The sequence below is a fragment of the Leptopilina boulardi genome, unplaced genomic scaffold, assembly GCF_019393585.1.
Source record: "Leptopilina boulardi isolate dan_hultmark-lab unplaced genomic scaffold, ZJU_Lbou_2.1 LbouV2_384, whole genome shotgun sequence".
NCBI lineage: Eukaryota > Metazoa > Arthropoda > Insecta > Hymenoptera > Figitidae > Leptopilina > Leptopilina boulardi.
The window spans coordinates 1,874,509-1,946,597 of NW_026137956.1; the positions used below are offsets into that span (position 1 = coordinate 1,874,509).

Below are 72,089 nucleotides of genomic sequence, written 5' to 3' on the forward strand. Positions count from 1 at the left end.
GATTGTTTAAACAAAAAAAAAAACGAATTTTTTGGGGTTTTTTTTTCATAAAAACTGATTCCGAATTTGAAGTCAGATTTTCAAAATTCAAAATGGCGGATCCAATATGGCGGACGATATTTTGAAAATCGAACGCGATCGACTTGAAACTTGTTACTATGACATATTGGATCGGACATTTTGAATTTTGAAAAATTGACTTCAAATTCGGAATCAGCGAGACCATAAACCCCCGAGTATAAAGTTTTGTAGATATTTGTCTAATCTTTTAATAGCGGGACTGAAAGATTTAATTTTAGACATTTTGGCAACCATTAGTGAGGCGCCATTTTCAATTTTGAAAGGATAAAAATTTCTTATAATCACCAAATGAAAGGGCAGACATTTTGGACGCGATATTTTACCATTTCAAATTTTTCCTGATCCGATTTTGAATCAAAAATATAGTTTTAATGAAAAAAAAAACCAAAAAATTCGTCTTTTTTTTGTTTAAACAATCATAACTTTTTATCCTTAAGTCAAAAGTTAAATTTTCTTGTAGATTCTGAAAGAGGACTAAAAAATACATAAGAAACATCTATTGACAATTTTTTTTAGTCCATGAATTTTGAAAATGGAGAGAGCAAATGTAGAGGAAAAAACGGACTTCTCAGACGAAATGGGTTAATAAAATCGAATGCTCTCTGAAATTGTATGGCAAAAAGAGACCTTTAATTATTATCGACCTATATAAACGGCACTGAATGTGAAAATGATAAACTTTGATTTTAAAATATTTTTTTCTCGAAACATGGACACTTCTTACAAAAACTGCCAAAATACCAAGGATCCTGATTTTACAAATATCCGAAATCCGAAAGATTGTGCTAATCCATAAAAAAACGCGACTGCAAAACAAAAAGTAGGAAAGTACTATAATGACAGCTGCGACATTGTGCTTCCTGCATGCTTCTGCCATCTGACGGCGGCAGGACGAAATGAACCTGTTATTATATTACTTTTCTACTTTTCGTTTTACAATCGCGTTTTTGTATGGATTCGCACAATTTTTTTGGATTTAGGAAATTTGTAAAATCAGGATCCATGGTATTTTGTCCGATTTTATAAAAAGTGTCTGTGTTTCGAAAAAAAAGTATTCTAAAATCAATATTTATCATTTTCACATTCAGTGCCGTCTTTATAGAGGGCGATAATTAAAATTCTCTCTTTACCAAAGAATTTCAGAGACCGCTTGCGACACTATTAAATAAATTTTTTTTTCTATCATTTTAGAAACATTTCCCCAGTGGAAAATATTGCAGTATCTTTAGCAGCTCTTGGTGAAGGTTGGCATAATTATCATCATGTTTTCCCCTTCGACTATAAAACTGGAGAACTTGGTAATTATTCATTCAATTGGACAACAGGTTTTATTGATTTCTTTGAGAAAATCGGTTGGGCCTACGATCTCAAGAGTGTCTCACCGGAAATGGTGCGACGTCGTGCAGCCAAATGTGGCGATGGTAGTCACGAGAAACAAATATGGGGTTTTGGTGATCGTGACATGATAAAGGAAGATTTTTGCGAACTCAAGAAAATGGAAAGGAAAAATAATTAAACTCAGAGACTGATTAATTATGTATTAGAAACAAAAAAAAAAAAAACGTCCAATGTTCTTGCGACTTGAAAACTACTTTTTTTTTACTATATAAAGTAGGTCTTCCGTTAAAAAAAAAAATACCTTAGAAATGTTGTCTTTGGTTATTTGTCAAGATTTATGTCATGAATTTATATTTTGTGATATTGCGGTCAGTATATATATATCTATATTTTATTTCTACGTAATTTTTAATTTACTTAATAGTTTTATTAAGTTTATTATATAACTAAATGTTACATATTTTCCTCCATTTATATATGAATACAAAGAACAACAAATTTTTTTTAATTGTTAATATCATATATTATTTTGATTGTTTAAATTATTTTTGCATGTTTCCAAAATTCTAAATGTTTATGAGAACCAAATTTTATTTTTAACAGAAAAAAAAAAATTATTATTTCATCCTTATAATATTTGAGAAAAGAGAGATAAAAAAAAACAAAATTTGAATTTAATAAAAGAGTAGTTATGTAAGTAAAAAAAATACATTTGCTGAAATTTTTAGAACTTCAAGATAATATACTTTTGTGTGCCTTATGAATAATAATTTCAATGTTAAACTATATAATGAATGTTCCCAAGTGCCGTTGAATTTCCTTAAATATTTTATCACACAAATTTTTACCAATATTAAAAGAGATTATTGGTGACGTACCATTAATGTTATCAGTGAAATTTTTATGATAGAATTTTTTTTATACCAATTTTTTGAAAATTTCATAAAATTTGATTTCATTTAAGGGATAAAATATTTAAAAATTGAAAATAGTTAATATCAAGATTAAAATTATCTAAAAATGCATTTTATTATTTAAGAATTAATTATATGATAATAGTCACTAATCATAAAATTTTCAATGATAATTTTACTATGGTCTTCACCTCTATATATAGTTATATGCATAAAGTTTATGAAAGAATATTTTTTGAACATTTACATTTCTTAGTACAAATGTCAAAGTTTTTATCAATATATTATTTTACTGTTTTAAATATATCGTTGATTTTACTATTATAAAATTATCTAACAGTGGAAACATTTTTTTTTTTTGTCAAATTTTCATGCATGAAAAAACGATATAATAATAATAATAATGTGTGCATGTGAATTTGAAAAAAAATATGCATTTTGCAGTTTCCAGTATAGTGAAAAGTTGACAGACTATATAATTATATATAAATACACATTGAAGTAGAAGTGATGTTACAAGAAACTTATAAATAAAAAAAAAGTGAATATTTGAAAATTTTGTTAGCGTTTTATTTATAGATTTCCCACGTATCCAATTTGTGTCGCATAATAAAATTGACTCAAAAATATATATTTAAATTGATCAATGACATCAATTTTCAATTTACATGAATATAAATTTTGAGTAATGTTAAATGTCAACAGTAAAAACATTTTATATTTGCGATATACAAAAACAAAATTAAAATTATTCTGTTAATCATTATTTTGTTTACAACATATTGTGATAAAATAAATAACAATTTCATAAACAAAAATCAAATTCTTTAATGGAAAATAAATTACATAAAATCTTTATTAATTTTTAAAACTAACTTTTGAATTCTTAGATAAAATAGAAAATGAAAGTAGAGTGTTGTAAACCTGTCTCATTTTTAATTTCCAATTGTTAAACAATAATTATTTAAACAAATTATTACAAAATTTACAAGTTTTTAAAAACTTTTTGTGCAAATAGATACTGCAAGAAAAATTATGACGATTTTGTATTGGTTACTTTTTGTACAAGTTGAATTTTCTTTATAAAATTATTATAAACAAATATTGAAGGTATAAATATTTTTTAAGACTTATTTACCGATATTTTGATGTTAAATACTTAAATTATATTAAATTAAAATTTACTGTATTTACATTATATAATGAAATCGACTTACAAAATTCTTAATTATTGCGACGTACATTAAAAAAAAATGGTTAACAAGGTGACTTTAACACAGACTAGATCTTATTTGTTTATAACAATTTTATACACAAAATTTAACTTATACAAAAAATTACAAATATATTAATTAAATAATTAGGTATTTTTAGGGTTCCGTACCCCTAGCGGCCACACAAATTAATCTAGAGGGCTGAAATTTGGTACACATATGAGGCAAAATTCCTGAAATGTCCGAACAAAAAATTAAAAGTTCTCGAATTTAATCCATACTTTTCTAAAATGTTGTTATTGTTGGTGAAAGTCTAAAAATCAATTATTATTGAATTTAATAAAATAGTTTTTGAATTACAACGTTTTTAATTTTTGACTTTTGAAAAAAAAATTTTTTTTCAATGTACAATATATATAAGTAGAATGCATAAAAGTTAACATATATATAATGATTTTTAAAGCTTTTTTGACGGGCTACACGCTGTTAATAAAATTTTTTTTTTAAAAATAACATTTGACCTTGAAATTCAAGGTCAAAATGTTAATTTACGTTTATCTCAAAATCGAATTTTTTAAAATTATTTTTAACTATCTCAATGGAAAGCTTGACTAATTTCCTACAAAACATGTAATTTTCAGAGTGGGATCTTTTAAAGTTTTTGAGATATTAATTAATTAATTAATTAATGTTTATAACAAATCAAATATTTTACAAACGAATAAAGTTACCGTAATTCTGAAGTTAGTAATTGAAAGTTAACGTAATTCCGCATCCAACGAGCCCTATATGAAGTATTTTGGATAAGTAGATTGTTAATAAACAATTAGTTAACATTGCAATTGTTTATTAACAATCTACTTATCCAAAATACTTCATATAGGGCTCGTTGGATGCGGAATTACCTTAACTTTCAATTGGTATGTTCAGAATTACCATAACTTTATTTGTTTGTAAAATATTTTATTTTTTACTAACAACAAACATCCAAAAGCCCTATATGAAGTATTTTTGTTCAATTTTAGTTAAATAACAATAAAAAATGAAATATCTTACAAACAAATATAGTTATCGTAAATCTAAACTAACCAATTGAAAGTTAAGCTAATTCCGCATCCAACGAGTCCTATATGAAGTATTTTGGATAAATAGATTGTTAATAAACAATTGCAATGTTAACTAATTGTTTATTAACAATCCAAAATACTTCATACAGGGCTCGTTGGATGCGGAATTACGTTCATATTTGGTATACTTGCGTATTTTTGCGTATAGATTGCAGGAAAGATATAACGAGCACGATTGGAGTTGATGATTATATTGTTTTTAGGGAAAACTCATACACTGAGAAAAATGTTTAGTCAGAGCAACCAAAATTTGGTTAGGCCAACAAAAAAATTTTGTTGGTATTTAAGCAACCAAACTATTTGTTTGAGTCAATCAAAAAATTTGGATGAGTGTTTTTTGTTGGCATAACAAAAATGTTTGGTTAGCCTAACCAAATTTTTTTTGTTAGGTCAACAAAAATTTTTGGTTGATCAAACAAACAATTTTTTTTGTAAAATTAAAAATTTTATTCTACCTTATTTCTTTTCTTTTCATCTTTTTTATTTATTTCATTATTTATTTATTATCCAATTTAACGTTTAATTTATATTTATCCAATCGAAATATTTGTGGACTTCGAAAAATCTCATCTCCGCTTGGGATCGAACCTCTGTTTTAAAACTGAAGGTTGGGAGCTCTGACCACTGGACTAGCCATTCTTGTGAGAGATTTAAACTAACTGTTCTCTTAAGCTATCAGCTGAGAGCGAATTAAATTATTTAGTTGCCGCAACCAAATTTTGGTTAGAACAACAAACGATCATTTGGTTTTTTAGACCAAACTATTTTTTTGTGTTAACAAAATTATTTTGTTGTCGTAACCAAATTTTGGTTGGAATTTAAAAATGTTCAACCAAATAATTTTTTTGGCCTAACCAAATATTTGGTTGAGATAACTCTACGACTTTATTTCAGTCAATCAAAATTTCGTTACAAAAACCAAAATTGCATAACCAAACAATTTTGTTGCAAACACTAAATTTTTTTCTCAGTGTATTTTTAGAAAAAATAATGGATTTTTCGAATAAAAAAAGAAAAAAATGTTATCTTAAGGGATTCAAATTTATACATTTTTACGTATTTTTACGTGTAGATTACAAAAAAAATAATGATAATTTTCGATCTATGTGCGACTATGTGTCTACCTATGTGTTTTCATGCTCACATTACAGGAAAAATTAAGCAAAATTGCAATTTTTCCACCTACCTTCACACTTTAACTCCTTCAAATTTTACGTTTAAGGGTACAGAACCCTCGGTTTTAATGCGATTGTAACTCGCACTTGTCCGATTTTTTTTATAATTATAATAACATTAAAACACAAATTAAAGAATAAAATAATTAAATAATAAAACAAAATTTTCATCATTTTTTTTCCGTAAAGTGAATTGGCATTGAAAGTTTAAAAAAAAATTAAATTTTTAATAATTCGTTTAAATAATTATTGACTCATATACAGTAAAAAATTAACGAGATTTTTTCATATATTAATCACAATTTTTTAACTTTAAAAAGTACAACACTTTTTTCTTTAATAACTTTCTTTTGTTTAGAAATTTCATTTAGTATAAACATGAAAAACGGTATATTTCCTCTATCAATAAATATAGCAATACTAACAAAAGAAAATGATAAAAAATTAAAGAAAAAGGATTGAAAAAAGATTATTTTCTATGAGATGTCAAAATGTTTATACACAGATAACAGGTAAGCTTTAAACGTCCCACCAGACCCAAGCTTGCATGGTAAGCTTGCCGAAAGATTGCAGTGTAAGGTTACTGCAAGATTGCACAATAAGATTATCGCAAGATTGATCAGTAAGCTTGTAGCAATATTGGTGCAAGGTTGCCAAATAACCTTGCTTTAAATATAAAATTTTTTTTTAAATGTTTTGTCTAATTCATATAATAAAATTATATAAATTAGACGTAACATCAAAAAAAATTTTTATATTCAAAGCAAGGTTATTTGGCAACCTTGCACCAACCTTGCAACAAGCTTACCGTGCAAGCTTACTGAACAATCTTGCGATAGTCTTATTGTGCAATCTTGCAGTAACCTTACACTGCAATCCTTCGGTAAGCTTACCTGGCAAGCTTGGGTCAGGTGGGACATTTGAAGCTTGCGGTAAGTTTGCCGTGCAAGGTAGGCAATATTGCACGGCAAGCTTGCCGCAAGTTTTTTTGCAAGCTTATGTGCTATCTGGGTGAAGTGAACAAAACTTTTAACTTCCCACACAGAACATAATATTTCCTAAGTATTTCCTGAATATTTCATTGAAAGATTTAAATATTTCAATGCGAAGTATTTGAAATATTGCTAAAATCAGTGAAATGTCCGCATATAAGAAATATTTCAGCATTACGTTGCATAAATATTTCATTGAAATATTTTGGAAACTATAAAAGTACAATGATGCGGATTGGTCGATCTCAGTTTCTATGTCATGTACAGCTGTGCAGTAATATTAATATTAATAATAGTAATATTACAGAAGTATTAAGAGTAATATTTCAGCAAAATTGCACGTCAATATTTCTCAATGGCGGACATTTGTCTGTTTTCATCAACATTTCATGAACCTTTCATTGAAATATTTCAAATCTTTCAATGAAATATTCAGGAAATATTATATGCTGTGTGGGTTATGTTTCTCACTATAATGAGATAAAGCAGTATTGTTAATATGTTTACGATTTAATTTTCTAAGAAACCCATTTTTCTACAGATGATTCTCTTCTTGAATCCGACACAGATAACAATGATAAGGTTATGTGACTGTTAGATCTGTATAATGTTAATTTGTCCGTAACTTTTCCCGTAAAATACTGTATGGATTGAGTTGAAATTTTATGAAGGAGTTCCATATATATGATAAGGAATGGTTGTCAAGTCCGAAAATGTTGATATATTGTTAAATAATTATTATAAAACACTTGAAAATAGTTAGAATATATTTATAGAATTATATTTATTTAAGAATACATCAACATTTTCGAACTTCACAACCATTCATTATCATATTTTAAATTCCTCTACAAAATTTCAGCTCAATCGCGATTGATATAATATAGGTTATGTTTTGAAATTTTAAATTGAAAGTACACAACTCGTAATAGAAATAATTAATATACGACACAAGATTACAGTGAAATTGTCACTCGAACAAAACATTTTTTGTTCGATTAATATGTGTTTTTTGAGTAAGAAAATCATATTTAAAATTTTTTTCCCTCGTGGAATTTTTTTGTAACAGCAAATTATGCATTTTCGAGGTGTGACGTCACTTAAAGTCACCGGTATAGAAAGCAGTTAATCCAAATGTAAAAAATAAATCACCATTTGAAAGATAATTAAATTACCTCTCAAACCATTGGTCAACCAATAAAATCCATACAAAATTGTAAGAGTTACAGTCGATCAAAGTTCAAATTTCAAGCAAATTTTAATGATTTTTAGACATTCGTCTAAATTTCGCTAATTTTTTCAAAGTCAAACAATCAAAAAATGACAAGTTTTAAATTTTTTATTAATAGTATATTTAATTACGAAACTTTTAAGCCTTTATAGACCTCGATCGGATAAAAAATGACAATTCTACACTAGATTTATTGAACAAAGTACTTTTTCACTTTTAGTATATTTTCAAGTGATTTCGATCTATATCAGTTTTGTATATAACTATGTTTAAGCGAAGCTCACCAAAATGAGTACTCGGGGGTTTTCAGGGTCGCTGATTACGAATCCGAGGTCAGTTTTTGAAAATTCAAAATGGCGAATCCAATATGGCAGACAAAATTTTAATAATTAGAGCTAAGTACTCCAAAATGAGTACTCTGGGGTTTTCGTGGTCGCTGATTACGAATCTGAGGTCAGTTTTTCAAAATTCATAATGGCGGATCCCGTATATTATAATTTTATTTACGTTATCGCATAGTAACGATATCTAGTCTGGTTTGATTTTATTTCCAATAGTATTATATTTCATATAATTGGACTAGATATTCTCACTACGCGATAACGTAAATAAAATTATAATATACTTTAAGTGACTTTAAGTGACGTCACACCTCGAAAATGCATAATTTGCTGTTACAAAAAAATTCCACGAGGGAAAAATGAAAAATGATTAAATGATTAAATCATTAAATATGATTTTCTTACTCAAAAAACACATATTAATCGAACAAAAAGTGTTTTGTTCGGGTGACAAAAAAAAATTTGAAATTTGTAAACCTGTGTAAGTCTTTATTACATCCAAAAATTAAAAAAAAAAAAACTTTTAATCAAGGTAAAATTACCGTAAACATAACCTATAATTCGTTTCCTTCTATAAGGTCCATATCTTCAGAGCGCGTCACAAATCATAATTTATATTTTTTACTAGAAAATTACTATAAATATTCGTACTAGTAAAGAATATCCTTCTAGCATTGTTGGAATATTATAAAAAAAGATTGTAATTCAAAATAACATTAAGAAAATGATACTAACCTAGATATTTGAAATTCCGGCCAGGATCATTTTGAGTAACTTGAAGTTTGTTGATTACTCCATTCGATACCCAACTGAAAATGAGTTTAAGTTTTTTCTTTGTAATATGATTACATTTATATTTTCTAGGCATAATTTTTTTCATTGACGATCCTCCTGCTTTATCTGGAACTAAAGATACATATAAAAAAAATATTACAAACATTGTTGTAAATCAATAAATCAAATTTTCGTCCTTTTGTTCATATTCTTCATATCATGATTAATTTAAATATAACGAACTCTAAGTTAACTAGATTTTAAAATAAATTCAATAAAATTTCCAATTTATTTATATATAATTCCTTAATAAATATGAAAAGGACAAAAATTTATTTAAATTACAAATCTCGCTTAAGGGCTATAAACGGATATGTATAGATGTTCACATATAAATTTGATAAAATCTCCAATTTATAAACAAACGAAGGATATAAAAATGTATTTAAATTACAAATGACATAAGAGATAACCGAAACCTCTTGTCTTTTTAATATGCGACCAAAAGGAAATGACAATGTAAAAGTTAATGATATTCATTTCTAAGGTTACAGGGTTAAAACGAATTATTTTTGTTAAATGCAGGGGACATTTTAGTCTTTCTCAAACCTTCATATCGTACAGATATAATTTGAATTTAAAAATTCCTTGCAGTGAAGGATCAGTTTTCTCGTTCATTATAATATATATATAGTTTTACAATTTTTTTTTAAAAATAAGTGTCAATTTTAAGTGAAAATAAACTGTTATAAACGCGTAGTGGACAATATATTATTTAAAAAATTAAATAAAAATGTCAGAAAAAAATGAAATAATAAAAAAACAAGAATTCAAATGGGCCTCTGTCCTCTGGTATATTCATCTTCAGGTTCTTGGAGTTTATGGATTCTATGTTCTTATTACACAAGCACAATGGTTGACTGTAATATACGGTAAGAAGGAAATTTTCTTTTAAATTATCAGAATGATATTTATATACTCTCTAAATCTGAATTATTGAAAAGTGAGCTACTAATTTAAATTAGTAAGAATTTTCACTAATTTTTAGTAACTTTTTACTAAAACTTTAGTAAAAAAAATTTAAAACTACCAAATCGAATAGTAATATTTTACTAAAAATTAGTAAAAAATTCTTACTAATGTGAATTAGTAGCTCACTTTTCACTAATTCAAATTTAGAGAGTAATAAGTAAGCAAATTTTTAATTTTATTTTATTAAAAATGAATTTTATTTAAATTTAATTTTAATTTAAATTATCAGAATAATATTTATAATATTTAAGTGACATTTAAAAATAATTGCATTATACTGAAATAAGTTTTAAAAATTTTTTGCTAGCCATTTTTATTATGAGCCTCGCTGGATTGGGAATAACAGCCGGAGCTCACAGATTTTGGGCTCATGAGTCTTTTGAAGCTTCCGGAGCAGTCAGACTTTTTTTAATGTTATGTCACACGCTTGCTGGTGTGGTAGGTCAATTCATTCATTAATATTAATAATGGATACAATTCAATGATATAAAGAATTTGTTTAAAGTAATAACAATTATTAATTATTATTATTACTATATTAATTATTATTAATTTGTATAATTGATTTCAATTTTGACTATTTGTTTTTAATAGTATTTTTTTATTATTTGCAAAAAATTTAATACTCTTTTCCGTAACGAAAGAAAGATAATAATTAGTGTTAAAGTTGTAAATTTTTAAATTTTAACCCTTAACTGGTACTATGGGTCCAGTAAACCCGAGCATATTTTCGAGCTCACTTTAATTGAATGTGTATAGCTTTTGAATATTTTTTATATTTTAATATATTAGTTTGACATATTTTTAGTAATTTTGTAAGTTTTTTAATACAACTAATTCGATGCAAAATAATAAATTAGCTTCAAACATGACCAATTATAAATTTTTAATTTTAACCTAAAAAGTCACATTTTATTCTGCAAAATAAATATCTTATTTGCAAGTCCTGCTGTTGTGGTAATTTTTTCCTTAAAGAATAATACATCAAGAGTATAACCTTAAATTTTTAAGTCATAATATTAAAATTTAAATAACTCATGAATTTTTAAGTAAAAATACGCAACTTTTCGTTTTTATTTTTCACAATTTTTTTTAAACTAAAAATAAATTAATCTCTGTAAAATTAATTACATTTTAAATATACACATCATAAGCTACCTTAGATTAAATTTTTGTGCAAAAATATTCAATACCGGCTGTACAATACACGTTTGAATACGTCGAGTCCAGCAGACCCGTTGTGCCATTTACGTTAGAACGCGGAATTGTGCCAGTTAAGGGTTAAGGGGGGGGGTAAGGTTAATTCCATGAAAAAATGCATATTTTTACGAATTTTTTTTGGCTATACAGAAAGAGTTAATATATTTATTAAATTTTTATATAATAGTACAACATTTGAACAGTATTTCACCAAAGTTTCATTGCAAAATATTGAGAATTGATCGAGTTACAGTACATTTCCTCTGGCTCCCCAAAAAAAAAGTTATTTTGCGGTGTTCACTGTAACTCGCAATAGAATCATCTAAAACAAAAGAATCAAAATGGATTTGTTAAAGGAGATGTTTTTCTAGGGATCCCTGGGAGGTTTTTTTTTATTTTTGAATTTTTTGTAGCACTTTAAAGCCAAAAACCCGATCCCTAGAAAAACATCTCCTTTAACAAATCCATTTTGATTCTTTTGTTTTAGATGATTCTATTGCGAGTTACAGTGAACACCGCAAAATAACTTTTTTTTGGGGAGCCAGAGGAAATGGACTGTAACTCGATCAATTCTCAATATTTTGCAATGAAACTTTGGTGAAATACTGTTCAAATGTTGTACTATTATATAAAAATTTAATAAATATATTAACTCTTTCTGTATAGCCAAAAAAAATTCGTAAAAATATGCATTTTTTCATGGAATTAACCTTACCCTCCCCCCCTTAAGCGATAGAAATGTGTAATCTTGAAACACTTTCATTGACATAGATTCAATTATGTTGTATATTTTATTATAATATTATATTATTTAAATAATTACGAACCTGATAGCAGATTTTAAAAATTAAAAATAGTGGATTTAGCGAACTTTAAAAAAAATCCATTAGATTCACTTGAAAATATCACTACTCAGGGGATTTCAAAATGATGAATTTGACATTTTGTAAAATCTTTAGCTATACCTCAAAAGCCTCTAACTTACAAGTTTAAAGCAAATCGGATCAATTTTTAAATAATCTTCCGCCATGTTTCATCCGACAGTTTGAATTTTTAAAAATTGACATCAGATTCCTAATGATCGTATTTTTATATCTATCTAGAATATTGATAAAATTCTACATTCTTTGATACAAAGAAAATTTATTTGTATCAAACAAATTATTTTTGATTCAAAAAAAAATTATCTTTGTTTCAAAGAAATTTATTACTTAATTCAAATAAATGTTTCTTTGACCCTATATCAATGTTAGAATTTCTTTGATTTATCCTATGCAAATTGTATAAACAAATAAATTTTTTAAATTTTAAATTTTTTTCTTGAAAATTGATATTTCTTCTTTCAGAAAGTACAATTAATAATATTATTTTAATTATTTAAATGTTAATTAATTATTTTTGGATATACTTCCGAAGTAGGGGTACCTCCGATTTTAATAAAACTTGGTATACTAACGTATTTTGGTGCGCTGATTACGAAAATGATAGTGAAAATTGGCGCAAATTTGATTATCATGGTAAAAACCATAAAAAACACCATAAAATCATGGTTTTTTACGATTATCTCGTAAAAAACAAAAAATTTCGAAAAAAGTTTTAGACAAAAGTTGTAGATCTCAAAAAAACACGCATTTCATGTTTTATGCATTTTTTACCAAAAGTCATTATTTTTCGAGAAAAATGGTCCGAAAGTAATTTGCGGAAATTGTGGGGTGGAGTCTACAGCAGCGGTAAATGCAAAATATTAAACACGGCCTTCGGCCGCGTAAGGTACTGCTCGCTTCTCTTTTTAAGAAATCTTGGCGAGAGGGGGTGGATGTGTCCGAAAGTAATTTGCGGAAATTGTGGGGTGGAGTCCACAGCAGCGGTAAACGCAAAATAGTAAACACGGCCTTCGGCCGCGTAAGGTACTGCTCGCTTTTCTTTTTAAAAAAAACCTTGGCGAGAGGGGGTGGATATGGCCGAAAGTATTTTGCGGAATTCGTTATATCCTGACTAATGGTGAATATGATACTGTATACGAGTCAAATAATATGTCTAACCATGACTGCTGTATATGTTTTCATTATCATGGTGTTTTTCGTTTTTTGGATTTTTCTCGAAAAATAATGACTTTTGGTAAAAAATGCATAAAACATAAAATGTGTGTTTTTTTGAGATCTACAACTTTTGTCTAAAACTTTTTTCGAAATTTTTTGTTTTTTACGAGATAATCGTAAAAAACCATTATTTTATGGTGTTTTTTATGGTTTTTACCATGATAATCAAATTTGCGCCAATTTTCACTATCATTTTCGTAATCAGCGCACCAAAATACGTTAGTATACCAAGTTTTATTAAAATCGGAGGTACCCCTACTTCGGAAGTACACCCTTATTTTTTTCTGGAGATCTGCATTTCCGTGGGTAAATGTCCTTAATGCATAAATTTCTTTCATTCAAAGAAATTTTCTTTGAAACTAAAAAACGTTTTTTGTTTCAAAGAAAATTTTATTTTGAATGTAAGAAAACAAGTCAGAAGAAATTGGTTTCTTTAAATCAAAGAAATCCTTTCTCTGGGTGTATATTCAGAGTTTGGTATAGTTTTTTAAATCATTTTCCAGAAAACAGAAATGATCCACTGTACTGCCGTACGATGTAAAAACTTAGTTAAGTCATATTTTTGACAAAAATGAGTTTTTGGTATCAATGGATTCGTAAGAAAAAACTGCGTCTGATTACGTTATTAAAAAATTTTTATTTTAATTATTTATTGCAAAAAATAGTTATTAAAAATGTACAAAAACCCAGAAAATAAAAGAATACTTGATAAAAACTCAGTTAACTCGAGTTGAGTAGTCCAAAAATCGTAGGAAGCGTTGAGATCGAGCATAAGATACGAAATAAAAACTTAGTTAACTCGACTTGAGTGTTTTCTCTTTCGAAAAGTGGCATGAGCCGGACACTGCATTTCGATAGGAGCAAGCGTAAGTCAACTTCGTTAAAGTTCGGATTTTCGTCGGGTGAATTCGGAATCCCATGCATTTAGCTTGAGTTAACTAAGTTCTTACTTCTGAACGAAGGCTCGCGCTCGCCTACCTTTTCGAAAAGCACTACGTAACTCGAGTTAACCAAGTTTTGCTTTTAAAAAATAAAACGTAAGTCAATTATTTAATATAATTTGTTTAAATAATTAACTTTTGACTTCAGAATTAAAAAGAACTCTATCAAATTACCTAGGAAGTGAAGTTAGATTAAAGAATTATTTATATTACATTAGGTTTTTAAATACAAACAGTTTTTCGTCATTTTCTCCGTTCGAACAAAATATGACTTAACTAAGTTTTTATTTCGCACGGCAGTGTAAACCACTGACCCACTGTTATGTAATTTCTCTTACACTAGTAGAGAAAAAAATAATAATAATGTATATATCCTATAGTAGAAAATTCTTTTTTTCAACGAAACATACATTTGTTTTTTTTTTTTTATTTATAATTCTGGAAAATTTTCTTTTCAGGGTCCTATTTATGATTGGGTATTATCACATAGGATACATCATAAATTTTATGGAACAGAAAATGATCCTTACAATCATAACAATGGATTTTTGTACAGCCACGTATTTAGTAATTTAATGACAGATACTCCTGAACGAAAAAAAGTTGAAAAAGACATAGATATGCGAATTATTGAAGTTGATGGATATGTTTGGCTCCAAAAAAGGTAGTGTGTCTTTAAAAAATTAAAATATTCTAAGTTTCAAAATTTGTATATTAGTCCAGTCAAAGTAATCGAAAAACAAGGCATATTATGTTTTAACTCAGGACCTCAATTTTTTTGCTTAAACCCTTCATTTTGGGGTAAAAATTATGTACCTAAATTTGGTACTTCGAACTCCTACCGGAACCTTAAACTTTTTTTTAAGAAATAAGTGCAAAAAATCAGTTTTTTCAAATTGCCGCCTTCTATGACCCATTTTTTTCCTGATTTTAGCCAAAATTCAGTATTTTTTAGTTTTTCCAATATAGCTTTGAAACTAATGATTTTTTGAAAAAATGACCAACAGGAAAGTTAAAGCTGACTAAATTCCTGACAATTTGCAAAAAAGAACAATATAATAGCTCTAATAGTTACCGAGATAAAGTCTCTCAAAGTTGACCCTATTGAGGTTTTACATGCAATCTCATTCATTACCATTGTATATGTAAAATCTCAAAAGGGTCAAATTTAATAGACTGTATCTCGGAAACTATTAGAGCTATTATATTGTTCTTTTTTGCAAATTGTCAGGAATTTAGTCAGCTTTAACTTTCCTGTTGGTCATTTTTTCAAAAAATCATTAGTTTCAAAGCTATATTGGAAAAACTAAAAAATACTGAATTTTGGCTAAAATCAGGAAAAAAAATGGGTCATAGAAGGCGGCAATTTGAAAAAACTGATTTTTTGCACTTATTTCTTAAAAAAGTTTTAGGTTCCGGTAGGAGTTCGAAGTACCAAATTTAGGTACATAATTTTTACCCCAAAATGAAGGGTTTAAGCAAAAAAATTGAGGTCAAAAATAATGCTAACTTGACTAGACTATATCAGTAAAAATTAAATTAACACTTTTATTTTGTTAGTTAATTAAACCGTTTGGTTAAGTCAAAATTAACTTTTTCTCGTAGTGTAGGTACATGTTATAAATATTTACTATTTTGTTGTTTGTAAAAGTAAAATTTTATTTTTTTGTTTGCAGACTCTACTGGATATTGTTTCCAATTTTGGGCCTTCTACTGCCAATGAATGCACCGGCTGAATATTGGGGTGAATCGATAATGAATTCTATTTTTATTCTTGGCTTTCTACGATTGGCTGTTTCCAATCAAATATCATGTTTGGTGAACAGTGCCATGCTCATCTGGGGACTCAAACCAGGAGACAAGTTAATGTCCATTTTCGATACTATGAGACTCTTTTTTACTCTCTTCTTTAAAATGCCCAAGAGTCATGGCACCGTCATCATCAATGGTGATGGCGTGTGCAATAATTAAAATATAAGGTGAAGAATTAGAAAAAAAAACAAGAGTTCATCATTCGATCGTTAAAATTCAAAAATTCAATTTGATATGCAATGGAATTGTTTCACTGTAAAAAGAAGGTACTAAAACAGTACCGATTTCAGGTATCAAAATAGAATCAAATAACAATTTAGTACCTAAAGTTGGTATTAAATTAATACCTTTCGTTTTACAGTGTTCATATTGTCAAATTTTTAAATGAAATTCATTTTATGGTTGATTCTCTCAAAGAAGACAAATCACGCGTGCAAGATTTTAGACGGTGTTTTTGTTAAAAAATAATAAAATTAATTTCAATTAATAAAAATTCTGCCAGACATACGATAAAATTTAACAATTTTCATTCGGATCACTAGTGAAAATTTCAAAAATAGGTCAAATAACTGAATTATTGAATGAAAAGTAGTGTTAAAACTTCACTTCGTAACTCACCTCCGTAACATCAGATTTTATTCAATATTTCAGTTATTTGGAATTTTTTTTTGAATTTTTCATTAGTGATCCGATTAAAAATTGTTAAATCTTAACGTATAGCTAACAGAATTTTCAATAATTTCAATCAATTTTAGTATTTTTGAACAAATTACCGTGAAAGCGTGATTTGTCCTTTTTGAGAGAATCACCCTGCTTATATACTAAACATACGGAAAAAAATATAAAGTAATTTTTACTATTTACAAAGTAAAACCTAAACTGTCTGAAACTTCTGCGCATCTCTGACAACTTTTGCTTTGGGAATAGAAAAAATTACTTCAGAAATATAGTATATTTTTTAGTATTTACTTTGAAACTAGTAAAAATTACTTTATTTGAGGCAGCATGATTATCCCATAAAACTCATTACTTAAAATTTTCATTTTAAAGAATTTAATTGGAATTAATTATTTTTCAAACGAATTTTCATTTTTCGAATTAAAATTTGTCAGAATTTCTTTTTTAAAGAATTTTTAGGGCACCGAATTTTTATTTAGCAGAATTCTTAAAATGCCGAATTATTATTTGACCGAAATCGCAAATGGCCGAACAAACAATCGACAGAAAGATTTCGGTGCTATTTTTGAAATCCACCAATCAAAAGTTGTCAAGAAAATCGTGATTGGTGCACCCAAAAAAAAGTAATCTTATATTCAGAGGAAAATTCCTCTTCTAATATCCTCTAAATATTTCCTCTTAAAACAAGATTATTCAATTGAAATGTAGAATATTTTTATTCTTCATTTTAATGGAAGAATGACAAAAGGATTCCTTTTGTATTTTCTTCTTTAATTAAGATTTTCTGTTTTAAATTTAGAAGATTTAAAAAAAGGAAACGGAAAAAAATAATGTAATCGTTTGATCCCTTTCCCTGGATATGATAGTTGTGAAGTTGTTTTTTAACCTTTCAGTTTTAATATTTCTGGTAAAATGTCAACAAAAAGGACAAAAAAATAGATTTGCTTTATTAAAAATACAGAAAATATAGTTAAATTCAAATTAAATGAATATTTTTAACGCTATTTTTAGATTTAAAAAAATTTGGATATTTCTTGTGAAATTTTACTACTCAGGTAAATAGAAATACTATAACCCTATTTTTGAATCTTTCGAATTTTTTAAATCTTTTTATTTATTTTTTTAAAAAAGTTTTAAAACGTTAAATAATTTCATATATGAAATTTTTTTCTGTCCTATAAAAAATGTTAACTTTTAAACATATCATCATGTTTTAAAATTATTTTTGCGCTGAAAATCTCTTTGATCATTACAACTGATTAATGAAAACTTATTTTTTGTATTTTAATTATCAATATAAAATGTTGATAATTAACCAAAAACATGACATTGTTAATGTTATATTAAAAATCAATTTTTATTATTATATTGAAGTGAACTATTATAATTTTACTTAATTTTAATTTAAAAATGTATTTTCTGCAAAGATTTTATTATTTGATTGAAATTATAAATATTTTATTGATGGCTTTGACATTAAAAACAATTTTGCGAGGTTTAGATGTCAACATTTAATTTAAGAGGAAAATCCTCTTAAATGAAGAATAATAATTTTGATACCAAAATTAAGAGGAAAATATGCATTTATTTTAGAGGAATCCTCTAGATTGAAAATTACTTTTTTTAGGGTGTGGATTTAAAAATAGCGCCGAAATCTTTCTGTCGATTGTTTGTTCGGCCATTTACAATTTCTGAGAAATAAAAATTTGTCGTTTTAAGAACTCTACCCAAGAAAAATTCGGTGCCTAAAACTTCTGTTAATTAAAAATTTTAAACAAATTTTAACAATTAATTCGAAAAATGGAAATTCGTCAAAAAAATAATTATATCTAATAAAATTGTTGAAAATGAAAATTTTAAGTAATGATTTTTATAGGATAATTATGCGCCTTGAATTATTTTTGTTTTCCATTTTTCTCCGTGTATTTTCTGAACTTTATTCTATTCTTCACATTATCGTTCATAAAAAAATTTAACTTCATATTACAGTTCGTTAATAAGCTTTTTTATTCTTACTTTATTTGTTATAAGCATTTAAAATAGTAAAATTTTGTTAATTTTACTAAATTAATTGATAATTATGTTTTGGATAGTAAATTTATAAAATTTTATTACACTGAGAGACCTTTTGCACCGTAACAGACTTTCGACAGACGGCTGCGGATCATTCTAGCGGTCAGCTATGAAACTACGTTTTTGGTCTGCAGCCGTACAATTTTTGGAGCGTAGCTGTCCAAAAAATTGACGGCCGAAAGGTTCATTTTCATTTTTGGGCAGTCACGATACAAAATTTAGAATGCAGCGCACCAAAACCTATAGTGGCGCTGCAGTCACACACGTAGTTCTGATGCGGTGCAAAAGGTCTCTCAGTGTAGATGTTATGAAAATTTGAATTTTATCGAGATAAACAACGTTATATATTAAAAAATTAAGTGAAACTTACCGTGAAAAGAAGATAATAATGATGACATCTTCATCCACGTAAGATCTTTCTCAGAAGAACTTTGCTGCTCGAATGACTACAGCTGCTGCGCGAAGCTCCTTAAATACAATCCAAGGTCTCGCTATGGTGGGGATACATTCTCGCACGTCGGGCATGCGCTAGAAGAAATAGAAATTGGCATTATTTTCCCAATATTTTAATATTGCAAAAATCTTGGAAATATTTATGCAATATTAACAATAATGCAGCTAGTTTAGATGCTGTGGAGGAATACTAATTTTTTTTTTCTTGATACTTTGAATTAAAATCAAAAATTGTCTATCCAAAATATTTTTATAATTAATTACTTAGTAAATTTATTTCCTCATAAATTATATCTAATCCTAAATATTTTCACTATACAATATTTTACTAAAATAATTAAATAATTAATTAATAGTATTCCCAAGTAGCATGTAATATTACAGTAATATTAAAATGTCCAACTCATGATAATATTACCGGGTAATATTACTGTAATATTACCATGAGGCGGACATTTTAATATTACTGTAATATTACGTGCTACTTGGGTTAATAATTTTTTAATAATTCACCAAATTGTAGATTTCCAGTTGATGACAATTCGATATTTATAATTAACAAATCATACTGGCCAAATTATCACTACCTGTTGCCTTGGGATTGGAAAACAGGTGAATTTGGAGGTTATGACAAAGGATGGACGTCATTTATTATCAGAATGTGGGAACCTATGGGAGTCATAACAGCATTAAAAACAATAACATGCAAAGCTGTTCGCGATATATTGTATATAGCTGCTGATAAAAAGAAGTCACCTTCTGATTGTTGGGAGACATTAAAAACAATTGCAGATGATGAAGCACGGAAAGCGGCATTGCGTTATCATCATTAAAAAAAAAAAATTATAATCATTTACAAGAATACCAAGAGATTAAAAGATATTTTATTTGTATTAATAGGAATATTTAATACACACCACATTTCTTGAATATAATATTTAACTGATTCTTAAGGCCAGGTCCAAGTCGAGTCAGCTGTTCCTTTGAAGTTTCAATGGAACGGCTGACACGACTTGGACCTGGCCTTAAGGAGGTTCAACCCATTAACATAACCTCAAACTAAAAAGTAGTTTTTAACAGAACTAGAAATATATTTAAAATTTATTACACCCATATTCGACAGATTCAATTGTACAATTTTGGAAAAAAATTATTTTTAGTTAAAATTTGTTGTTAAATAATGAATTAATAAACATTTTGTATTTTTTCTTAATAGTTAGTGAACAATTTTAATATTTATCCAATTTTTGTAAACAATGGCTCATTTTTCTCTTTGAAAGATTCTCTATATAATTCTGTTTGTTGAATTTTATTAAAAATATTTTTGTTCAAAAGTTAATAAACAAATAAAATTTTTATTTTTTATATTTTTTAAACAAACCATAATTTAACAATAACACAAAATTAGAACTGTATAAAGAATCTTTCAATTGTACAATTGAATCTGTCGAATTTGGGTGTAATAAATTTTAAATATATTTTTAGTACTGTTAAAAACTACTTTTTAGTTTGAGGTTATGTTAATGGATTGAACCTCCATAATATAAAAAATTATTTAGATTTTTATCTTTTGAATAGGTATATAATGAATGATAAAAAAATAAGAGAAAATTTTTTTTGTAGCATAATTAATTTAATATTTATGCTAAAAAAATGTAAGTAAATAATTTGTTTGAAATGATGTTAATAAAAATATTTTATCAGTCATAGAGCTTTGATTTTTTTTTCTAATTAATTAATTAACAACTATAATGAATAATATAAATAATAAAAAATTTATCATTTTAATTTTGTTTAATTTATTGATTAAAATTTTATATTACTGGTTCGAGTTTAAAGAAATGTTTAGAAATATTAAAATAAAATTTTATAGTTGTTTGTAAACATGAATATTACAAAATATAAGTATGCATAAATTGTATTTTAGATATTTTTTCTTTTTATGTGAATATTTCAGTGTAAAATGTAAAAAAAACAAAATATAACCTAAAAATTAGACACTTCAATAATAATAGTATTAAAATATGTACTCACTTGTGAAAAGAAACACCTTTTGCATATTTTTTTCTCAGAACACGCACATACTATAAAATCATTTTCACTTAAATGTTAATTTCAATGATATAAATATTAATAAAAAATTTCGAAAAATCTCCAAATCACTTGTCAAACAGATGAAAACCACTGCGCAATCAACACTAACTTGCGAATCACACGAACGTGCGCACACAATAACAGGAGTATACAACATACAACCAGGGAATGAACAATATGGCGAGCTGTGTTTCAATTTGAAGCACACAGGAAACGATTTTTCTCTTACATGAGTTGCCCATCCAGTTATACACGAAAAAAATTTCAGGACATCAGATGCACCGGCGACAGTGTCAAAAGTATATTTCAGCTGATTTCAGCTTCCACAATAAGTTGTAGATAAACGATAAAGCGTCGTTTGTGCAGCATCGCTTGATTAGAAGCGCTGTACTGACAACTACTGAAATAAAATGTTCAAATTTTGTCCAGTTTTAGTTTTTTTTTACCTGACACATAACCTCCAAATCTGTTCTGCGATTCACGTTTTTAATCTGATTAATCTTGTAAGATTAAGAATCGCAAAACAGATTTGGAGGTTATATGTCAGACTGTAAACAAAACAAAAACTGAAAAAAAGTTAAACATTTTTTTTTGATCTGGTTGATATATATCCACGAAGTAGTATAAGGAGACGTAACGCCATGCATTCAAAGCAACCCCAAATGCGTGTCCTATAGAGTTATTAAGGTTTTCGAATAATGCTCTTGTAGCGCCTCTACTGAGATAAATCGGAATCAAAATATGTCGTCTGCTATCGCGTAAACAACTGTAGTTGACAGCAAAAGTGTTTTGATCACGAAGTGGTTTTGATAAAATATTGTGTAATAAATAAATAATAAAATAAATATTGTGAAATATTAAATAAAAAAAAATATTAAATCTGATTCCACAAAGTGCAAATCACACATCTTATCCTTTTTTGTCAATTTTAGTTTTTTTCCAATGCCAACAATAGCACTCGACCAAGTTAACAAACTTTCATTCTATAATAGGAAAGCATTAAAAAATAAAAAACACTTCGGAAATAATTAAAACTCTAATGATATAATATTAACAATAATAAAACAATAATAAATAATAAAAATTAAATACTGTTCGAGCCGAAAAAAAACTTCGATTTTCTCCATTTTTTTCTTCTTTTGTAGTTATTTTTGATCCACATCCTTTTATAAAACATGACATTTCACTGATAACATTAACAAAGCACAAAGTGCAAGCGCGAAACACCGGTTCAAGACAATTTGTCGGCACATGCGAGCACGTGATAAATTTTAATTCTCTATTTCTCCACGCGCGGCGTCCTCATCGCATTATTAGAAAAATGCGGAAACTCTAGGACACGATTTTGGGGCTCACTTTCACCACAATCTACTATGGGCGTTACGTCTCCTTATACTACTTCGTGTATACATATATCCATTAAAAACCACTTACATATCTGCCACCTGGCTTTAAACTTTGCAAGTAGATGTCCTCTTAACTTATTACTCCTTATTTCTTCATAAAAATTTAAACTAGTACTTAGAGTAAAATATCAAGCCTTTCTAGCAGAACACTATTCCAATACTTATTTCGCACGCGCACTGTTGTCAATTTTGAGTACGACCAAGAACTGTATTTGCATGGCTCCTTACTATTTTAAACGGTACCCGAGCAATAATACAGTGCTTAGTTGTACCAAAAATTGACGGCAGAGTGCGTGCAAAATAAATATAAATTGTTCTGCTACTAGAAAGGCTTTTGTTGACATGTTCTTGATTATTCTTGATTTTGATCCCTCTAAGAACTCATACTTTTAACCACAATAGAAACTATGAGAATTGTCATTTTCTGGCACTTTGACACTTTTTTTACGTTTTTTTTGTATTAAAGCTAGATTTTTCTCTCCGTGTACACTTCTTTTCTTCCTAATCTTGTTAGGAGGGTTTCTGGGAACACACTGAAAACAAAGGACCCCGCACTAAATACACATTATTATATACAATAATATAATTTGGCTATATTTTGAGAATTTTTAGTTGAAAGTGTCCTGATTGAAAAAAAATTGTCCGGAGGTCACTGAATTAATTTTTTTAATAATAGTTTTTATAATATTCACTTTCGAACAAGTGATTTGCCTACTTAGATACGCAAGTTCATTAGGCACAGCGTTGTTTCGACATTTTTTTATTAGCTAAACTATTTATTCAGTGACCTCCGGACAATTTTTTTTCAATTAGGACACTTTCAACTAAAATTTCACAAAATATATCCAAATTTAACCGTCAGCCATTTTCTGTGTATTTAGTGCGGGGTTCTTTAAAATTAGATTTAAAAAAAAAATATTCAAAAAGTCAAACAAAATAAAATTTAAACAGTCACACACGTTCAAAGAGTAATAATGTTAGCCAGAATTAAATTTATTTTAAAATACATGGTTTTATTAAACAATTTTCTGGACGTACAGTAAACAAATTCCATTTTTTTTTAAAGATTGTAGAATACACCATTCAAGTGATGCAGCAATGTCTATAGTTTTCTTTTATTTTTAAATTGTTTCGCACTTCATAAATACAGCAAGTGTTTTGTTTGTTTTTTTTTTTTTTTTTTTTGATACTTTGAGTAGTAACATTTTTTAAAAATATAATTATTATGTAAACAAATTGTAAACCTTGAAAAGACCACCTTACCGACCAGCAATAAGAAATTCTTTTCTCGCTTTTTTCATTATCATCATCATCATCATCATCATCATCATTTTTATCATTATGTATTAATCAAGTTTTTTTTCATTAAATAATCGTTAATTGCAAAAGTTAGTCTTTTCTTTGTCAAAAAATGTTTGCTTTTTCTATATATGTTCTTTTTTTTAAACCTTCGCGTTTTTCGAAAAATTCTTTTTTTTTTTTTTTTAATAATCACAAAAATTGTTTTGAAAAATTTATCAAATTCACGTTTATCTTTTAAAGTAAATATTAAGAATTTGACAGGTACAAGGTAAGTTACGCGAATAGTCTCTGCAAAAAAATTCTTTTTTTTTCTATTGAAATTAAGAAAATAATTATTCTGCAAGAATTTTCACTTTTTCTTTTGTTATTTAAATATATATGTATATAAATTATTGAATTTTCATACCATTTCCACCATTCTTATTTCGCTTTACTCGCTATTTTTTTTTTTTACTTTAAAATTATATATCACCACCTAAATTTTTTTTTTCGATACTTAATCTACATGTGTCTTGAATGTGGAAAAATAATCAAAAGATTTTTCCACAATTTTTTTTTTCAAATTTATCGGAGCAATAAATATTAGCAAAAAAAAAAAAAATAATAATTAAAAAAAGTGTAGATAAAAAAAAGTGCAAAAAATCTAAATTATCTTTAATTAAATCTAATTATATTTTGAAAAAAAAAAAATTATTGGAGCAAAAGCAGTCTGCGAGCAGATGTCTTATTTAATATCATTGATTTCTTTTTTTTTTCACAGTCATTTAACTTTTTGCGCGTATTTTTTTAATACATTTGACAATTTTTAATAAAAAAAAAATATTGTTTTTGAAAACGTTATTGTAAATTTTGATTTTCATTTAATTTTAATTCTCTCCTTTTTTTTTAGTTAAAATTTTTAATTGAAAATTTTGTATTTTTGACAAATACGATGCAAAGTGTTAAATTTTTGTAATATAGTAGAAAAGGGACAGACACCAGTAGAAATATAGAAAAGGATTGAAAATTTTGCGTGCAAAGGGATAAAAAGACAAAAAGAGGGAAGATGGGTAAATTTGGGAAGAAATGGATAGAACGGGATAAAGTTTTTTTTTTTATAGTGCCCGCAGTCTTGCAAAAATTTTTTTACGAAATTTCAAGGGAATTTTGGAGAAATTTTCTCGTTTCCCTTAAAATTTTTTTTTTTTTTTTTTTTACTGTATATATAATTAACAGTGAATATGTGTCAAGCCTCTGACGCAGTATACTTTTTTTTTTTTTTTTGTTTTATGTTTCATTGCCTTTTACTCTCGTATTTTGATTATTTATTATTATTAATATTTCTTTTTTTTTTTTTGTTTAATTCTTGGACATTGAATTAAACGCGTGACATTTACAAAGAATGAATTCCCACCTTAGAACATAAAAAACTGGGAGCTAGTAATTTTACAAAAAATTTTTTTCTTTTTTTTTCGAAAAGAAAAAAAATTTTGCAAAAAAAAAAAAGTTGTGCACTTTTTCTCTCTTATTTCTTCTTCTTCTTTATTCTTACTTATTAATTTTTACAATAAAAAAAAGGGACAAAAATTTATTTCACACTAAAACTGTATCACAATTATGTGCCATTTGTAAATTCTTGAAAAAAAAATAATAATGATAATAAGCTTCCAGGACAATATGAACTAAGGTGAGAATTCAATTGAGTCGACAATTATTGTTTATACTTATTACTAATTAAAAAAAAAAATCACTTGACTACTTAATGTGCACTAGGAGGTTGTGAACCACTTGGTTTATAATTCTAGTCAGATTTCGTTGGATTTTTGATGATTGTTTGTTCTCGTTCTTCAGGAAGTTGATCTTTATCGCCCCAACCCCAAATATCATGACTTCCATCGCCTGTCCTCTCAACACGTTTTTGAACCATGTCTTGTGAAATTGTCTTCAAATCGTATGCCCAACCAATTTTCGCAAAGAAATCAATAAATGCTGTTGTAAAATTAAACCTATAGTTGCCCAATTCTGCTGTTTTGTAATCGTATGGGAAAACATGATGATAATTGTGCCATCCTTCGCCCAATGCCATTATTGCGACACCATGATTTTCAGCTGGATTGATAAACCTTGAGAAAAAAGAAAAAAAAATTTTTATTAGAAATTAAATTTTTTTTATCTCAAATATAAAAGTATTTTTCTTTTCTCTCTAAAACTTATTTTATTTTTAAATTTTTTCAATTCAATTATCTTTAATTTGTTATTAAAATTCTAATTTTTAATGCAGGTGGAAATAATTAGATTAACAAAACAATTGATTTTTAAAAATTATTAAATTAAAAAAATAGATTACAACTGAATTTTAATTTTTGAATTTTAATAATAAAACTAATTGAAAGTTAAGAATTTTTTGTTTCATTTATAATTTTAATATAAATTAATTTTTTAAGTAATTAATTTTTTTCTAATGAATTAATATGTGTGAATTAATTAAAAAATTTTAAAAATGTAGTTTGGAAAAAAGAAGTAATTCAAAAAGAAACCAAATTTTTTTAAATAAAATAACAACTATCTAGAAATTGAAAGAAAATAAATGTTTGAAATGAAGAATTACATTTCAATTGTGTCATCTATCATGATTCACTGTTAAGTTTTGAAATAAAGACATTTTTAAATTTAATAAATTCACAAATTATTCTCTCTAATTAACAAGTTGTTGACAATTTTTAAGTAGTAAATATATTTTTTTCACAACCATTAAATCATAAATGTAAAGAAATTGAATAATAAGTCGAATAAAAAAAAAAGTCAGAACAAACATTCTTCCACTAATTTTACTTTATAATTAAGTACTCTCAATTCAATTAAAACGTGTAGTTAATAATTATAGTAAAAGTTAAAAAATATATTATTCCTTGCATTTACTTAGTTATTTAACTGTCAATCAAAAAATTGCAAATAAATTTTTTTCAATTTTATTATTTAAGGGTTCGGAGCAGTAAAATTTACATTGCCAACACGTGTCAATTTTTTCCTGCGATTATTTATGATCTAAAATATTAGATTTTAAATATAATCAACAATTATTGTATAATTTATAGGCCTCGGATCGACTTTAAGGCACAAAAAAAGTCGTTTTAGTTGATTTATATTCCAAAAAAAGTCGAAAAAATCCATTTTTTTTCATTTTAACAAAATTTAATACGTTAATCATGAATATTTAATTTTAAATAACTAATGTTATTAGATATTAAATTCATTTTATTAATTCTGTAATGAGAATAATTCTATAAGAATATTATCAAAAGAATTTATTTCGAATATTTCAAAATCGAACTAATTGTAAGACAATTTTTCAAAATTTTATTTAAGTAGGACAAATTTGTAAAAAAAATTCTTAAAGTTCCATTTTTTAATTTTTTTTTTAAATCTGATTTAAGCAATTTATTCGAATTACAAATTTTGTCATAATTTTTAGTTTTGATGGTCAATAAAATTTCAAGCAATACTTAATCAAGTTTTACTGATTTTTAAATAAATTTTTTTTTTTTAAATAATCAATTTTGGAAGAGTTAAAGTTGAAATTTTTAGAAATAATTGAATTTGAAAGGATTTTGTTAATTTTCAAACAGTAATTAAATTTTACAGAACTAAAAATAATTTATCAAATAATTTTAGATAACATTTTTTAAAACTAATTGAATTTTCAAAGATTTACAATTTAGATTTTTGAAATTAATTGAACTTCAAGTGATTTTTAAATTAAAATTTTTGATGATTACTGTTTCTAAAAAATTTATTCGAAATTGCAGACAAAAATATAATAATTTGAAAACTTTTTAAGTAAAAAATGATTTCAGATAGTTGAATTTTCAAAGAATATTATAAAAATCATTAAAAATAATTGAATTTCAGGAGAGTTATAATTAAAATTATTAAATTTCAAAAAAGTTTAGATGGAAATTTTTTAGAAATAATTAAATTTTAGAAGCTTGTAAATTGAAATTTTTGAAAATAATAATTGAATTTCAAAAGATTGTGTTAAATTTTAGACAATAATTATAATAAGAGAAATTTTTAGTCATTTCTGTTGATGAAGAATTTATTAGAAATCACATAAAAAATTTAATTCTAAAAATTTTGAATTGAACAATGCTTTTAGATAATTGAATTTTCGAAGAATATTATAAAAAAATCATTAAAAATAATTGAAATTTTTTGCAAATAATTAAATTTCAAGTGATTAGGAATTAAAAATGTTTGGTAATTTTTTTAAAATTACAAACAATGGTATTAAATTTTATAAAAATTTTAATTGAAAAATAGTTTAAGATAATTGAATTTGTGAAGAATTTCCTTAAAATTATTAAAAATAATTAATTTAATGAAGAATCTGAGTTGAAAATTTGTTAAATAATTGAAATAAAGAAGATCTAAAGAAAATCTGCATTGTATACTAAAAAAACGTATTTTGTTTAAAAATTTTTTTAAAAAAATTTTCAATGGAAAATACAGGTATAATATTAATGAAAGAATTTTAATTTTTCAAAAATTTCTTGTTCTTTTAAAAAATATTGTTAACTAAACAAATTTTTTTCTAATTTTTTTTAAGATGTATATAAATTTAAAAATCATCAATAAATGTCGAAAAATAATTTGGAACCCCAAAACAAAGATTAAAATTTCATGAGCCAAAAGTTTTGAACGTTCAAATGAACAAAATTTTTTTTGCAACTTCTTTAAGTACGAATTTTATTACAAAATATTGTTTAAAAAATCTAATAAAAAAGTTATTTAATTTAATAATTGTTTAATTTTCCTTTTTTATTTTACATTGATATCATAATTTTTAATAATTTGTAGATTGAAAAAAAAAATATTTCGTTCATTTGAACGTTCAAAACTTTTTTGGCTCATGAAATTTCACTACTCCCATTTTAAAAAATTTTCCAAGATTAAATGAATTATTTTTCTAAATTCTTGATAAATTAATATTATATTGTTACATTTATGTAGAAAATTGCAAAATTTTCAATTTCTTTTATTTTATCCTTTACTCATTACTTTTTATGTATTGAGTAAATAAATAAATAAACTTATCAGTTATTTTATTTTTAACTCTACTTTAAAATAATCCTAGTTTAAAAATTTTGAAAATATAATTATTTTTGAAAAATATTTACATATATTTTTTTTAAATTCCAGCAATTAAAAAAAAAACACACAAGATTTAATTCTCACCTGTCGTATGGTTTATTGCCAAAAAGATGGGCAGCTGAATTGACGAGCCACGTCATATTCAATGTGAATACATATCGAAGAATTGTTGGAATGAAATATGCATTCGTCCATGTTTCATTCCACAACAATACTGGAATGAGCGTCGGTATCACGAAACAAAACAGAGGCATTAAAATTGTGTAGTATCTGAAAAATAGAACAAAAAAATATATATATAAATATTTCCTAATTTACAATTTGTTTTTAAATAATTTAAATTTGTTTTCAATTTTATCAATTATTATTGTCAATAGAGTAATTTTTTTTTAAGAAACTAAATTAAAAATAAATAAAAAGTTTATGTAAAAATTAAATTAATATTGATAAAAAAAAATGCAATTAACGAAGTAAGAATGTATGCAAAATTTTATAAAAAAAAAAATAGATTGGAATTTTTTTTTCTTGTCACTGACGCAGAATAAATATTCAATTTGTTGAAATATGTATTTTAAAAAGATAATTATTGAGAAAATAATTATTTCCTAAAACTCATTAATGATTCGAATTTCCAGTGAATTGACTATTATAAATTTGAATTTCTATTTTATCAATTTTTTTATAAGGAGAGTATAGAAAATTAATTTAATATAAATTTTGTAATACTGAAAATTGAAACTCCTGATTTTCAAGAAGAATTAAATTATAGATTATTTCTAATTTTTTTTTTTTTTTGGAACGTACTTTTTCTGGAAAGCGAGTATCGGATCTTTGATCAAATCGCTCATATCAATTCCTTTGCCTTTACTCCTCACGTCAGGATGTTTACGGCACAATAGCCAACCAACATGTGCAAAGAAGAAGCCTCTCGTTGCGTTATGAGGATCTGCATTAGTTTCACTGTATTTATGATGCACTCTGTGATCTCTGGCCCAATCTATCGCAGCATCCTAAAAAAGAAAAAAAAATTATTAATTACAATTTTGTAAATTTCTCTAATATGTAAAAATCAAGACAGATTTTTTTGTAAAATGTGTAAATGTTTCAATCTCAATTTAAGTTTTCATAAATACTACTTTAAGTAAAATAATCTAAACTAGAAGAATGGCCATGAGATTTTGTAAACAAGGTTTAAAATTATATGCAAGTTAGCAATGTGATTTGGTTTTTTCAAAAAAATAATTTTTATAACATTTTGTGCTGCAAATTTTTTTTTTTAAATAATAATTAGGATTCAAATTTTAAAAAAAGAAACAAATGCCATTCAGAAATTTGCTGTGGTAGCGAACTATTTGATGACATCAAATTACGTTCCCTAATATAGAGACAAGGAACAAATATTTGCTGTGCGGTCAAAAAAGTTTGCTATAAGAGTTAATTTTAAAAAAATTTTTGACTGATATTGCTTATCACAGCAATCAATTTCGTTGTTATAGCAAAAAAATTTTGCTGTAGTTACTAATTTAAATAGATTCGACATTTAAATATAATCAAATTTATTATTTTTTTATAACCAAATTTTTTTGCTGAATTCTGCAAGTTGAACACAAACAGAAACAATTCTAACACATTAACGAAAAATTAAAAAGTTTTTCAAAATAATTCAATTTTCAAATTTAAAAATACGTTTTTTTACTTTATAATTATTCAAATATTATTATTTTTCAAAATCAAATTATGTGCTGAATTCCCCAAGTCCAACATCATTCAGAAAAAAATTAATTTTTGAAAAATAATAATTTTTTTCATATATTTTTGAGTATTAATTTAAAATTTTTTAATTTAATTATTTTGAAAAAATTTTAATATTTCAAAAATGTTTAACTTGTTTCTTTCTTTTTTTTGCTAAACTAGCATAATTAAACACAAAATTTATTTTTGAAAAAAATAAATTTAAATATATTTATAAATAAAAAAATCTATTTTTAAATATTAAACAATTCAGCAAAAAATTTATTTTTGAAAAATAATAATTCTTGAATATTTCTGGATAAAAAATGTTTTTTTGAATTTTAAAATTCAATTATTTTGACAAATTTTTAATTTTTCGTGATTGTTATAAATGTTTCTTTATTGTGTTCAACATGCAGAATTCAGCAAAAAAAAAATTGTTTTTAAAAAATAATAATTTTTTTATATTTCAGGGTTAAAAAATCGTTTTTTAAATACAAAATTTAAATTATTAATTTTTCAAAAAACATTTTGCAGCCCAAATTGAGAATAAAAATTATTTTTGTGAAAAAACGAAATAGCGTTATTTTTTGTTTCTATATGCAATATATTTATAATCATTATTTTAACTTGCATCTATAATTGTTAAATAAATAATTTATATTTAAAAATTAACATTTCACTTAAAATTCAAATTTAAAAAATTATTCACATTAAAAACAAGTGTTTTCTTGCAAATTTTCTAAATGAAAAGAAGGAAAAATATAGATGAAAATAAGTAATGAAAGAAAGAAAAATAAATATTATTTATTACTTAATATTATGACGCACTCGAGTTTTACTTAATAGTAAATGAAAAATATTTGTAAAAAAAAAAATATAATTACAAGTATTTGAAAATGTCTTCTTAATTTGCATATGTGAATAACGTGATCAGCATGAGAAAAAAAAAAGTAATTTGACTTTGAAAGTATTTGAATACATTAACATCAAGTCTTTTTTTATTTTCTCTCTTTGTGGAAGATAGTTGTGTATGTATGTGTGTGTGAAATTGGGCTAATTGTAAATTTGGTAATTTTCAACCTTGAGACTTTGAACGTTGCGCTTATTTTTTTCTCTATCTTATTTTAATAACATTGAGAAAAAAAAAAAATTTCAAAGACTATTATATACACTCACCTGAAAGGCCATCGTATTTAGAATGGTCAACAGTAAGCTAAGCTGCCATTTGGCTTTGTACGATTTATGAGCCCATAGTCTGTGTGCGCCCGCTGTGATGCCAAATCCAGTTAGTTGATACAGGATAAATGCTGTTTAAAACAAACAAAAAAAAAATTTAATTAAAATTAAATTAAAATACTTTTTTCCTACTTTTGGAAAATTATTTATTAAAATAAATAATTTCATAAATTTTTATTAAAATAATAATTTTCGGATTCTTTTTTTTTTAATCATTTTTGCATAATTTTGGTTCTTTTTTTTTCTTAGAGGATTTTAAAAAATTTTCAAAATTATTTAACTATTTTCAACAGAAGTATTGAATATTTTTATCAACTTTCTCACGTTTTCAAAAGCAAAAAATCATCATTTTTTCAAAAGCAAAAAAAAAAGTTCTAAAAAAAATATTTTCTTTTGGCAAAATTTTAAGAATAATTCTTGAATAATCGTAGAACAAAAAATATTATAATGTAAATACATTTTTATGAATTAAAATTTCGCGTGTCCCACTACTTAAAATTAGATAAATAAAAAAATATGGTCTGATTTTATTGAAAATGATAAGTTAGATTTTAATATTTTATTTTGAAAGAAACGATGATAATTGATTATTTAAAGAGTGTGAAATATATTTCTTATCATGTTTATCGATTTTACATTGTACTTTGAATTGTCATTTGGGATTATGCTTATTTATAAAGCAAAAAAAAAAAAATGAAAACAAAAAGCACAAAGACATAATTATTGATTTCGAAAATTATTTTACAAATCGATCTTTCTTTTAAAAAAAAAATGCAATTTCACTCGATGACAATGCTGTCTTGAAAAAATTAAATATTTTCTTTAATTGAAATTATACTTTTTAATGTCAATTAAAAAATTATAATTTTTTAATATTTATTACTATTTATTTATTTTGAATTTATAAATTATTTTTAAAAAAATATAAAAAATTTTTTCTGCCTCTTATTTTTATAAAATATGAAATTAATTCTACTTTTTTCAGAATTAATTTTAATTTCCTTTAACTATATAAAACATACGGACTTGGAGAAAAAAAAATTTATTTCCTTCCAATGAATGTAACTTGGAGAAATTAAATTTTAATTAAATTTAAATACAGCGTACTTCCGGTTTCTTTTCACCAAGAAATTGACTTTCAATATTGTCTCTCACTTTTTCTTTCAGTTCTTTTTTTTCGGTATTAAAAAGTCTATTCCAATAAAGATGAGAAATTTTAAAGTGAGAAAAAAATCAAACATATTGTGGATTTTAATTCAATTGTTTTTTATGTAACAAAAATCTCAATTAACACACAATACAATAACAATAATTGTTTAGTACTCGCAGATGAAATTATATTATTGACAAATGAAAAATAAAAGTCTCTTAATTTTTTAATACATTTATCGTTGAATTAATATTCAATAATTCGTTTGAAAAAGCCCATTTATAATATTTATCAACCTTATAGTTCACGGTGAAATCTGATTGAATTTCAAATCAAAATTTTATTCTATTTTTGAAGCGAGAAAGGTCGAAACTTTAACTTTCTAGAGACATTCTATTTGTCACTTTTACAATATTTATTTTGAAAATTTCAAAATCATAAACTAAAAGTGATAAAAATTTAACAAAAAAAAAATTGTTTTTTTATTTTTCTTTTTAAAAAATGTTCTTTTTCTTTTTTCTATTTAAAAATTTATTTTAAATTATTGTTTCAAATATCTTTTTTTTTCTCAAATATTTAATGAAAATATATATATCATCAAAAAATTTGGCAAATTTTTTACGATAATTGACGATAAATGTGAAAAAAAAAAAATTTGGAAACTTTTTTAAATTGAAAAACTATAAATTTATTATAATAAATTTGTTAACTACTTTCTTTTTAGTAGAAGAAAAAAATTTATAAAAAATATATATTAATATCTATATACATACCAAATATTGTGGTTAATAATTTAGCTGATGTGAAACAAAGGTAAAGTCCATAGAGTGCTCCTAAATGAAGAAAAGTGAAAATAATGACATTTCTCCAGACGATTCTAATTTTATATTTTTCCGGTTTTACAAATGCATCCTTAACCATTGAAGAACGAATGTCATCGAGCATTTCACCTTCGAGCAACACTTCTGTTGGGGTACTTGTTACATCTGGAGGCATTTTTGATCTAGTTCTGTAAAATATTAAAAAAAATCTTCTTTAAAAAATAATTCAAAAAACTAATAATTATTTATTATTAAAATAACAAAAATAAATAATAATAATAATAATAATACAAATAATAATAATAATAATAATATTAAATCTTATTTAAATAAATTAATTAATGAACGTTTTTCCTGAATTTTTAATTTAAATATCTTTTGTAATAAAAATTAATTTCCACAAATGTAACAAATCAAAAGAAAATATTTTTTAATTCAAAAAATAAACCAAAAGAAATCTAAAAAATGATTTTTTCCCTTTAGTTACAATTTAATTAAAAAAAATTTTAAATTATACAATTAATTAAATTGTCGAATTATAGAAAAAATTGCAAAAAAAAGAAATAATAATTGAAAATTTATTTATTATTTTTACTCCATTTATTTGTAATAAGTAAATAAATAATAATATATAATTGTATAAAAATTCGAAAAAGTCTATACATTTATATTTTACAAAAATAAATTAAATAAAATTATCCAAAAATGTAAAGTAATATTTTACAAAAAATTTATATAAAATTATACCAAAAAAAATTAAAAGTTTACAAAAATGTAAATTAAAATTTAAAAAAAAAAAGAAAAGAAATGTTAACATAACAATTTTTCCTTTACGTAAGAACGTAAAAAATTCCTCGAATTATATATAGAAATTGTTTTTAGATTGTAAAATAGCAACTATCAATGTTAAACAATAATAACAATCAACCTTCATTTAAAAAAAAACAATTCTTTTTTTTTTTATCAACAATATCGAACTTGGACTTTTAAACAAGAGTGTGTTGCTATTAATATTAATCAAAAGAGAAAAGGGGGAATTGAGTAGGAGGTGATTTGCGATAAATGAAAGAGGGCAATTTATAAAATAAAACAAGTAATGTTCCAGCTATGAGTTAAAAAAAAATTATGAAAGTAAAATATATCGAAATTGTAGAATATATATATATATATATATATATATCTATATAAGCAACAGGAGGAAAAGTTCTTGAGTCGGTTTATTTCTCTTTGCCAAAATGTACTTCTAGGTCAAACGAAATGACTCTATAAAGAATTTTTTTTCCAATACAATACAATTTTGTGTAAAACATTACAAAAAGTTGAAAAAAAATTTGAATATCTCAATTTTTTTTAGAAATTCTAATTTTTACGGAACGCATGATTATGTTTTAAAAATAATTAGTTAGAATTATCATTTTATCGAATTTTATTTGTCATAATATTATTATTCAGCCGAATTTTTATTTTTTTGAATTAGTATTTTGTAGAATTTTCATCAAAATGATTTTTTATATTATAGAATTTTTATATAACCGAAAATTCACTTCACAGAATTTTTATTTATTCGAATTTTTATTTGTCAGAATTTTTATTTCCTCAAATTTTCATTTAACATAATATGCATTTTAAACAATTTTTATTGGGTCGAATTTCTCATTGCATAGAATTTGCATTTGTTTGAATTATTATTTGACACTACAGAATTTTTACTTAACCGATTAATCATTTAACAAAATTTCTAATTGATAGAATTTTCATTTGTCCAAAATTGCAAATGGTCGAATAAACAATCGACAGAAAGATTTTGGCGCGATTTTAAAATCAACCAATCAAAAATTATCCATAAAATTGTGATTGGTTGATTTTAAAAATCGCGTCAAAATCGATTGTTTTTTCGTCCATTTTGCAATTTCGGACAAATGAAAATTCTATCAATTAAAAATTCTGTTAAATAATTTTTTGGTTAAGTAAAAATTTTTGTAGTATGAAAAATCGGTTATATGGAAATTATATCAAATAATAATTCGAACAATTGAAAATTCATCTGAAAGAATAAAATGAAAATTCTACATTCAGAAAAAAGATATGTTTGAACCAAATGTACCATTTTTTTTATATTTACCCAATTTTTTTGGTTAGTTCAAACAAAATTTGTTTAATTCAAATAAAAATTTATTTGATCTAAATAACTATTTGGTTTATTTTAATAAATTTTTTGCACAAAGAAAAAATTTGATTGAGCCAAATAAACGTTTGGTTTATGCAACCAAATGTTTGGTTAACTGTATATCAATGCATTTATTTTGTTGATTTAACCAAAATTTGGTTGCTTCGAAAACGAATTTTTTTCTGAGTATATGTAATGAAATTCTACCCAATAAAAATTGTTTAAAATGCCTATTATGTTAAATGAAAATTTGAGCGAATAAAAATTCTGACAAATAAAAATTCGAACAAATAAAAATTCTGTAAAGTAAATTTTCGATTATGACAAATATAAAATTTCATAAAATGAAAATTCTAACTAATGATTTTTAGAATATAATCATGCGTCCCATTTTTATATATTCGCAAGAAATACCCGTGGCTTATATTAAAACAAAAATATGCTTTATCAGAGGTGTGTTGTAAAAATGGACATAAATTATTAATCATAAAAATTGTTTATGAAAATTTGTTAATGGAATTTAAAGAAAAGAAATTAATTTTCAAAGGAAAAACGAACAAAAGAGTCTTTATAAAAAATGATTTATAAAGAATAACTGAGTAAAGCGCATTTAATAAAATATTTAAAATATTTAAAATATTTCAAATATTTAAAATATTAAAAACAATGAAATTGATAAAAGAAACATTTTTTTTTACTACTACAAGTTCTGTTTTTTTTAACTTTGATAATAATGTTTATAGCAAAAATAACAACAGAAAACAGGAAAATAGTAGAAAAAATTAAATGTAAATAAATAAAAAAAAAATATATCTGTGATACAGTTAATTTAGTCAAAACAAATATTTTCCAACAATAGAAGAAAAAACAAATATTATCCAATAATGGAACAATACAAAAGTACACACATCGAATTAAATAAAAAAAAAAAAAAAATTTTTTAAAAATTAAGAAATACAATTAAATAGTAAAAGCCGTTAAAAAATAATACAAAAATTCAGAAAATTTATTAAAAACGACAAAGTAAGTAAAACATTTAAGAACAATGAAATATAAAAAAGTGCAAAAAAGAAAAACATTTAACAATACTTGAAAATAGTTATTATATCGAAATTACTAAGTATATTGTTTGTATGTTTTTTTTTATCAAAAGTCAGTAGAATTATCATTGACAATTTGATGTGATAATACATATATATATATATATATCTTATTTAATAAAAAAAACATTGAGATAACATTGATTATATATATATATATATACACGCAGCACACATAGTCCACGTGACGAACCTGGTTAAAAATAATAATAAAAGTTGCCTCCAACCCGATGGTAAGAACATAAAATCGCGCACATCCATAATTATAATATGTGGAGAAAGATAGAAAGAGAAAAAATTAGATAGAGAGAGAGAAAGACAGTAAGTGTGTGTGTATGTATGTATGTAAAAAAAAATGGTTTTCTCTCAGTTGGGATAAAATATCGACTGCTAACCGAGAAACAGACTTTGAGAGCTTGTCGAAGCGCAGACTCCGCATAATATAGAATATAACCGAAAACCCTCCAAACCCCTCTTTGGTTCATCGCAAATAATGTGCGCATATTCTATATATTCTTTTCAACCCTTTAACAATTTTCAGCTCAATTTCCTATATATATATATATATATACGATATGACCTTAAATTACAATGTGAACCGCAAATTTTGTGAAATTAATTTTTATTTATATTTTATATAGAAAAATTATTATTTTAAATATTTATTTTTTATTAATTTAAATAATAGTTTAATAACAACAAAATAATAATAATTTATTCTTATAATGTATTATTATTATTATTATTATTATTATTATTATTATTAATTTTATTATTATTACAATTATTATTATTATTATTGTTATTATTATGTGTATAAATTATCAATAAATATTGTTAATTGATTAACCTTTAATAAATGAATATTAATTTTGTTCCGTTGTAGTTTTTAAATATAATTTAGTATTATAATTCTTATGTCAGCGTAGGTTAGCGATTAGCGTATAGGTCTACAGAGCATTAGGTTCAGAGTTCGATCCCCGAGAGCGTCATATTTAATTTACATTTTTTTAATTTACATTTACATTTAATTTACAGTTAACATTTAAAATGAATACAATATTTTTATAAGAAAATGAAAAATTACTCATATGTATTAGTTGCACTGAACAAAAAACAAAATTATTTGATTCAAATAATCGGTTACTTAACTATTATAAATTAAATATTTATTTGTATTAAATATAGTTATAGAGTCAATTAAACAGCATTTCTTTCAAATACATAATATAAAAAATTATTGGTTGAAATATATACAGATTATACAATAAAATAAAAATTATACAAACTATTTAAATAAAAATTATTTAATTTAAGTAAATATTTATTTTAGAATAATCAAGTAATCGATTATTTGGATCAAATAAATTATTTATTTGATAATAGTTAAGTAATCGATTATTATTTTAATGAAATAAAATTGTTTTCTTTTTTAGTGTATAAAAACACAATTAAGAAATTAAAAAATAAATTTTGTATATATTTATGTAAAAGTTTTTTTTTTTTTTTTTTAAATCACTGAACTGCACTAAACTGTGTGATGTGACCTCAGATTCGTAATCAGCGACCACAAAAACCCCCGAGTACTCATTTTGGTGTACTTAGCTCTAATTACTAAAATTTTGTCCACCATTTTGAATTTTGAAAAACTGACCTCGAATTCGTAATCAGCAAACACAAAAACCCCCGAGTACTCATTTTGGAGTACTTAGCTCTAATTATTAAAATTTTGTCCGCCATATTGGATCCGACATTTTGAATTTTCAAAAACTGTCCTCGGATTCGTAATCAGCGACCCTGAAAACCCCCGAAAAAAAATTTCCCTTTTTTTGATTGTTTGACTTTGAAAAAATTAGCGAAAGTTAGACGAATGTCTAAAAATCCATTAAAATTTGCTTGAAATTTGAACTTTGATCGAATGTAACTCTGACAATTTTGAATGGATTTTATTGGTTGACCAATGGTTTGAAAGGTAATTTAATTATCTTTCAAATGGTGATTTATTTTTTACATTTGGATTAACTGCTTTCTCTACCGGTGACTTTAATTAGTGACGTCACACCTCGAAAATGCATAATTTGCTGTTACAAAAAAATTGCACGAGGGAAAAAAATTTAAAATATGATTTTCTTACTCAAAAAACACATATTAATCGAAAAAAAAATGTTTTGTTCGAGTGACAAAAAAAAAACTTGAAATTTGTAAACCTGTGTTATTATATTATAATAACTATTATTTATTTTTATTTTAAGAAAAAAAAAATTAAATTATTTTTTTTTTTAAATATAACAAAATTATTCTAAATTTAATAAAAAATAAAAATTATTTAATTTAAAAATTTAATTAAAAAATATTTCACTGTATTAATTAATTACATAGTTTCATCACTATCTCCACGTGCGTGAGACGCAGATTAATAATGTTAAATGATGCGCTTAAGGTCGACCTTCCGTTGTAGATCACTTGAACGAATCATATACAAAGGTTACACAGATCAATTAATTGTTTTACAAGATTTTTAGTCCATAAATTGACAATTTTCTGACACATGAGTTATTATTATTATTTATTATTATTAATTTTAATATTATTATTATACTGAAAAAAATTTTGTTTGAAGTCTTTTTTTAAATTCATAGTTTATTTATTTATAGTTTTATAGTTTCATTTATGTTACAGTTAGACATGATCTTCGCAGTGTATATTGACAATTAATTTTGAATATACATAATGATATTCTATAATTTTTTTTTCTGCATATAATTTTGTCAAAAATCATTAAGATAAGAATCAACGTTCATGAACGGTTCATGTAATAAATGAAATAAATTAAAGTGTAGAAATATGTATAATATATTTTTAAAAAACTTGCAGAAAATTAACCTATATATATATATATATATATATATATATATAGGATTCAAGAGAGGATAACTATTAAAAATGTTTTTAACTGAAAAAAGCTAAACTCCACCGGTAAATATACTGTAATAATAATAATTTAAACATATCTTAGTATCGCTGAGTTCGAAAGAAAGTCTCACTGATGAGAGAAATTATATCTTTAAAAACATACCAACAAATTTTTTTAACTCAAATATACTTTGACTCACTATTTCCTACATATACAATACAGAAATAATAATTTCTGTATTTGTGTATGTAGGAAATAGTGAGTCAAAGTATATTATACATTATTAGAATAATTATATATTATACCCAATTATACATATTTACTATAAATAATTATCGCAAATAGAAAGAATTTTACAATTTTTTTATGCTCTAATGGTATATGGGCATATCTCTATAGAACCATTAAACTTTTAGGTATTAGAGAACTTAATTTTTCCTTTCAAGGCACATTCTTGAAATGAATTTTGTTGTCATCTGTATTGATCAAATAATAGAAAAAACATTGCGTAACTCATTTTTACACATTTGTTAAGCTGCATTAAGTACACTAAAAAAATAATTTATTTGATTCAAATAATCAGTTACTTGACTATCATAAAATAAATATTTTACTTGAACCAAACAATTTTTATTTAAATTAAATAAACTGTATTTGAACCAATAATTTCTGTATTAGAAACAAATACTGTTTAATTATTGACTCAAATAATAATTATTTATATACAAATAAATATTTATTTGATTTTAAGTAACCGTTTATTTGAATCAAATAAATTTTTTTTTAAATTCAAAAGGGTGGATCAAATATGTCGGACAGTTTTTTAAAATTCTTCGATTTTCATAAAATTTTGTATATCTAACGGTTATTGGAGTTTTGCGAATTTTAATTTAGTTTAAAATTTTTTTTTTAAATTTATTTCAAATTCGTAATTTGAGTCGATTTTTGACTTTTAATTTACAAAGTTATATTTAAATTTTCTCAAACTTAATGAAATTCATCAGCCCGTATTAGCGTCGCCATTGAAAATATTTGAAAAACATCTGCATTCAAAATTACATAAGAATATCCAAATTTTTTGAACCGTAAAACACTTAAATCCGTTAAGCCAAATTTTGTTACGAGAAAATATTTTAATAGTGAATTAATATAAATGACATAAGCAAAAATAGTGTTCACTGTACTTAAATATACTCGTTGGTTGGATTAGATAAAATTCGTCTAACAAAAAAGAGATAATAGCTTTAGATTGCTTATATTATATTTGTGTTTCCACTTTTCATAGACTTTGGAGTAAAAATTATACTGACAAAAATTTTAATTAAGTCATACCAAAAGTAATTTTCAAAATAAAAAATCGAAACATATTTTCGTATTTTTAAATAAAAATAATAAAAAATCATTAAAAAAAAAAAAACTTTGAAAAATATGTGATTAAAATTAATGGTTCAATATTTATAGAATTTCCCTTATATAGGTCATTCTACGTGAAGCGGACAACCCCAATCTTTGTTTGTTTTTTCATATTACTTTTAAATATTAAAATTTTATCAAAAACCCATTAAATCAATGAAAATGGTGGATTTTATAGTAAATTTAATGTTATTTGACATTATCGTATTAATTTTGAAGATTACATTAATTTTAACTTTCAAAATTGAAAAACAAATTTTAAATCAATGTTTCACTCTCTAAATTTGAATTAGTAAAAAAGTTTACTAATTTGAATTAGTGACTCACTTTTTGCTTCTCAATTAGTAAAATTTTACTAATTATTAGTAACTTTTACTAACAATTAGTAAGTAAAAATTAACTAATTGTAAAGCAAAAAGTGAGTCACTAATTTAAATTAGTAAACATTTTTACTAATTCAGAGACTCCGACCATTTTTAAAACATTTAAAAATATCGTAAAACATAGTTTAAATTGTGTAGATTCTGTACACAATTTGTAGAATGGCATCTTTAATAGTTAAATACTTTAAAAATGATCAAAGTCTACGAAAAATTGATTTAAAACTTGCTTTTCAATTTTTTAATGTTTTAAAATTAATCTGATCTTCAAAAATTAATACAATGATGTCAAATGACATTAATTTTACTATAAAATCCACATCTATTTTCATTCATTTAACTGATTTAACGAGTTTTTAATAAAATTGTATAATATTTAAAATTAATATGAAAAAAATAAAGATCAGTGTTGTCCGCGCGTAAAATGCCCCATATACGAATTTTATCCAATTTTTTAGCCCAAAATAAGTATAAATCAAAATAAAAATTAATTATTTTTAAAGAAAATATTATGAATCGATATTATATACATACGGAAAATAACTTTCACAGAGAAAATAGACATATAATATAGAAATTGTGTTTCATAAGCGTTGTTATTATAAAGTAAATTCAATTCTTTTTTACTATTATATGATAACGCAGTAAGAAAATATGCAAGAAAAACCTGGTAAAAGTTTATAACTATAACGGGATATAATAATATATATATATAGGGTACATAAAGGTTATGTTACAGGAATTCATCAGTAAAAGTCATCAGTGTAAAGATTTATGTTTATTTTTATGTTAGCAGGGAAAAAAAGATAGACAGAGAAAGAGATCCCCTCTTTTGCATATAGCGGTTCATGATGTATTTATTTAAAGTTATTAAAAATAATAATTTGAAAAGTGTCTTTTCTCTCTGTGCCCACAGTACACTGTAAAAAGAAAGTCTTATTTTAATGCCGAAAAGAGGTCTTATTTTAAGAGGCAACATTTTTAAGGCAGCTTTGCTGAATTTACGCAATATACAATTTCCATTATAACTACTAGCGCTAATTTTAAGACTCATCTTAAGAAGGGTGGCTGGTCAACATAACCTCAAAAACCTGTCAAAATTAAAAAATTGTTTTTAACGCAAACAAAAATATAATAAATATTAATTTCAAACAATTTTAGAAGATTTAGATTTACTACTTTCGAAAAAAATTATTTTTTTCCAAAATATTTTGTAAATAATTATTTTTTTAACATTTAGTTTTTTTTTCTTTTAAATCAGACAAAATTGCTAATTTTTAACCAATTTTTATATATAAAAGCTCATTTTACTCAGTGAAACATTCTTTACAATTGTTTCCCTTTTTTATATTGTAATAAGTATGTTCTTAAAAAGTTATTGATAAGGAAAATTTTAATTGTTTATAACTTTTTAAGAACATACTTATTACAATAAAAAAAGGGTAACAATTGTAGAGAATGTTTCACTGAGTAAAATGAGCTTTTGTTTATAAAAATTGGTTAAAAATTAGCAATTTTTGTCTGATTTAAAAGAAAAAAAAACTAAATGTTAAAAAAATAATTATTGACAAAATATTTTGGAAAAAAATAATTTCTTTCGAAAGAAGTAAATCTAAATCTTCTAAAATTGTTTGAAATTAATATTTATTATATTTTTGTTTGCATTAAAAACAATTTTTTAATTTTGACAGCTCACTGTTTTCTTGTGTGTATCAAATTGATACAAGAATTAAGATCCACTCATCCAACGTTTTCAATCAATTTAAGGTATCAAATTGATCCAAATATTTGGATCATTTTCAAGAAATGATCCAGAATATGGGATCATTTTTTGATACCTGAATTGGTATCAAAGTATAACTGTCATGGCTGGCATGCTCTTATTGACAAGTTTATTAATTTATTTATTCACTGCACTGAATATTAAGATATTAAAAATACTTTTATTATGAATTTTAAGAAAGAAAGAAGCGAAAACTTATAAATTGCGAGCAATTAAATAAGAAAAAATTTATTTCGAAATAAAATGAAATACACTAATCTTTATTCATGTTTATCACATAAGATTTAAGTTAAGTTCACAATCACAACACTTGAAAATTTTTAATTATTTTTATGGTTCAAATAATTATCAATAATTTATTTATTATAAATGAACAAAATTTAAGCAATGCACGCTTGATAAATATTTCTAATGCGTTGTCAATTAATGCAATTAATAATTTCCTATTACACAATATCATAATCGACATATATGACATTTGTAAACAAACAGGGTTGGGAAACAAGAGCCCAAAATATGTTCGTCCAAAGCAGAGTTGGGTAGGATTCTGTTTCACGTTTAAGGTTAACGCACATGTAATTTTGAAATAGGGAAAAACTGAATAATTCTTTTTTAATAGTTTTGTTAAAAATAATTTGAACTGTAAAAATAATGAAAAAAATTCAAATGTTGCGATCTTTGTTCAGGCAATTGAAAATTCTATTCATTAGAAATTCTGTTAAGAGTGTCGAACGTTGTCTTGATCAAAAACATGAAAAACTATAGTCTGTTAAAAGTAAGAATAATTTTTTTTTTTTGCAAAGAAAAACAATTTCCTTAATAAACCCGAATGAGTTTTGAAATAAATAAATAAATTTGTTTATTCTATTTTCAGAAACTGCATGCGATCAAAAATAACAGAAATCAGCATTTTTGAAAAATTCGAGTTTTATGACTAAACACCCTTCACTTTTCGTTTAAAAAAATACAATTGTATAGTCAGATATTACTTATTTAAAAAAAAAATTATCTATTGTAAAAGTTTTATATAAGCCAAAACTCATATATAATTTCAAATCGACTTTTCAATCCAACAAGAGATAATTTTCTAATAATTTATCACTGAATATTTTTTTAGAAAACTAATCATATGCAACTGTCAGTTGTATTGGTAAAAAAAATATTAAAAAATCCATGTGATTATGAGAAGCACGTAACCTTGACATTAACATCAATTATTTTATTCATATCTCATGCTCAGGCATCGTTTAGATTACTTATAATATATTTATACATATATATATGTACATCTATTCAAGTAGTCATCTGAAGTCACCGACCCGTTTCTATATTGTAACAGCCGGCATGTAGTTTCGGTTCCGCTATCGTTAAACGATACAATTTACATGTATTTGGCGCATTGGTGAGATTCTGTTATGCAAGTCTCTATACACAGCCGACTTTGTCAGTATAAATATATACTAAAAATATTTCTATATGCGTTGTTTAAAAAAAAATATGAAATATAAAAACATTTCTTAAAAAATTTTTTTTCATTTCACAAAAGATTAATAATATATAATGAAGATTTTATTATTATTATTTTATGATTATAATGTGAGATTTTCATTAAAAAAAATTTTTTTTACTAGGAAATTTTTTTCGAAATCTTTATGAAAAATAAAAAATTACGTATTTTTTTATTTCTTTATTTGATAAAAATTATGGAAGTTATGATTTTTTAAAATTTAACTTTATCAGAAGCCGAATACTTTTAAAATGCGATTTTTTCTGTCTTACTAAATGATAATTAATAATATTGTATAAGAAATTTGTTCGATTTTTTCAATATTTTAAATAAATGTAGTAAAAAATAACGTAACTACAACGGAAGCATCTAAAAATTTGACATTAAGCCTAAAAAAATGTTTTCGATGCAGTTACATTATATTTTTTACTACATTTATTTAACCATTTGAGGATGAAATTATTTCTTAAAAAATCTCGATTTTTGCTTTTTAAACAAGTTTTTCAGCGAAACTAATTAAAGTTTTTTGTCTCAAAACCAAAGTTTAGAATTGAACTAAATGAAAAACATTGGTCTAATAATTAGTTTTAAAAATCAAGGAACTTATGCTTAATAATAATAATAATAATAATATTCCCTAATACTTATTTATTGAAATACAGTTTTAAGAAAAAACAATTTAGTAATTATCTTATTTATAAATTTTAGTATTTATATATTTTCTTTTATTAACACGTTATCTTACTATTTCTTATCATTTGCTTTATTTGTTGTTGCAAACAAAAGTTAATTTTTTTTTATGTAAACCTACTGTTTTTTTTATTTATTACAATATTAAAAAAATAAATATGCAAAACTACTCTTAAAATTTATATTAACTTAAAAATCACTACTTAAAAATTTTAAAGAATTGGGACGCATGATTATATTATGTTCTCAAAATCATTATAGTTAGAATTTTCATTTTATCGAATTTTATTTGTCATAATATTATTATTGAGCCGAATTTTTATTTTTTCAAATTAGTATTTTGCAGAATTTTCATCAAAACAATTTTCTATATTACAGAATTTTTATATAACCGAAAATTCACTTCACAGAAATTTTATTTGTTCGAATTATAAATAAATAAATTTTATTGCATAGAATTTTCTTTCAGATGAATTTTCATTTGTTCGAATTATTATTTGATATAATTTCCATATAACCGATTTTTCATACTATATAGAATTTTTACTTAAAGGCCTAAGCACAATAGAAACGTAACCGAAATCGTAATTGCAATCGCAAACGGAAGAATTAGTAAGAGAAGAACAACAATATATGACTATCCTTCTCTAACCCATTCCTCCGTTTACAATTGCAATTGTGATTACGGTTACGTTTCTATTCTGTTCAGGCCTTAACCGAAAAATCATTTAACAGAATTTCAAATTGATAGAATTTTCATTTGTCCGAAATTGCAAATGGCCGAATAAACAATCGACAAATAGAGGCGCGATTTTTAAAATCAACCAATCAAAAATTATCCATAAAATTGTGATTGGTTTTAAAAATCGCGCCAAAATCTTTCTGTCGATTGTTTGTTCAGCCATTTGCAATTTCGGACAAATCAAAGTTCTATCAATTAGAAATTCTGTTAAATGAGTTTTAAGTTAACTAAAAATTTTCATTCAATAATGAAAAATGAAAATTAAATAATTCAATTTTTAAACTATATAATTAAAATAGCTGTTTTAACCAATTTAGTTCCAAATGTCCGTTTTTTTAGTTCAAATTCGAGATTTCCGTTCTACAAGTTGGTAGAAAAAAAAATCTTTTTTTCCATCAATTGGTTTCTTTGCAATCGGAATGGATATTAAAAGTACCAAATTTCATTGGAAATGATTTTACAATGTTTTTTTAACAATGTTATAAACAATTTTTATAAACAATTTGCAAATTATGAAGCAAAATTATAAAATTTCTTTATAAATTGCTCTTTTGTAATCGAATCATTTTAAAAGTAGTAAAATTTACTATACTCCATTTAGTAGTAATAATAATTTAAGCCCTTTCAAGTATATAGTATAATTTTAAGTAGTTTTACGTATATAATAAAATTTACTACTTAAAACTTAAATTTTCTTAAATTCAATCAAATTAACTTCAAAAGACAATTTTAACTTTATAAATATTTTCAGTTCTTCTAATAACTAATTCAATGATAGCCAATACAACTAAGCATATTTAAAAATAGAATTTTCTAAAATATAAAAAACACGTGTGTATAAATTTAAAACCTATAAAATTAATATATTCTTCACGAAATTTAACATAAATTAAATTGAAACGATAATTTTTCTATTTTTTTCAACTTTTTTTTGATTTACATTAAAATTTTTATTACAGCAATTTTTCCAAACCATTTATATGAACAAATTTGAACATGATTTTTATCAATAATTTAATATGATAAAATATGCCTAGAAATTGTTTGCAAAAAAAAATTTTTTAATGGACTTATCAGTATTTGAAAAAATCTTAATATTAATTACAATAAAATATTAGATTATTCATAAATATTTGAAGTACACAATTCTAATTTATTACTTAAATCAAATAAAACGTTATTTATGAAGAACAAAATTTTTATTTAAAACAAATAAATAGGTAGGGTCAGTTGGGGTAAATGGGGACAAAATCGCTATATTTTTCACAAATTACGATATTTTCTTCATTTAAAAGGTAATATTTGCGGGTTTAATTTTTTTTAAGTTGTTATTTACATTCCCAGGATTAATTTTATGCAGCAGAAAAAAATTAAGATAAGCTTTAAACGCATGAAACTGACTGTCCCCATTTACCCCAAAATTTAGAAAATTTCATAAAATTTAGGGTAAATGCGGGGATAGCATAGTTTCTAAGGAAGTTTTAAGAAAACAGTTTCCTTAAGTATATTACTGTATTAAGGGATGAAAAAACTTGAAAAAAAATTTGTAGTAGATAGGGTAAATGCACTAATTGCGGCGAGATTCGAGTCAAAACACCTTTGAAATAGAAAATTCGACATTTCTATTGTATAAACTCAATTTAAGACTTATTAAACTTAAAGCTTATGTTATTAAGATATTAAAAAAAAATTTTAACTCTATAAAAATCGATTATTTAAACAAATATGAGAAATTAAAACTAATACCGTAATTTTCTATTGCGGCGAGTTTGTATCAGTTTCGGTGTATCAATTGCGGTGACCAAAATTACGTGTATTTTGAAGATACTTTGCCCGCCGAAATTGAAGCCAATGGAAATCTTAAAAATGTTTCAATTGCGGCGCGGAAAAAAATTTGATCTCAAATAATTAAATTAATAATTGTTTAAATGTGCATCTTTATAAGTATTTGTATCAAAAAAAGATTGAAATAATTTTTTTTAATCATTTGGCAACAGTTATATTAAATATAATAGTAACAATAGTTATTTTTTATGAACGCGCCGTAATTGGTGCACTCGCCGTAATTAGTACACTTACCCTATATAATAGTTGAACCAATTGAAATTTTTTTATTTTTTTTTAATTTCAGTATTTTGTCTCGCATTTGAAAAAAAAACAGACTTAAAAATCATACCAAATTTTTTTCTTATTCCTTATGACTCCCATAACAGAAATTCACTTGAATTTTTGATTTTTGTCAATTTGGTTAATAATGACAAGCTGTCCCCATTTACCCCAAAAATTTGAAAACTCAGGGTAAATGGGGACAGCCTGTCATTATTAATCAAATTGACAAAAATCAAAAATTCAAGTTAATTTCTGCTATGGGAGTCATAAGGAATAAGAAAAAAATTTGGTATGATTTTTAAGTCTGTTTTCATTGAAATGCGAGACAAAATACTGAAACAGTTTGATTTTGATTTTCAAGTTTTTATGCATTGAGCGATAACTTTTTTTATCTTGCAGCCAATTGTCAAGATAAAAACTTGGCAACACTCAAAACCTCTTGCAGGTGATCTGAAGTTAAAATATTGACGTTGAACTTCATTTTAAAACTGTAAATTAAGCTCCAAAACCTCTTGTCCCCATTTATCCCCTGTCCCTATTTACCCCAACTGACCCTATAGTTTTTTTAAGCTCTTACATCCAAAGAAATGTTTTATTTGAACCAAATATAATATATTTGAGTTAAATAAACGTATATTTGTCTCATAGCCTAATAAATATTTATTTGATTTAAATAAACTTTTATTTGATTTAAATAAAAACTTTTATTTACGCCAAATAAATAGGCTAGTATAGGCTGTGAGACAAATATACGTTTATTTAACTCAAATATAGTATATTTGGTTCAACTAAAACATTTCTCTGGATGTAAGAGCTTAAAAAAACTGTACAAATATTTATTTCAATATTATAGATTTCGTTCAAATATAAAAAATTTCTCTAGAGAAGTTTATATAACAACGATAATAGAAAAGTTTGGAAAAATATTTATTACTTTTTTCTTTTTAATTTTAAACCTCAATTAATAAGATTATAACTTTTCTCATTAAAATAAGTTCTAAAACGATTGGACATGCCTATATATATATATATATATATATATATATATACATTGTTAAAACTAATTATCACTAACATATTATCACATTTATTCATTATCTCCCTTCTCATGTTATATTATTTAATGTCCTCTAATTGCTTTTTGCAACTAAAATAATAAAAAAAAAAATGATTTAAAATCTCGTTATGAAAAATGTAAACTTTAAATTATTTTATATGACGCTAAAATAATCTCGAAAAAATTTTTTAAAACATATATTTTTTTTCTTTGCAACTCAATTTAAATTCCAAGGTAAATAAAAAAATTAAAAAAAAAAAAAAATAGCGAAAAATTTTTTAAAAATAGATCACAATGACTTTGGATATAATCAAGGATAAAATATAATAAATTCATTGATTGAAATAATAATCACTGAGTTTTCTGACAACATAACCTCAAAAAAAGAAAAAAAAAAAAAAATTTTTCAATATTATTTTTAGTGACAAATATAAAAAAAAATATTTAAGTAGATAATGGAATAACAAATTATTATTGTTACTTTATTATTATATAAATAATATAGAGGAAAAAGTGTCCTAAGTTAATTTGAGAAATAAAAAGAAAAAAAATAAAAACAGCACGATATTCTATCATCTATTTTGCCTAGATGACGTGTCACTCTCTAGCATGTGTGTGTTATATATATATATGTTCTATTCACGTAAACGGCACCTCTGAACCACGTGCTACGCCTGAATTAAAAAAAGGGGAAGATGGGAGAGGAAGAAAGAGAATAAAGAAGAGAAGGATGAAGTATCCTGTATTGACAACGTGGTACCATCGAGTTCCACAAACCAGCGCCAACCCTGAGCTCAGCTGAGATCTCTCGACCAATCAAAAACGATCACGCGACTTGCACCATCGTATAACTGAACTGAACCCACCAAAAATTCAACGAAAAAAAAAACACCACGCTTCCTTACCGGTTTCCTATAAAATTATACAATATGTATTCTATAATTTCAAATTTCCTTATTTTCTCCCATACTTAAATAAAAAAAAAAACCACAAATAAAAATGAACAAAAAGGAAAATAAAATTTTTCCAACGGTTAAATTTTTTTTTCTATAGAAAGCAAGCAGGTCACATTTTCCTTATTTACTATATATAAGTATATAATCTCAAAGTCACGGTTAAATATTTAATCGCACGAATGTCACTCGAGATTGTGTACTCTTTTAACTTCTAATTTCATTATTTTTTTATCTACCAAAAAATAAAAGGAAAGTATTGAGAAAAAGGAATTGTTATAAGTTTTACTATTTTTATATAGAAAGCAGGTCATATTTTCCTTATTTACTATCAAAGTCATGGTTAAATATTTAATCGCGTGAATGTCATTCGAGATTGTTTAATTAATTACTCTTGAGATTATTATATATTCCAAGTTCTTAATATTTTCCTCTATTTTCCTAAATTGTCCTCTTCATTTTTTTTTCTGATCTATATTAATATAAAAAAAAAAATGTTAATATCTAAAAATTGGATTTTGAATTTCTATTTTAAATTCAAAAATTTATAAAACACGTGCTACGCGATGATTAAGATTCGTTACATCAGATTATGGATATATGAATATATTTTGCATTGTAAAAAGAGTTTCCATTTCTCAGATGAATAATCGTTCACCTTTTGACTTGTGGTATATCATGTACTTGCTTATGACGATTTATAAATAATTAATAAATTATAAAGTACATGAAGAAAGTGTAAAGTAGCAACTTTACTTATATCAATAATAATTAACATTATTAATATATAAATGGACATTAATTATTTTAATTATATATTCTACATTTTTACATCTAATGAAAAATTTATTACCAATATTATTATTATCATTAATATTATTTTTTTTTAAATTAAGTTTTTTGGACTTTCATAAAAATATTAATTAAATGTTTAGGCCAAATTTTCCAAAAAAAAAATTTTATTTTTTTTTTTTAAATTTCTTTAGACAAAAAATATTATATATTATTATTATTATTACCATATAAATAATAGTAGTGATTTGTAATTAATTAGTAGAAATAATAATTAATATTAATAAAAATAAACAAAATAAAAAAATTATATTTAATTGTATATTTTTTTATTTTATTTTCTATTACTCGGATTACTGTAACTCATTATTATTGAAACAATAGTCGGCTCAATATAATAACAATGAATTGATAAAGTGCAATGTTATTGCTCTTTGTATTGAATAAATGTAATCATATATATATAGATTAATGAGAAAAGTTCTAAATTATTAAATGAAGAAAATTTAAATTTAATTTAACTTTCCATCTGTAAACATCTGGAACATAATTTTTTAGAATATAATAAATATTTAAAAATTGTAAATTAAATATTAATTACTTTTTTCCGTATTATTAAATTAAATAAAAATATATTTTTAAATTTAATAATCAAAATTATTTATTTTTATTATATTTAAAAAAATTTTTTTTTATTATTTTTAAAAATATTAATTTAATTTGCAAATTTTTATATAACCAGTGAATTATATTTTTCATTGAATTTTATAGTTATATATATTTTTTTTAATTAGACTGTTTTTTTAAATATATATGAACTATTTACTAAATGGCAAGAAATGAGGAAAAATAAAGAAAATTTTAATGTACAACGCATTAATATAATAGTTTTTGATAATAATATGTTAATATATTTTTAAAATAAGAAAATATTTCATTTAAAAAAATGGCATTATCTGATAAGCATAATATTTTAGAAATATATCCTTATAAATTGTTTTTAACATTAAAACAATTTGTTAAATTTTTTTTCTTTTTTTATTTTAACTTGAAAATTTCGTAACATTAAAACAAATTTAAGCATTCAAAATTATATTATGTAATTAATATTATTATGCATGAAACGACCGCATGCGCCCAAATAATGTGATTACCCAATTATTATTATTATTATTCTAATTATTTTCACGTGTTTAAAATATAATTAACGAATATCGTTATAAAGATTAAAAACTAATAAATTATTGTGATAAATATGTAAAATTTAATTTTTAAATGTCGAAATTTTACACTATAATTAAAAACATTTTTCTTAACATATTAAAAACAATTACAACTGTTCAGAGCAATAAAATTAGATAAAAAAAAACCATCTAAACGTGCAACGTCTATTGTTGGAAATTAATGTTGATTTTCCTCGAAAAATAGAGGGGAAAAAGTTACCTAGTCGCATTCCAGAATCAAATTGTCTAGAAGAATGGTGAAACTAGCCAGGTAACTTGTTTTCACCAAAACTTGTTCATTAATTCTTTTTTTTAAACTTCATTAAAAATTTTCACGTTCGTTAAGAAAAAACTATTTTCTATTTTAAAAAAAAATCCACATTAAATTCAATAAGATTTAAAAAGAAAAAAAAAACACACATTACTCTCAATATATACGGTTAAATTTAGAGCTATTAAAATTTAAACATACCTGTTTCAATTGACTGATGAAATTTTCTTTCTGAAGATGGTGGAATTACAAATTTTGTTTTAATGTGAGAAAATGACAAAAAAAAAAAAAAATTTTGACTTACAATAAACGTTTCAATGAGAAAAATGTTAATAACTTAAAAAAAAATCACAAACAATTGATAAATTTAATTGTAATAGTTATAATTTAATATATCTAAAAGAGAATATAATGACGCTTGAAGAGACGTTGACTAGAGATGTACACGTTGAAGGTTGAAAACTATATACTATAAGCCAAAGAACGAGAATTTAACTGAACGGTCTGACTGAAACTGACAAATGCCGGTTGCTGAGCACGCGGTAAATATCACGTAAGCTATATTTCCAAAGTATGCGTATGTCAATGCGCCGGCGCTAAATGCTGACGAGTCGATAACCTGTTTTTTTCATTATTTTCATAAAGCCCGCATAATAATAGCCAATGAAATGCATGAGAATAAACGCATGCGTTTTGTATGAACAGTGTTTAGAATGTAGCTTCATTCAAAATGTACAGTCATCGAGAGAATGAAAAATAGAGGGGAAAACAAGTATAAATTTCAGAATTGTGAATAGCGCTGCTGTCTTAAAGAAATGAGAACTATAACGTAGAAAAAAAAATTATATTTTTCTTTGTTTATTTTAACATTTACAAAAACAAATTTTTTTTGTTTTAATAATTATTAATTCTTTAACGTCCGAGTAGAATATATTTGAATAGGTTTCATAATAAAAACGATAACATTCAGAGAAATATGGGTTTTAATAATATTTTCTTCAACGTTTCGAAATCACACTGATGATATTTCCTCTTCAGGAAGTCTCAACAATACAAAAAATTATAAAATTAAAATAAAAACAAAAATACAAAATGTAGCTAGCTAATTAAATAAAATAAATACAATATATATATATATATATATATATATATACAAAATAAATAAAATGAAAAACAATATACATATGTAATAATAAATAAAATAGTATCAATATAATAAATAAAAATAAATTAGATATAAACATGAAAATAAGAAAAATAAATAAAATAAACATAAAAACAATTTACCAAATAAAACGATGAAACTAAAATTAGCAATCAGTCATTCTCACAATCGACAATAAAATAATATAAAAAGATGAATATCCAAAAAACACCCATACAATGGAGAAATAATATCTCGAGTCAGAATTAAATTTTAATTAATGATCAAAAACATTTAAAATAAATAAATAAAACAAAAATAAATTAATTAATAATAAGGTAAAATAAAAAAATTAATAATAAAACAAAAAACGAACCACAGAAATAATTTTTTTATTATGAAACCCATTCAAAATTTGTTGTTGCTATACTGTTTCCTCAGTAAATGTCATTATTTTTAAATGATTTATTTCCTATTAAAATATAAGAAATTTATTGAATCGATTTTGACAAATTATAAATACACTGTAAAAAAAGGTTTCAATTTTAATATTTAAATAGTAGAATTACAAGATTCTGTAACAAATTTCGTTACTAAATTATGTGATTTTACCTCGGATTTTACTGCACTCAATTTGACTATATTAATGATTTTGAGGTTAGAAATACAAGATTTTTGGTTAATTTACATTTTGAAAATGTGAATATCATGAATTTTGTAAAATTACTAAATGAAAACGTAAAAAAGCAATTTTTTCATTGTAAAATCACACATTGATAGAAAAATACATCGACAATATAAATATTCTTTAAATTTAAAAATTTGTTTACTTTTTCATTTTTTTTTGCCTGATTTCGTTTATTAAACAACTATTTTAATAATCTGTTATAATTAAATTAATGTCGTATATGCGAGGAAAAAAACCTACACTGTGTGGGACATTTTTACACAATATAGTAAAGGCCTGAGCAGAATAGAAACGTAACCGGAATCGTAATAACAAACGCAACCGGAAGAATGAGTTAGAGAAGGATAGATAGATTGTTTCTCCTTTTTTAACTTATTCTTCCGGTTGCGTTTACGATTACGATTCTTGTTACGTTTCTATTCTGCTCAGGCCTTAACTGTACATTGAGGTTATGTGAATTCACTAGCGCCTGTAAAATTTTTTAATTACAGAAAAAAAAAAAAAAAAAAAAAATAATTCTGTAACGGAATTTGTTACAGAATCTTGTAATTCTACTATTTAAATAGTAAAATTAAAACCTTTTTTTACAGTGTATATTCGATTTTTAGAGGTTATGTTAAGTTAAATTTTAATTAAAATTGACTATACAGGGTGATTTTTATGATCCGGAGTCCCTGACATTTTTTTTAATTCTACTTTTTTTTTGTTTAAAAAACGAAAAAAATGAAATTAAAAAAATTTTTAGGGGGTCCGGAACATAAAAATCACCCTGTATAATGTATTTGACAAAAGAATGTTTTTTTATTCACTAATTCATTACGTATCAATAAAAATTATAACTAATTCATAGCGAAAATTCAGTCACTATAATTCTAATTAATTAAAACATTTACTAATTCAGATTTAGAGAGATAAGAACGCATATATACAATAATTTAAAAAGAATAAATAAAAAAATAATTTTATGCCCTTTCAACTTTAAAGACCATAAACGTAATAATTTTATCTTTTGTTTTGCTTCAATCGCAGATTTTTATTATCGATAATATATTTGCGTCAAATAAAAAAATCAAAATTTTTTTTTTTTGTACAAATATGACGTATTTGCTGGAATGTAAAATTCTTTATTCATTTGTAATGAAAGTAAATTTTTTTTTTTATTATTTCGTAAAATAAACTTTTCAACAATGATGTCATTTAGGTATATATATATTTTTTAAATTGTATTCAATGTTCTTATTGTTTTTTAATGAACAAAAGCTTTGCAATTTTGTATGAGAAAGTTCAACTTATTACAACAGTTTTATGCAATTTTTTTATGTAAATTTATAATGAATTCCCAAGACGAAATTAACACTTTAAGCTCAAAAGTGATTCATGTCATTTATATGAATTATCATTTTGTATATATGACTTTTAAATTTGTATTTAACTTTTTCTGTATACAAAACCGATTATTAAATTGAGTTCGCAATAGAAATTTTTTTTTGTGGACTCAATCTTAGATTTCCCATTAAAAAAAAAAGAATTGGCATTAAGCGAATAGAATTGGTGGTAACTTAAGCTGAATTCGGTTTGGCGAAAAAACCGAATTGGAACGTTAAGGGGCCATCCATAAATTACGTTGCGCTTAAGGGAAAGAGGAGGGGGTCAAGAATTTGCAACATGCAACAGAAAAAATGGCGCTAATGTATGCAAAAAGTGCAACAAGGGGGAGGGGGGGGGTGTCGAAAATGGTGAAAAATAGTGCAACGTAATTTATGAATAGAAAAAATCGATTGAAAACGATTGAAAACAATAGGAAAGAAATTTCTATTGTCCCCAATCGTTTTTCTTAATCGTGTTCTTACAATTGAAGACGATTGACTTTCTTATTATATTCAATCGTTTTCAATCGTGTTCTATAGATTGTATTCCATGCACTATTGCTTGGTGGGAGTTTTTGAAAATTTTAAAAAATGCAACTAATTAAACAGTCTAGAAATATATAATTATTTCAAAGATTATTTTCCGAACTAAAAAATTAAAATATTTATCAATGTATTTGTCACCACAGAAGAAAATCATATATTTTATCAAAAATTAATTAAAAGTTATTTTTTAATTTATCTTTGAATGAAACTGCACAAGACGAAATGTTTCTCGTTTATAATTTATCGAAAAAATGTTTAAAAAATAATTTTTGACAGATACATCAAGTATTGTTTTAAATTGAATTACTGAAATTTTTTTTTAATTTCAGTCAATATTGAATTTTTTTAAATAATCGAATATTGGAAGATCTACAATAATTATAAGATTCATTAGAAATAATTAAATTTCTGGTGATTTTAAATTGAAAATTTTGAAAATATTTTAATGAATGAAAAACTTTATACAAATGTAACGGCTTTAACATCCGTTTCTAGCACAAAATAAGTTTGTAAAGAATTTTAATTTAAAATTTTTAGAAAAAATTTATATTTCGAAGAGTTGCAATCAAAGTTTTTAATAAAAAATATTTTTTTTTTAAATTTATGATAAAATTTGCAAAAAGTATTAGTTAAAATTTTTTATAAATAAAATAATTATAGAATTTAATAGAAGTAATTCAATTTTGGAAGAATTGAAAGGTTTTGACTTATTATTTTTAAATAATTGAAATTTTGTAAAATTTAATTGAAAACAATTGAACTTTTTAAAGAATTTGATTACAATTTTTGAAAATATTTAATTGAAAAATTATGGTTTTTTGTTGTTGGAAGGAGTTTAGGTGAACTTCGAACAAAATTTATACTGAATAATTTTTTTGCTAAATTTTTTTGAAAAGCTGCTGGACACATAAAGTTTAGAAAAAACTAAAAATTTTGTTCTAAAAAAAAGATTAAAAACTGAAATTATTTTAAAATACAAGAAATAGAATTTTTTCTTATATTTATTCTTATATGTACCTAATTATTTATTTAATTAATTTCTGTTTATATGTATTTTTTTACGTACCCATTTATTTATTTTTATTTTTTTGAGGTTATGTATTAACAACTCAAAGATTGTCATATTTAATTTGTTCATGTATAGGATAAGTAAACATATTGACATTATCCATATCACTAGAAATTTTACTTTAGATTTTAAATATTTTACACATACGCACGAACAGAACAAACTATATATTACAAAAGACTTATAAGAAAAACATCTTTCCTATTTGATTCAACACTTTTCTTATTCTTATAATTAACTATTTGCGCATGTGCGTATATCGTTCTCCCGATAGCACCCGATTAAAAACAATTGAAAAAGTTTAACTTATTTTACACGATTGAAAACAATTCGAATCAATTGAAAAAATATATACTCCAATTGAAAACAATTCAAAACGATTAAAAAATTTTTGTACCCTATCGTTCTGAATCGTGTTTAATTGATTTTTTCTAGAAGGGTGGCCCCTTACGGTAAATTATTTTTTTCTTACCATGAATTCTTTTCTTTTGAACATTTGAATTGACGTTTGTTTATTCGAGTTTACATTATAAATGAATAGAATAAATGTTTTGAAGTCTAAAAACGACGATTTGGAATAAGAAATATATAATTTTTTAAAAAGAAATAGACGTGAAATGTGACAGATTTACCGACAATTTTATCAAGTCTGTAGTGTTCATCTGATAAATTTACCGTATGAGTACGTATGAGTACATGGTAAAATATTGTCGGTAAATCTGTCACATTTCTCTTTTATTTCTTTTTAAAAAATTATATATTTCTTATTCCAAATCGTCGTTTTTACACTTCGAAACATTTATTCTATTCATTTATAATGCAAACTCAAATAAACAAACGTCAATTCAAATGTTCAAGAGAAAAGAATTCACGGTAAGTAAAAAATAATTCACCGTAACGTTCCAATTCGGTTTTTTCGCCAAACCGAATTCAGCTTAAGTTACAACCAATTCTTTTCGCTTACTCACAATTTTTTTTTTTACTGGGTTCAGAAAAAATTTTTTCATTGCGTTCTAAATGTTAAAAAAAAATTTGAAAAAACATTTTTTTTTATCAAATAAAGAAAATTTAAGATATATGATTTTTTTTTTGTCAAAGCTAAAGGCTAATTTATAATTTTAAATTTTCCATAGATAATATAAGTAACATGTGAAAATTAATTTGATACAAACTATCAAGTTTATAATTTGATCAAAAAAATGAAATAAAATAAAAATGCTCTTACATACGTATATGTGATGAGATTGACCTATGTCAATTTTCTAACACGCATTCACACGATAATGGAGTTAGATAAACGTTAATCTTAGACTAACGTAATCGCAATATAGTATATAAATTTTTTCTTTTCTTTTTTTTCGTAACATCGACATTTTATTAGTAAAAGATTTATACTCATTGATACTAAGTAAAGAAAATGAATAAAAAATATATATAATAAAGACAATTTACTTTTATAAAAATTTAGTTAAAATAAAACTAAATACTCATTATAGAGAGTAAAAAAGATAAAACATGTAATTGAATTTTTTTGTATTTTCATTTATTTTCAAGGAATTATTTTTGATATTTATTAATTTTAATATTAAATTATTTATAAGGCTGGGCTCTGGAAAGGGAAAAGAGCCAAAAATTTAGTAAAAATAATTCAACCCTTTTTAAAAAAATCGTCCTTCACAATTTTAATACAATTGTTACGATTTTGTGAATGTGAATGAAAAAATGTATTATTTGCGAATATTGTTAACTAATCATTCAGTCTCAAAGAAAAAGTATAATAAAATTTATTTTAAGAATCATTTCCACATTCTCCCCAGGCGTCATTTCGTCCAAAACCAATCCAGATTGCATTATTTAATTCATTAAATTATTTTTCAGAGTAAATTTTACATCTTTTGTTATAGCATTTTTTCGAATTTAATGTTATTTTCATTGGAAATAAGTTCATTCTTTTTTGGGCTTCCAAGTTGAGAACACTGCGCACGCAGCAAGCGAGGAGTGGGGGTAACGCGTAGTGATTGGTTAACCCATATTGCGCGCGCAGTGTTCTCAACTTGAGGACGAAGAAAATGAGGATAATGCTTCTTTTTTTTATTCTAATTGATTATTATACATAATTATAATTAATTGATGGAAAATAGAACTTATTATTATAAGAATTAGAGACTCATGATTATGTTCTAAAAATCATTAGTTAGAATTGTCATTTTATGGAATTTCATTTGTTATATTTATTTTTGAGCCTAATTTTTATTTGTTCGAATTATTATTTGTCAAAATTTTTATTTACTCGAATTTTTATTTAACATAATCGGCATTTTAAAGAATTTTTATTGGGTAGAATTTCATTGCATAGAATTTTCATTTTATTCTTTCAGATGAATTTTCATTTGTTTGAATTATTATTTGATATAATTTCCATATAACCGATTTTTCATACAACAGAATTTTTAATTAACCGAAAAATAATTTAATAGAATTTCTAATTGATAGAATTTTCATTTGTCCGAAATTGCAAATGGCCGAACAAACAATCGACAGATAGATTACGGCGCGATTTTTTAAAATCAACCAATCAAAAATTATTCATAAAATTGTGAAAATTCATCTGAAAGAAAATTTTACCCAATAAAAATTCTTTAAAATGCCTATTATGTTAAATAAAAAATTCGAGTAAATAAAAATTCTGACAAATAAAAATTCGAACAAATGAAAATTCTGTAAAGTGAATTTTCGGTTATATAAAAATTCTATAATATATAGAAAATCGGTTTAATGAAAATTCTCCCAAAATACTAATTCGAAAAAATAAAAATTCAACTCAAAAATAATTATGATAAATGAAATTCCATAAAATGACAATTCGAACTAATAATTTTTAGAACATAATCATGCGTCCTAAGAATTAAACGTACTTTTTTATATATTACAAAAAAATAATATTTTAATCAGATTTTGATTCAGGTTCTTCGGTATTGTGTGAGCCATGTCCCCTTTTTTCTCTCACTGCTTTAATTAATTCTTTAGATGGTTGTTTCAAATCGTATGCCCAACCAATTTTTGCAAACATATCAATTAAAAATGTTGTATAATTTAAACTATAATTTCCTAATTCTGCTGCCTTATAATCGTATGGAAATACATGATGATAATTATGCCAGCCTTCGCCCATGGCTACATAGGCAACGAATCTATTTTCCGCTGGTGCAATTTTTCTGTATAATAATTAACAGAATTTTATTTAAAAATCAATTTAAATTATTGTAAAGTTTTCTATGAATTCCAGTAAATTTATAGTACAAGTTTTTTTTGACTTTTTTTTATATGAAAAATAGATAGTAAATTGTTTTTATAAAATCTTACTTGTCATAGGGTTTTGAACCCCATATATGAGCTGCGCTATTAACACTCCATGTAAAATTTAAAGATAGAGCATAACGTCCAATCGTTGAGAATATTGAATAGTACCACTCTTCATTCCAAAAGTATACTGGTATAATTATTGGTATGACAAAGCAGCATAAAATTTTGAATAATATGAAATACCTGAGTAATGAGAAGAAAAAAAATTATTTTATTATAAACCTATAACAAAATTAGTGATCATATTTGTTCAAAGCATACTTTTCACCAAATGCAACAACTGGATCAGAGAGAATATCACTCATATCAACTTGACGTCCTCGTCTTATAACTTCAGGATGTTTTTTCATCATAAGCCAACCAACGTGCGAGAAGAAAAATCCTCGACAACTGTCGTGTGGATCTGCTTCTGTTTCTGAATATTTATGATGTATACGATGATCTCGTACCCAATCGAATAGTGAATTCTGTTGATAATCCAAAAACGAAAGTACATTTCCAATTTTTAGAATAATTACTATACTTAAAAAGTAAATAATAAAATTACATGAATCCCGAAACAAAATTAAAAAAGGACCACGCACAAAACATAGGGTAAAAAAATTTTCGGTCAAATTTTTTTATACATTGCAGTTTTGTAGCTTATTATCTCCTGAATAAAAAATGTTAATGGCAAAACCCCCGAAATTCAATAGTTTTTGACTTATACTATGTTGAGCCTCAATAAATGTGAAAAAATTAATCAAGTTTCGTAAGGATTGCATAAGGCTTACTCAAAGCTGAAGGCTTCTTTACGGCTTAAGACTCAAGGCTCAAGGCTTGATAAAGACAGGCAAGGCAGGCTTATGGCTCAAAGCTCCATTAAAGCTCAAGGCTTGCTCAAGGATCTAAGCACTCCTAAGCACCAAGTCTTCTTACGACACCAGGGATCATTGTAACTCAAGCTTTGATTAAGGCTCAAGACTTGATAATGACTCAAGGCTTGATTATGGCTGAAGGCTTGGTTCTGGCTCAAATCTTGTTTATGGATCAAGACTTGATCGTGGCTCAAGACTTGGTTCTGAATCAAGCCTTGATCCATGACCAAGCCTTAAGTCATTATCAAATCTGGATCCATAAACAAGCTTTGAGCCATGATCAAGTCTTGATCCATAAACAAGATTTGAGCCAGAACCAAGCCTTGAGCCATAATAAAGCATTGAGTTATAATCAAGCCTTGAGCCAGAACCAAGCCATAAGCCATAAACAAGCTTTGAGCCATATTCAAGCCTTGAGCTATAACCAAGCTTTGAGCCATAAACAAGACTTGAGCCATAATCAAGCCTTGAGTCATTATCAAGCCTTGAGTCATTATCAAGTCTTGAGTCATAAGCAAAGCTTGAGTTACAATCAACCCTGGTGTCGTAAGAAGATTTGGTGCTTAGGAGTGTCTGGATCCTTGAGCAAGCCTTGTCTTTATCAAGTCTTGAGTCTTCAGCCGTAAAGAAGCCTTAAGCTTTGAGTAAGCTTTATGCAATCCTTACGAAACTGGATTAATTTTTTCCTATTTATTGAGGCTCAACATAGTGTAAGTCAAAAACTATTGAATTTCGGGGGTTTTGCCATTAACATTTATTATTTAGGAGATAATAAGCTACAAAACTGCAAAGTATAAAAATATTTGACCGAAAATTTTTTTCCCCTATTTTTTGTGCGGGGTCCTTTTCTTAACATATATTAATTCACCAATCAAAATTTTAAAGTAGACTAAATTGGGCTAGGTTATTAATTTTATTAAAATTTACTTTAATTTTACTGTATTATTTAAATTTAATTTAACAAAGGTTAATTTTTTTTTAAATTTTCTTACTTGTCCAGATGTGTAATAACTGTATAGAAGAATTATTCGAAGTGGCCACTTGGCTTTGTAAGCTCGATGAGTCCAGAGACGGTGTGCACCACCTGTTACTCCAAAACCAACAAGTAGTCCAAAAATATACGCTGGAAAACAAAAATTACATTTTAATTCATCAAGAATAAAATGGAGTAAGAAAATAGGTTTTTTTTAATGTTGAAAGAGGCAACTTTTAGTGTTGCTAGCCTGAGTCGAAAAGAATCCGGAGAAAGGATGGTGAGTAAACAGTAATCAAAATATGGCTGCTAGTAAACTAAATTCTATACAGATTAACTTGCATCATAGTAAAACAGTGTTCACTAAAATGCACACATGCTTCTCACTAATCCAAGAATCATGATCATCAGGAACTTATTGGGGAAAGAGCTGCCTTTGTTACACAGTGTTAGAAATTGAACTCTATAACAATTATAGCAGTTCATTTTACTTAAAAATGTAACTAAATCAACAACAAAAACTAAAACAAATAAAAAATCTCATTCTACCAACTATAAAATAGTATTCTATATAGTGCGCATCAATGTGAGCGGAACAAGCACAACAACGACAGTTTTGGCGCCTTCTACAGAGCAGGCACAAAAAAATTCTAAAATATAAATCATTATTTTATAAACTAGAAATCTGAATAAATTTAATGTAAAAACCGTTTTTTGATTGCTTCATTCTCTTTATGTTAAAAAATTCACCAAATGACGGCTAAAATTACTCTTTAAAGGTATTAATTCCTCTTTACTACTTTCTGATAATAAATACAACTTTTTAAATTCACTTGAAGATCTATTGAATTACGCAGGGTAGTTAAAAAGTAGTTAAATCTACTAGTTTTTCTTTTGATTGTAAGCTCAAATTAATATGCAGATTAACTTGTATCATAGTGCTGTCAGTGTTGACGAAGATAATAAATAAAATGCACACCTGCATCTCACTAATCGAAGAAGAGGCGCATGAATTTTCCCCAAATTTCAAATGGCCTAACACTTAATTCACCTAAAATCATTTGTTCTAAGAGTCCTATGAACACAGTTTTCCTAAAAGTATCAAATTTAGACCAAAAATTGCATCAAATCTTTGCAACGTTTTGATGCACATAAGTTTTATATCAAAAAGAGATCGTTTTGTGTATCATTTTTAGAAATAATACACGAAACAGTCTCATTTTTTGATGCAAAAAATTTAATCAATTTATATCAATCATGGCCGAATTGAATCGACTGAAAATTAAACGAATTTTTTTCAGATATTTTGGTAATAGTACAATTGCGGAGACCATACAACCAAGTTTACTGTGAACTAATTATTACTTGACCTAATCTGCATATGAACTAATTATAACTATACCTAATCTGTATATGACCTAATTCTTATTTGGCCTAATCACAGAAAAAACTTAGTCTCATTTTGATATGCAGCGAAAATGAGTCAATGCTAAACGACATAGACAGGGGCGCTACCAACCGGACTCATTTTTGCTGCATATCAAAATGAGTAGCATACGCTATCATTTTGAGTTCAGGTTTTTTCTGTGATCTTCATTCAATCTAATCCTCATTTGTCCACATTCTCATTTAGCCTAATCTTAATATAACTTAATTCTTATTTAACATAATATCTATCTGCCCAAAATCTCACTTGGTCTAAATTTTCTGTAACCTAATACTTTCTTTAGCCTCATTTTTATTTGACCTAATTATTACTTGGCCTAAACACCATTTCCCATAATTATCATTTGAAATAATTTTCATCTGGCCTAATTATCATTTGGACTAAACGCCGCTTAAACTAATTTTTATTTGATCATAATCTTTATAAAACCTAATTCTCATTTGGCCTAATCATACTGTAACCTAATTATTATTTGTTCTAATATTTAGCTGAGAACAACTAACAATTAGGATCAAGTAAAACATTAGGCTAAGTGAGAATTAGGTCAGATAAATATTAGAACAAATAATAATTAGGTTACAGTATGATTAGGCCAAATGAGGATTTAGGTTTTATAAAGATTTGATCAAATGAAAATTAGTTTAAGCGGCGTTTAGTCCAAATGATAATTAGGGGAAATGGTGTTTAGGCCAAGTAATAATTAGGTCAAATAAAAATGAGGCTAAAAAAAGTATTAGGTTACAGAAAATTTAGGTCAAGTGAGATTTATCCGGCTGAAAAAATTTGTACAAGAAAATGTACAAGTTCTTGTATATGTTCATAAATGAACTTGTACATGTTCAAGTAATTTTCTTGAACAAGTTCAGCATCCGGAACTGAGACGTGTTCTTGTATCAGAATTTAATACAAGACCCTGGACAAGAAAATACACTTGTACAAGAAAATATACATGTTCTTGTACATATATATATTCTTGTGCAGGTTTCATGTACAAGTAATTTTACATGAACACGTTTATGTTCTTGTACAAGAATATTTGTATAAAAAATGTTTTTGAAAAAAATTTGAAATTTTAATAAGTTCTAATTATTAAGACTTATATATGCATGTACAAGAACTTATACATTTTCTTGTACAAGTTTTTTCAGCCGGGTAGGGCAGATAAATATTACGTTAAATAAGAATTAGTTTAAACTTTAAATAAAGATTATGCCAAATGAGAATATAAGGACAATTACGATTAGTACAAATGAGGATTAGATTGAATAAATAATTAGGTCATAAACAGATTAGGCCAAGTAATAATTAGTTCATACGACTTTTAGGCCAATTAAATGTAGGTCAATTAAGTTTTAAGCTATTTGAAATTTGGAGAAAATTCATGCGTCTCCCATCTTACTAATACAAGAATTGTGATTACCAGATAATTTATGGTGAAGCCAGGGTTTATTTGTTACTGGAACCTCAAAATTACAAATTAATTTGCATCATTGTAAAGATAGTGTTGACGAGGATCATAATTAAAATGCATACATGCATTTCACTAATCCAAAAAGGTTGTTTTTACATCTAAAGTGGTCAAGAATCTTTATTTTTCATCATAAATGATTTCCCTAAGCTATACTATTAGACTTACATGTTTTATTCAAAAACTACAGTCGAAAGATTAGTGGATAGATCGAAATTTGATACCATATTTTCATAATTTAAAATGACTTAAATTAAATTATTATATAATATTGATGCAGTGTGGTTTTAAACTGAGTCTATAGTAGAGGTATATATTAAAGACTTAGGGGTGACCTTGTCACATGACTTTTCTCTCAATGATCAGATTTCAGATCTTTCTAATAGGGCTGACTGAATTTAAAATTTTTTTCTGTTTTAAAAAATGGAAATTAAACAATGTTTTGTTATATTATAAGGAAATAATTATTATATTTCGATTTCATATTTTAAGTTAATATGGTTTTCCTGTTTTTATTCTAGGAAAATAATTATATATCGCGGTAAAAAACTCGATTATATGCGCGTACAATATTTATTACTTGTATTGTTCATTGAAAATATATAATAAGTGCGATAAAAATGCATAAAAATGCGATAAAATGCATAAACAATAACAATGTGATATTTAAATAATAATATAATGCACTGGCTAAAAGGGTCAAAAATATCTTAAATAATTTTTTGTATTACAAAGCTGAAGTACGCAACGTTTATATAAACGATTTTTAAAGAAATAATTTTTTAAAATGAAAAATTCTATAATTTTTTGCCTAAAAAATATTTTTTTATAATTTGTTGATTATTGAAAACTACAAGAAATATTTTTTAGGCAAAAAATTATAGAATTTTTCATTTTAAAAAATTATTTCTTTAAAAATCGTTTATATAAACGTTGCGTACTTCAGCTTCGTTTTTTATTTGTTAAATTAGGGGTAATTCGAAAAATAATGATTCGAGAAATTTTTTCATGTATATTAAGATAACAAAATATTAGTTTCATTTAAAATATATATTAATTTTCTTGGATATATTTATTTTTATCGGTTCTGTTATTAGTATTACGTAAAAAATTGAAAGTTTTTTAACACAAAATTTATATAACATTTCTTTTCTCTGTAATAAAAAATAAATAATAAATTCTTTTTAAATATAAACTTACTGTGAAGCGTTGTCAGGGGTTTTTGAATATAGGGAAAAGTGATGATAGCATAAAGTGCCCAAATATGAAGAATAAAAATACTGATGATATTTATCCATTTTAAATCTTGTTGAAAATAAGTTGATGATTCTTTCTTTTTCTCATTATGAAATCCATTAGATTTAGTTGTTTCATGATTTTCACTTTCTTTTGATGAAATATTTTCTGTCAATTTTAAAGCAGCTCCATTGTCAGCTACTGATGTTTTCTTGTCAATACATGGCGTTGTACCGGATATATTTGGGGGCATTTCTGTCACGAATTAATTTTTTTGCATAAAAATTTTCCAAAACAAGGTCCGTTTCTCTCTTCTGTACATTTTTGACAGAAAAATAGAATTATTTATCATACATCATACAGCTACCGAACTTTACACAAAAGAAGACACTTTTGGTTTATAAAAACATTTTTTTTTTTTTGAAATAAATCCTAAATATATAGAAAATAATTTTTGAAGTAAAATTATTAATTCAATTAGAAAAAATTAATGCAAAATATTGTAATTAAATAAAAAATTATAATATTGATTGGTGAGGGATTAAAGAATTTGCAGAAAATGTATGGAGAATGCTTTGTATGATTCATATATAAATTAAATATTTTTTGAAAATTCTGAATTTATAAATATTGTGTAATACGTAAATTAATAACAAATTTAAAAAAATGTTTACTTCGTTAAATATAAATATTCGGAATTGGGAATAAAAAATTATGTTTAATTTCCAAGAATTTAACATAAATTATAATAAAGTTGTGTAATTACACAGCCAAAAAAAAAAAAAAAATTTGATCTGGGGGTCTGACTATGCCTACTTTATGTTTTTTGGGTCACTGAATCCGAATTCGAGGTCTGTTTTACCCCATCAGATCAGGATTTTGAGATAACCTCAAAAAACCAATATGGCGGACACTTTTTCGAAAAATTCATCGGATTTGTCTGAAACTCTTTATTCAGGGGTTTTTGGGGTCGCTGATCACGAATCCAATGTCAGTTTTTCAAAATTCAAAATGGCTGACACATTTTCGAAAAATTCATCGGATTTGCCTGAAACTCGTTACTCAGGGGTTTTTGGAGTCGCTGATTACGAATTTGAAGTCAGTTTTCAAAAATTCAAGATGGCGGACACTTTTTCGAAAAATGCCGTCATGACAGATACACCTAAGAAATTTGTTACAATGCCATCTTGAATTTTTGAAAACTGACTTCAAATTCGTAATCAGCGATTCCGAAAACCCCCGAGTAACGAGTTTCAGGCAAATCCGATGAATTTTTCGAAAATGTGTCAGCCATTTTGGATCCGCCATTTTGAATTTTTGAAAACTGACATTAGATTCGTGATCAGCAACCCCAAAAACCCCTGAGTATTGAGTTTCAGGCAAATCCGATGAATTTTTCGAAAAAGTGTCCGCCATATTGGTTTTTTGAGGTTATCTCAAAATCCTGATCTGATGGGGTAAAACGGACCTCGAATTCGGATTCAGCGACCCAAAAAACATAAAGTAGGCATAGTCAGACCCCCAGATCAAAACTTTTTTTTTTGTGTGGCTGTGATATTTGTAATTCAATAAAAATAATTATTGGAAATAATTTTTTTTTAAATACAGTAAACACAGAACATTTATAAAAAAATTTTTTAAATAGATACTATAAAAAGTAATTGACAACTTTTATGAAAATAAGGTAGAGTAACATGTTAATAAAGACTTTAAAAAGTATGATTTTCTTAAGCGTAAAGCGAAATCAGTTTTTTATTTTTGTAATTTTTAACTTTTTCAAAAAATATTCTAATTAAACAATTAGTAAAAAGTGTTAACTAATAAAATTTGTTAAATAATTTTTAAATTCTAGCAAATAAAGGAAGCGATTAACATGTAAACACAATAATTAGTGACCATATTGAACGCAAAATTTTAGCTGTAGTTATTTTCTTTTTTTTTTTTTTTAAATTATCTAACTATACCGACTTCCACGAACAATTAAATAACTATAATTATATGTGTAGAATTTTTCATTTGTATGATTTTGTAATTAATTGACATTAGAAGGTAAATTATCGCTCTTACCCATTTCTTTTTAAAATTAATTACAATTTATCAAAAATTGCAAAGCATCGAATTTTCTGGAAAAAATACATATAAATATAGCAAAAACAAAAATACACTTATAAACACTTAAAGGAGAATTAAAATTATAATTTAGTTAAGAAAAACAAGGCACATTTTATCAACGTTTTTGTTATAAATTTTCTAGGGGTGAAGATATTAAATGAACAACAGGAAATCTTTAAAGAAAACACACAATAGTTATAATATTAAGAGGAAAACTTTAATAAATAATAAAGGGCCACTTAAACCTTTTTGTCGTATTATACTTTATGAAATGAATTTATGCGACTGACATATAGCTTATTGTTTTGTAGTTAGTTACTTCGCTTTGTAAATTTCCCTCCTCCCTCTGCCTCAGTCAACTTTACGAAGTGCCTTATCAGCACATTACTGGTCCCGAAAGCAGTTACGGCATATATATAGTATATATGTATTAATTGCAGGTCGGTCAAGGTGAATATAAGGGAATCAAGATTCACATACTAGACAAATGAAAACAAAATGCTGGCATATTTATGTTTCATTTTCTTTTTATTTGAATTTTTTTACAAAAGCAAAGTGAAAATAGATTTTTAATATATATGTTATTTTTTTAATTTAAAAGGCAGAAATAGAAATCATCCATTGAAAGTGTTATTAATGAAAACTGAATCGTAATAATTCTAAAGAAGAAAATAAAAGTTTATAGTAAATTACTTATGTCAAATAAGAATAATGTTGAACGAGATTTAAATGAGTTTTACACAAAATGAGATTTATCAAAAATGAATTTTTTACCAATTCTAATTTAATTAAAATTATCTTATATGACATAAAACTTATACACAGATCATAACTTAGATCTATGTCAAATTAGGTAACATCCAGAAAATAAAATTTCTTTTAAAAAAAAATCAATTTCTTTGACTATTTTTCTTCGATACAAAGAAAATCTGTTTGTTTCAAACAAATTATCTTGGTTTCAAAGAAATTTTTTATATTTAATTCAAATAAAATTGTGACGCATCGCGATGAAAGGGACACCAAAGAAGCAAAAAATTATAGGTTATATTTTGAAATTTCGAAGAGAAAATACACAAAGAGAATTAATTTTTAATGCAAACCAATGATGTTTAAGGCCAGGTCCAAGTCGAGTCAGCTGTTCCTTTGAAGTTTCAATGCAACAGCTGACACGACTGGGACCTGGCCTTAAGCCTTCATTATATCTAAAATAATAAATAAAAACTAATTTTGATGTTACACAAACGAAAAGAAACTTTTAATCAAGGTAAAACTGTAGTCGTAAACATAACCTATATAATTCGTTTGCTTCTAAAGTCCCTTTCTTCGCGATGACGCGTCACAAATGTCCATAATAATTTCAGGGTGTCTACTAAAAATCTGAATTAAAATTCCAGGACTTTTTCAGGACTTTCCAGGACAAATTTCTTATTTTTCCAGGACATTAAATTGGATGATCTTAAGGAATAAAAAAATTTTTAGTTTAACTATTGTTTTCAGAAATTATCAAAAAAGTAATTAATCACTTCAGTAAATTTTTATTTTACTTATTTAATGAATTTTTTTTAACTTGATTGACAAAATTATAAATTTTTGAAAATTTAAAAGCAAAATATAAAAAATTCAAGGACAAAAATTAAAATTCCAGGACTTTCAAGGACATTCCAGGACATTTTTTCAAATTCCAGGACATTTGCAGGACTTCCAGGACTTCCAGGACTTCCAGGACTAGTAGACACCCTGAATTTTTACTATTTCAGGAGTAAATTTTACTATTTTCATAGTAAAAATTGCCAGAAATGATCTTAAACTCCGGAAACTTCAGGTTTTACTTTTAAAGTACAGTAAAAGTTACTTTAGGGGCCATTCATTAATTACGTAAGGACGATTTTGGCTAATGTTGACCCCCCCCCTACCCCCATGTAAGGATACATAAGATTTTTCGGACCCCCCCCTCCCCCTTCTTACGTAAGTTTTTAACAATATTAATGTAATTAAAAAATTAATTACATCATAATACAAATGGAAAATACTTGGCAAAATCTTACGTAAGATTAGCTTCTACCCCCCACCCCCCCACGTAAGACCATGTAGAGATTTTATAAACCCCCCCTCCCCCTAAGGACCCTTACGTAATTAATGAATGGCCCCTTATTCGTTTTTCCATTTTTCTCTGTGTAAAGGTTATGTTAGAGCCGCCACATGTGACCGTGTTTGGGAAAAGTGTTTACTACCGAAAAATCAATTTTTTGATAATTCCGATCCAAAAAGGGGCGCTGATTACGAATTTGCAAAATCAGAATTTTTAAATTCAAAATTTCAGATACAATATGGCGAAATTTTACATCAAGCGTCAAGTTTAAATATTTTAAT

General features: G+C 25.0%; 4 protein-coding genes across 9 annotated transcripts in view; 2 read left to right on the forward strand and 2 right to left on the reverse strand.

Moving 5' to 3' along the window:
* Positions 1 to 1,941, forward strand: part of LOC127288289 (acyl-CoA Delta-9 desaturase-like) — a 40,928-nt gene extending 38,987 nt beyond the window's left edge. For both annotated transcript variants that reach the window (XM_051315660.1, XM_051315659.1), the window contains exon 6: positions 1,273 to 1,941. In XM_051315660.1, coding sequence (XP_051171617.1) covers positions 1,273 to 1,597 — 325 coding nt within the window. In that variant the 3' untranslated portion in view covers positions 1,598 to 1,941. The remainder of the gene's footprint in view (positions 1 to 1,272) is intronic.
* Positions 1,942 to 9,791: 7,850 nt separating this feature from the next.
* LOC127288291 (acyl-CoA Delta-9 desaturase) lies at positions 9,792 to 20,594 on the forward strand. Of its 2 annotated transcripts, none has more exons than XM_051315664.1 (5): positions 9,792 to 10,119; positions 10,527 to 10,657; positions 14,918 to 15,123; positions 16,136 to 16,321; positions 19,999 to 20,594. In XM_051315664.1, the coding sequence occupies exons 1-5, from the start codon at positions 9,981 to 9,983 to the stop codon at positions 20,306 to 20,308; spliced, it is 972 nt and encodes a 323-aa protein (XP_051171621.1). In that variant the 5' UTR covers positions 9,792 to 9,980; the 3' UTR covers positions 20,309 to 20,594. The 2 variants fall into 2 exon arrangements, with proteins under 2 accessions (XP_051171621.1, XP_051171622.1); XM_051315665.1 differs by having other exon boundaries at positions 16,136 to 16,438; positions 19,999 to 20,131.
* A 3,368-nt stretch (positions 20,595 to 23,962) lies between these two features.
* On the reverse strand, positions 23,963 to 53,977 carry LOC127288288 (acyl-CoA Delta-9 desaturase-like). Of its 2 annotated transcripts, none has more exons than XM_051315658.1 (6): positions 53,651 to 53,977; positions 34,301 to 34,536; positions 32,318 to 32,448; positions 30,212 to 30,417; positions 29,492 to 29,677; positions 23,963 to 26,379 (listed from the first exon to the last, which is right to left on the reverse strand). In XM_051315658.1, exons 2-6 carry the CDS (start codon positions 34,521 to 34,523, stop codon positions 26,058 to 26,060), a joined length of 1,068 nt encoding a protein of 355 aa, XP_051171615.1. In that variant the 5' UTR covers positions 34,524 to 34,536; positions 53,651 to 53,977; the 3' UTR covers positions 23,963 to 26,057. The 2 variants fall into 2 exon arrangements, with proteins under 2 accessions (XP_051171615.1, XP_051171614.1); XM_051315657.1 differs by lacking the exon at positions 53,651 to 53,977 and adding an exon at positions 37,809 to 37,891.
* A 6,052-nt stretch (positions 53,978 to 60,029) lies between these two features.
* LOC127288290 (acyl-CoA Delta-9 desaturase-like) lies at positions 60,030 to 70,094 on the reverse strand. 3 transcript variants are annotated; one of them, XM_051315661.1, is made up of 6 exons: positions 69,965 to 70,094; positions 67,572 to 67,921; positions 63,476 to 63,606; positions 61,888 to 62,093; positions 61,627 to 61,809; positions 60,030 to 61,478 (listed from the first exon to the last, which is right to left on the reverse strand). In XM_051315661.1, exons 2-6 carry the CDS (start codon positions 67,858 to 67,860, stop codon positions 61,208 to 61,210), a joined length of 1,080 nt encoding a protein of 359 aa, XP_051171618.1. In that variant the 5' UTR covers positions 67,861 to 67,921; positions 69,965 to 70,094; the 3' UTR covers positions 60,030 to 61,207. The 3 variants fall into 3 exon arrangements, with proteins under 3 accessions (XP_051171618.1, XP_051171620.1, XP_051171619.1); XM_051315663.1 differs by having other exon boundaries at positions 70,039 to 70,089; XM_051315662.1 differs by lacking the exon at positions 69,965 to 70,094 and adding an exon at positions 69,675 to 69,730.
* Positions 70,095 to 72,089: the final 1,995 nt, after the last annotated feature.

What these genes read in the sequence shown, in the direction of transcription:
- LOC127288291 (XM_051315664.1), top strand. Translation starts at nt 9,981, where the DNA reads ATGTCAGAAAAAAATGAAATAATAAAAAAACAAGAATTCAAATGGGCC. An exon ending in ATGGTTGACTGTAATATACG is followed by an intron (nt 10,120 to 10,526) that starts GTAAGAAGGAAA and finishes ATTTTTTGCTAG; the next exon opens with CCATTTTTATTATGAGCCTC. An exon ending in GTCACACGCTTGCTGGTGTG is followed by an intron (nt 10,658 to 14,917) that starts GTAGGTCAATTC and finishes TTTTCTTTTCAG; the next exon opens with GGTCCTATTTATGATTGGGT.
- LOC127288288 (XM_051315657.1), bottom strand. Translation starts at nt 37,876, where the DNA reads ATGGATGTGCGCGATTTTATGTTCTTACCATCGGGTTGGAGGCAACTT. An exon ending in ATTATTAACCACAATATTTG is followed by an intron (nt 32,449 to 34,300) that starts GTATGTATATAG and finishes TGTTTTAAACAG; the next exon opens with CATTTATCCTGTATCAACTA. An exon ending in GGCAATAAACCATACGACAG is followed by an intron (nt 26,380 to 29,491) that starts GTGAGAATTAAA and finishes TTTTTTCTCAAG; the next exon opens with GTTTATCAATCCAGCTGAAA.
- LOC127288290 (XM_051315661.1), bottom strand. Translation starts at nt 67,860, where the DNA reads ATGCCCCCAAATATATCCGGTACAACGCCATGTATTGACAAGAAAACA. An exon ending in ACCCCTGACAACGCTTCACA is followed by an intron (nt 63,607 to 67,571) that starts GTAAGTTTATAT and finishes TTTGTTTTCCAG; the next exon opens with CGTATATTTTTGGACTACTT. An exon ending in GTTGTTGCATTTGGTGAAAA is followed by an intron (nt 61,810 to 61,887) that starts GTATGCTTTGAA and finishes CTCATTACTCAG; the next exon opens with GTATTTCATATTATTCAAAA.